The 72089-nt window shown below is 38.4% G+C and overlaps 1 long non-coding RNA gene and 2 other non-coding genes across 4 annotated transcripts; 2 read left to right on the top strand and 1 right to left on the bottom strand.

Moving 5' to 3' along the window:
* The first annotated feature begins 4865 nt into the window (after positions 1 to 4865).
* LOC127077322 (small nucleolar RNA R71) lies at positions 4866 to 4972 on the top strand. The gene has a single exon (XR_007787157.1). It is a non-coding gene; the product is annotated as a small nucleolar RNA R71 (small nucleolar RNA).
* A 9763-nt stretch (positions 4973 to 14735) lies between these two features.
* LOC127074553 (uncharacterized) lies at positions 14736 to 17798 on the bottom strand. 2 transcript variants are annotated; one of them, XR_007786043.1, is made up of 3 exons: positions 17156 to 17603; positions 15504 to 16634; positions 14736 to 15138 (listed from the first exon to the last, which is right to left on the bottom strand). It is a non-coding gene; the product is annotated as an uncharacterized LOC127074553 (long non-coding RNA). The 2 variants fall into 2 exon arrangements; XR_007786042.1 differs by lacking the exon at positions 14736 to 15138 and having other exon boundaries at positions 16120 to 16634; positions 17156 to 17798.
* Positions 17799 to 39371: 21573 nt separating this feature from the next.
* LOC127077136 (small nucleolar RNA R71) lies at positions 39372 to 39478 on the top strand. The gene has a single exon (XR_007787111.1). It is a non-coding gene; the product is annotated as a small nucleolar RNA R71 (small nucleolar RNA).
* Positions 39479 to 72089: the final 32611 nt, after the last annotated feature.

Genomic DNA, 72089 nt, shown 5'->3' with positions numbered 1-72089 from the left:
GAACAACAAACCAAAACAATCATGGGAATTTCTGGGCAGAGTTCTAGGGTTTCAACAGCAACATCATGTGTTCATCTCTTACAAACAATCATAAAAACCAACATGCCCAGAAATTAATGGCAAGCATACCATTCAAACAAATGAATCAAGCACAACTATAATCCAACATCCATTTAACAGAATCAGCTTCAAACAGTGTGAATCGAGTAGAAATATGTTTGATCATAAAAATGAAAAATCAGATTTCTCATGCATAACTCTACTATTTTACATGATACAAGTTGCAATGAACTCAGTGATGCGTACTCTACCAGAAACATAACATGGATTGGAGAAAAAGGAGGGTCGAAAAACTTACTTGATTTGAAGAACTCGATGGAACAGTGTTGTTTTGGTGGTTTTGGTCCGAAACAGTTGTTCTTTCCAGCTTGCAATGTTGAATGACTAAGTTGCTCTAGCTCAACAACCTTTAGAAAGTCTTCAAACCAGACCTGCCATGGCTGAGCTTCAATGAAAACAGAGTGGAGGCGGCTTCACAGTTATGAAATTAGGCTTGCAATGAACTCCAAAGTGATGGTGTATAATGCAGCAAACAAAACCAGCTCGATTTCTTTGAGGAAATTAAGCAACAGTTCCAAATCAAGAAGTGAAAAATTTGGAGAGCAGATGAGTTTTCTGTGTGAATGGAGGCTGTCTCTAGGGTTCTGAATGAGCAGAAAATTTCATTTATATGTGCTGTTTTAAGGTCCCTTAATCACATGCTAAGCTGGTTTTGTTTTAATGAAGTGATTTGCATTTTGCTAAGTTTTGCACAAGTGGATATGGAGGTGTGATTTGTACACGAATTGGGCTCTGAACAGGCTGTACATGACCAATATATTTGTTGTTTTGTGTTTGCTTATGAAGTGTTAAGCTTGCTTTGCTTAAATGAACCAAAATGCATTATTTGCTCATTATGAACCAAAGGTGAATATGGAGGTGGTATGATGGAATGCTGCTCAATTTTGGGCTTGGAACATCTTGCAAATGACATTTAGAACAAATCCCAAATGGCCAATTGTGTCAAAAATGTTTAAATCAAAAAGTCAAACTTGAGTCAAACTTGAAATGAATAAAGTCAAGGCCAAAAATGCCATTTTGATTGGCAAGGTTTTGGAGGATGAAATTTATATTTTTGGAAAGAGGAGGAAAAATGTGGTTTGTAGGAAAAAACCCCACCAAATTTGGCCTTATGGTTCATGAGATATGGCTCTTTGAAGTTCACAAATTTTTGAAATTGAATTGATCATATCTTGACAACCACACATGGGATTTGGGAGTTCTTGGACTTTTTGAAAATGGGAGAACAAGATCTTCAACTTTCATGTTGGGAAGAAATTCAGTTGAAGCTTGTATCATGATGTAAGTTGAGGATCAAGAAGTTTCCATTTTTGGCAGTTGAAATTACAGGTCCACTTTCTATTTTGGGAAATTTCTGATTTTACTTCAAATTCTTCCATGATGAGGTTTGACATGATAGATGAGGCTTATATGGACATGAATGAGCTCCTTCAAATCAATTCTATCCATCAAATCATTGATTAAATCCATAGTTGACCAAGTTTGACTTTTCTAGGGTTTTGGATGATTGAACCACTTCTGATGAATTCCAAACCCTAATTCCTTGAGACCTTGACTTCAAATGATGTCCCAAGTTGTATGAACTCTTGATTATTGATCATGATTCCCAAATTCTGCAAGAATGGCCACCATCCACTGCTTTGACTGACTGTGGACTGTCTTTGACCTAATTGCTGATGATTGCTTCAACTGCAAGCAACAAGGTTAGACTGACAATATTTTTGTACTTTTTGGTTAGTAAACATATGAACGCAAAGATATACAAATGCAAAGTATGCTTGGTGATCAAGAAACAACCCACAAGGCAACCTACCCACTAGGAGGGAAGCTAGGGCATGCAATGATCCTTGAGGCCATGATATGATATGATATGGGCCATGAGGGATCTTAGGGCCCAAAATTGGGGTCTTACAGAAAGGAACAAGATTGATTATGCGATTAGTAAGGCACCCCTGTAAAAATAGCAATTCTCGGGCATTTACTTATTTAGAATTTTCCCGGCTAAATATAGTACATGAGGAAAGATATCTAAAAATACGTATGGTCGGGTTATGAATGTTAGAAGCCAAAATTCCCTCAAAGGAAGTGACATTCACATTAGATAATCGGTTCCAAAAAGTAAATGCCTCGATTTCCCATTCAGCATCTAAGGGCGTCTCACAAATAGCACCATCACCATAAGGCATTCTGAGCAATCCCGCTAAAGCATCGGTAGTGTACTCGTATTCTACATTAAACATCCTAAAATAAATGGTACCTACCGTGCTAGCAGTGCCGGGATGGACAGTGTAAATCAGGGAACATAAAAATTCCCTAGTGAGCCTATCGTAGGAGGGTGCTTTGCTAGCAAAAATATCATGTAATCCTAAATTGTCTAGCATGTGGAATACACTATGATATGTGTCTAATGTGTACAAACAGTCTTCGTCGACATACCTGGTAGAGAGGATCTCCCGAGTTTACAATCTTTGCAAAATCTTGTTTTGTCGCTCACCGGGCTTTCCTCCACAAAGAGTGATGTCGCTAAACTCCATTCCGGCCATTAATGGAGGTTGTTGAAAAAAATGAGTAATTATAGAAAATAAAGGAAAAAATGGAATTTAATGGATTTTTGGTGGAGGGTTGGAGAAGTGAAGATGGAAAATTGTTGGTTTGTAGTGAAAGTGAGAAGATTGGAAATTCTTACGAATTTGGTAGAATTTGGAGAAGAAGAGAATAGGTTTGGAAAGGTTGAAGAAGGTATAAATAATGGAAAAGGTAAATATGACCGTTACGTCATGGGGCCCGCCATGGAGCTCATGGCGCCCGCCATGTCTTCGGAAATGGTTTAGGTTGGCTGTGTTGTTTGCTTCTTGGGCCTTAATTCTTCCCGTCTTCATTTTTGTAATGGGGAGTGTATATAGGTATCCACGAATGCTGTTTTTTTTGTTTTCGATTTTAAGCTTGATAGAATAAAATGAAACGAAATAAAATAAAGCAAAATAAAATAAAACAAAATTAAATAAAACAAAACAAAATAAAACAAAATAAGATAGTAAGGTAAAACAAAATAAAACAAAATAAAATAATGGACATACAAAACATAATAATTATAATAATGCATATATATGTGTGAGAAGAGTCGATAATAATTCACGAGTCCAAAGATCTTAGGAAGTAAAGCAAGCATAATGTCATAGGAAACGATAAAAAATAGGCATGAATAATAAATACGGAAAGAAAATAGGGAAATTCAAATGGTATTTCTCGGTCCATGATGACATCAACGCTCGAGATATAGTGGAGTTTCCTCAAACTCGTAGCCTCGAAGCTCTGCGATCTGGCGTTGAAGATCGGCGATCTCATCATGCAGCATATTAGTCTCGGTGTCGTGTGAGGCAACTGCTACCTCGACCTGCAGGGAAACGTCAGCGAGCTCCTGGAGAAGCTCGGCTATCTCCATGCGAAGCTTAACTAATTCGGATTGCATGCTCGGAGTCTAGAGATTAGGATTGTTGGTACGGACTTTAATTCTGATCGGTGCAATCTTCGGCGCATCAATTGTCTCTCCCTACCCTTCTATGGCGTAGACCCAATTGGTCTGATCAATGACACAAGTCACCTGAGGGTCAGGTAAAGAGAAGTAGTGATTGGTCTCACCCTTAATTAACAGTCTGTATTGATTCGGATGGAAAGAGGATCTCCTCATCAGACCATGGTCTAGAGAAAAATCAACATCCATCAAGGTGTAACTGCAATAAGGTGTCAGGTGCGACAGTCTCCTATCGAGTCCCAGGGCTGAGGCTATGTGGGTCACCGTGCTTCCGACATGAATGGGGCTCGCAACAGAGCGAGCATTAAGGTGTAAGCTCTCGATCAAGAAAGCTCCACAGTCTACCGGGCGTGACTAAGTAGTACAGTACATGAAGAAGATCTCTTCAGCACTCACATGCACATCAGGCACTCTTCCCCATGAAGGTGTGGGCAATGATCATCTGGAAGTATCGGCAAGCAGGGTTATGAATTTTGTTGGAGATCTGGGTTGAGGGGTCAGGACTACCTTCACATGTGATCAAATTTTAGTACACATTCTATTATAGCTGTCAAGCATTAATTTCAAAAATTTGAGGGGTCAGAACCTATAATTTCCCTCTTTTGACATCTATTATAGCTCCGGCTGTTGATAAGAATGGTCTACCTAAAAGGATAGGGATATCTTCGTCTTCTTTGATATCCATGACCACAAAGTCTGTTGGAATATAAAGTTGACCGATCCTAACCGGGATTTCTTCTCAAATGCCTACAGGATACTTAGAGAAATTTGGATGATTCTTCCATCCAGGGTTGTAAGTGTTTGAAAACGGGTTACCTTGGGTGTAGTTCACTTGGTCGGTATTTAGTTCGTTTAAAAGGTTACACTCTTCCGATTCGTGTCCTTAGATCCACAGAGTTCACACTCTGTGTGGACTACTACTACGGTGTTTGTGTTTGTAGACATATGTTCGATACTAAGGGCTAAAGCGTCCATTTTCGCCTGCATCATGTCTAGAGAGCTTACCTGATGTATTCCACCTTGGGTCTCCTTTTTCTCTATTGATGCTCGTTCAGTTCCCCATTGATAATGGTTTTGGGCCATATCCTCAATTAGGTCACAAGCTTCAGGATAAGGTTTATTCATCAGCGTGCCACCTGCGGCAGCATCGATGATCATCTTGGTGTTATAATGGAGTCCATTGTAAAAGGTGTGAACGATCAGCCATTGCTCTAGGCCATGGTGTGGGCATACTCTTAATAGCTCTTTATATCTCTCCCAAGCTTTGAAAAGCGATTCTCCTTGGTTTTGAGCAAATCTGGTTATTTGGTTTCGAAGAACAACAGTCTTGCTAGGGGGGAAATATCGAGCAAGGAATACTCTCCTAAGGTCTTCCCAGGTAGTTATTGATTTAGCTAGAAGTGAATCTAGCCATGAACGTGCTCTATCCCTGAGGGAGAAAGGAAATAATCTTAAACGGATCGCATCGGGTGAAGCGCCGTTAGATTTAAAGGTGTCGGCTAGTTGGATAAAAAAATTTAAATGTTGATTCGGGTTCTCAATAGCGAGACCCGCATATTGGTTTTGTTGTACTAATTGCAATAAAGACGATTTTAGTTCGAAATTGTTAGCAGGTATAAGGGGGTTTACTATACTCGAACTAGGTTCCTCATCAGAGGGTTGGGAAAATTCCTTAAGAGGTCGCCTATCGCGATTCTCGGCCATAACTTTCTTAATTCGGATGAGTAAGAGGCGTGTACGAGTATAACATTCGGGTTCCGCTAAAGGATCTACTAAATTTCCGGTACTACAGGTTCTTCGCATTTACCGGCTAAAAATGCCTTAGTCTATACGGTGTAACAACAGGATACGAAATTTGACGAAGTTGGTCCCCGACAACGGCGCCAAAAACTTGATCGCTGTGATTCGCAAGTGCACGAATAACGTCAAAGTAATATAAAAGAATATCGATCCCACAGAGACCAATCGTCAATCTATCGAATACTATCGTTACGGTGTTTATCTAAGGCGGTATAAAAGAGATATTTGGTTTGCAAAATAACGGTAAATAATAATTGCAGGTAAAGACAGGTTGAATGTAATTCACGTCAGTTAAGTGATGTTTCGATTGTCTAAATAGAACTACTTATGAGGCAATATTTTCTACTCTTGAAAAGAATCCATTTAACAGGAACTGTCGCTTCGCGTATTCAGAATCGAGTTTACCCTTAAATTAAGACCTTTTATTGTCACCTATAAAAGGTGCGCAAAACGCTAAAGTAGTAAACCTATATTTAAGAAATGAGACTCGTAAACTTAGTTGAGAAGTGATTTAGATTTGGAAAGTTTACCTAAGGATTTTACTAATTTTAAACCTATCAACGCGTCCGAAAACAGTTTCAAAAATAGCTTTTCCTTAAAGTGATAAAGGTTCCTAGTTACTATGCCAGGGTGCTTTCACACTCCCCGAATAATTAAAACTAACCATGTTTGTTTTAAAAAACTCGAGTTAAAAATCAAAACAGCCTTTAAAGATTTTCTACAAATTTCAGTATGTGAAACATTACTTTAACCGCGATCCTTACATTCTAACCTTTAAAAGATTTAGCCACACATGGTAATGCAAACAAACATAACGGTGTTAATCATGATGAAAAGTTTATTTTAGAATTTAAGGCGTAGAGAGCGAGTAAAGTGCGTAAAATAAATAAAGTGAAAGCGAGTGCGGAAAATAAATAAAGTAAAGCTAGTGCGGAAAATAAATAAAGTAAAAGCAATGCGGGAAATAAATAAAGTAAAGCGAGTGCGGGAAATAAATAAAGTAAAAGCAATGCGGGAAATAAATAAATAAAGCGAGTGCGGAAAATAAATAATGTAAAAGCGATGCGGGAAATAAATAAAGTAAAAGCGATGCGGGAAATAAATAAAGTAAAAGCGGTGCGGGAAATAAATAAAGTAAAAGCGATGCGGGAAATAAATAAAGTAAAAGCAATGCGGGAAATAAACAAATAAAGCGATAAATAAGAACCTACTCCAAACGGAACCTTCGATTCTGATATAAAAATAAACCTCTGACTCTTGAAGCTACAGACGACAGCAACTTGAAGTGACCCAACTCAATCTCACAGTGGTGCGATAACCCCCCGATGTGACGGATTATCGCTATTACAAATGATAACTATATGCTTAGTGTTGTAAAACTAAGTTGGATGCTAGAAAATGAAATGAAATGAGCTATTTATAGTGATTCTCAGCAGTTTGTAAAGAGCATGGTACCCTCCAACTTCCCCTTATTGGGCTTTAGTGGGAACGTGATTTCCAAAGGTGGCGCCCGCCATGTGTGCAAATGGGGGTGGATCATGGGAACGTGGCAGTTACCTCCTGGTTGAGGGCTGGTGACTCATGGCTTCCCTTATAGAGGCCACCATGTGCAACGCCATGTGTGTAATTTCGCCGAAAAACCCTAATTTTAGGTCTTTTTGCTTCGTTTCTTCCAAAAGAGTCCGAAAGTGCTAAATATATGAAAACAAGAGAAAATAGAGCATAATACAAATAAAATGATGATAAAGTCCTAATAAACATGTGAAATCCGAGTCAAAAATACGGTGTAATTCGGTGCGATCAGATGCTCCCGAAGACAAGGAAAAGACCACGTTCATCACCCCTTGGGGAACTTTTTGCTACAAGGTAATGTCATTCGGTCTAAAAAATGTTGGGGCAACTTACCAAAGAGCAATGGTCACTCTTTTCCATGATATGATGCACAAGGAGATTGAGGTTTACGTTGATGATATGATCGCAAAATCCCAAAGTGAAGAGGATCATATAGATCACTTGCAAAAGCTATTTGAGCGTCGCCAAAAATCCCGACTACGGCTGAATCCTGCTAAATGCACCTTCGGTGTCCAATCTGGAAAGTTTCCTGGTTTTATTATTAGTCAACGAGGAATTGAGGTAGATCCAGAAAAGGTTAGAGTAATACAAGAAATGCCTGCTCACGGTACAGAGAAAGAAGTCAGAGGATTCTTGGGACGTTTGAACTATATCTCTAGGTTTATGTCTCATATGACTGCTACGTGTGAACCTATATTCAAGTTGCTTAGAAAAGATCAAGCAGTTGAATGGAACTCTGACTGCCAAAGGGCTTTTGAGAAGATCAGACAATACCTGCAAGAGCCCCCTATTCTAATTCCACCTGTTTAGGGGAAGCCACTCTTTATATATTTGATTGTGCTTGAAAAGTCAATGGGATACGTGCTAGGACAACATTATGAAACCGATCGAAAAGAACATGCCATATACTATTAGAGCAAGAAGTTTACCAATTGTGAAACCCGGTATTCACTCTTGAAGAAAACCAATTGTGCTTTAGCATGAGTCGCTCGTCGTCTAAGACGGTACATGATTTGTCACACTACTTTGTTGATCTCAAAAATGGATCCAATAAAGTATATCTTTGAAAATCCTGCTTTAACTGGAAGACTCGCCTGTTGGCCGATGTTATTGTCTGAGTATGACATCTAGTTTGTATTCCAGAAAGCCATTAAAGGAAGCATGTTGTCTGATTACCTGGCACACCATCCTGTTGAAGACTACCAGTCTTTGAAATTCAAATTTCCTGATGAAGACATTATGGTAGTAACAGATTTTGAAATTCCAGGACTTGATGAAGGACCTGAACCCGGATCTCGGTGAAGCTCATGTTCGATGGTTCCTCGAATTACATGGGGCATGGAATATGAGTTGTTCTATTGAATTCGAATGGTGGCTACACTCCTTTGACAACAAGGTTGTGTTTTGATTGCACAAACAATATAGCAGAATATGAGGCGTGCATCCTAGGCATTGAAGCAACAATTGACCTCCGAATCAAAATCCTCGGAGTATGTGGAGACTCAGCCTTGGTGATATACCAAGTCAAAGGCGAATGGGAAACCCGTGATACGAAGTTGATCCCATATCGTGCCTATGTCATTGAACTAATAAAGTACTTTGACGAAATCACTTTCCGTCATATCCCGGGAACTGAGAATCAAATAGCTGATGCTTTGGCTATGTTGGCTTCAATGTCACAAGTTAGATTCCATAATGAAGTGCCTCTCATTCAGATAGAGCGGAAAGTTGAGCCTGCCTACTTCCAAGAATATCCAACAGATGCAACAACCCTTGACAAGAAAATGTTAAGGAAATTGGCATCTAAATTCTTCTTAAGCAATAATGTGTTATACAAGAGAAACCACGACATGATTTTGCTCAGATGCGTGGAAGGACATGAAACAGACCTGTTGATCAAGTAGATTCATGAAGGATCCTTTGGAACTCATGCCAATGGGCATGCCATGGCTAAGAAGATTTTGAGAACTGGTTACTACTGGTTGACCATGAAATCTGATTGCTTCAATTATGCTAGAAAATGTCATAAGTGCCAAATCTATGCTGACAAGGTACACATGCCTCTGACCCTATTAAATGTTTTGAAATCACCTTGTCCATTCTCAATGTGAGGCATCAACATGATCGGCGTCATCGAGCCTAAAGCTTCTAATGGTCACCGCTTCATCCTGGTTGCCATTGATTACTTTACCAAATGGGTAGAAGCCTCCTCTTATGATCATGTAACAAAACAAGTGGTTGCATGGTTCCTCAAGAAAGAGATTATTTGTCGATATGGAGTTCCAAGCCGGATCATTACAGACAATGGGACGAATCTGAACAATAAGACAATGAAAGAAGTATGCGAAAGCTTCAAGATTAAGCACCATAACTCTTCATCATATCGTCCAAAGATGAATGGCGTTATCTAAGCCGCTAATAAAAACATCAAGAAGATCCTGCAGAAAATGGTGAAGACATATAAGGATTGACACAAAATGTTACCCTTTGCACTACATGGATACCGGACTTCCGTCCGCACTTCAACAGGGGCAACCCCATTCTCTTTGGTATATGGGATGGAAGCGGCTCTCCCAATTGAAGTGCAGATACCTTCAATGAGAATCTTTATGGAGACCGAGCTAGAAGAGGTTGAATGGATGCAAAACAGATTTGATCAGTTAAACCTCATAGATGAGAAGTGAATGACCTCTTTGTGCCATGGACAGTTATACCAGAAACGAATAAAGAGGGATTTTGACAAGAAAGTATGTGTTATAGAATTCAAAGGAGACCTCATGCTCAAGAAGATCTTGCCAGTACACAAGGACTCACGTGGAAAATGGACTCCCAATTATGAAGGCCCATATGTTGTAAAGAAAGCCTTCTCCGGAGGTGCCTTGATTCTTACAACTATGGATGATGAAGAGCTCTCACACCCCGTGAACTCTGTAAGACCCCAATTTTGACCCTAAGATCCCTCATGCAATTCCATCATAAGCATTAGCGTTGGGATCACACCTTGGCATCCTTCTTACCCCTTTTCATTGAGTTTGTTTTGGGAGAGATCACCAAGCACTTTGTGATTATATCATACTTGTATTTTATCATTTCACTAACCAAAATACCAAAAATATGTCTTTGCATTTGCTTAACTCTTTTGTAGGTAGGGCATGATCTCCATTGATTCATCAAGTTCACATCTAGGGTTTGAGACCCTCATGAACAAAGAGCACAACTAAGAATAGATCCAATAATGCTTATGAGCATCATATATGAGTCCCAATGTTCTCTACTAGGTATCTTGAATAACTTCTCCAACAAGATATCTCACAAATTGATCAAATTTCTCAAGGGAAACTTCAAAATTCATCATATTATGCATATATGGTCTACCATGAGCCAAGAAAGTCAAGAGAATTGGAAGTTGGCAAGTTGGTTGATGGTGGTTGGCCAAATGAATTCATCTGATCAAAAATGGGTCTCCCTAGACCCTATCTCCTACGATTTTCACCATATAAAAATGATTCCAAGAGCAAACTTACTCTAAATGACATTCCAAACAACTTTCATGTTAAGACCTAGATCTAGTTTTGCTTGTAAAATCATTCTCTATGTTGAAACAGTATAAGTCATTTTGTCTAAACTATAATTTGAAAGTCAACTTCCTAACGCCATAACTTGCTCAATTTTTATGAGATGAAAGATTTCCAAAGCGCAAAATCAAATTCAAGATCTCTACTTCAACTTTTATGTTTTGAGTGGGAGCTAATTCAACTTTTATGAGCATGTGATATGAGGTTACATTATAGGTCACTTTTGACCTATACCATTGATCAAGTGATTTTTGCAAATTTCAAAAATGCATAACTCTATCATTTCAAATCCAAATGACATGAAATTGGTGACCATTTTGAACGCATTTGAGAGAGCTACAACTTTGATGAAGACACTTTTCTCATTTTAAGCTCATATAAAAAGTTAAGCAAGGTGGAATATTGAGACATATGGCTTGACACTTAGAAAAAATTTGATATGTCAAAAATTTCCAAACTTCTACCTCAAACTTCTCCAAGTTCCAAGCTCCAAATGAAAAAGTGTTGAACATGAAAGTTGTTCCTATTAATCTCACCTTTCCAAAGAGCTAAAATTCATTCATTTTGGACAGGAAATGCATAGGCTGCGCGTGGCATAAATAGGGTGACATCACTTGGCAAGGATCAAACTTCAAACATCAATGTGCACTTGCCTTACAATCCATGCTCAATTCAGACATTTGCCAAAATTGGAATGTGAATTTGAAGGTGCAATTATCACTTGCTTCAGCTATAAATATAGCTTCAATTGCTTAGAAATGAAGACACATGGGCGTCAGCTTTGATCCCCCATTTCAAATCCTCACTTTGCAAAGGATAAGCCTGAAAAATTCTCTTGAATTTGAGATTGAATTTCCACTGTTTTGAAATTTAATTCTCCAGGAATCCACAGCTTCTTAACCATTCAATCCTTCTCCTGCAAGCTAGTGGAGTGAGATCAAGCACAAGCAAGATCAAGATCAATTGAATCCAGAACTACATTGAAGGTATTTTCCAGAAATTTTGAACTCTTCGATTCTCTCAAATTCTTGCTCAATTCTATTGATTCTTTGGTTGTCTGAAGTCGCACCAATGCAGGCAAGAAGATTGAGTTGCTTTGAGGCCAAATCGAAGAAACTCAATTCATGTACCTCAAATTTCAACTCCATGTATCTCTTAATATACTTGGAGTTAGAGTGAATTGAGGTCGGATTCGAGCTCAGTGCCATTTTTTCTTTAAGATCATATCCTTGTTTTTCATTTTGGTGATGGTTGATGATGGACCAGTCCGGTGAGGTCCACCGGAGAAGATGATCGGAGCTCTGGATCCGGCGATGAGTTGGCAAAACTCTGAACCACATGATCCATCCCTTTTGTTTTAATCTTGAGCATTGGTTTTGATTACTAAAGTTGCCACGCACTGACTAAGGTCTATGGTTGATATCGCGCTCCTGGCCACTTAATCTGCCACCTCAATTAATGAGGGAGATCAATTGGTCCACGTATTTTTGATTTTCTGAATTTTTATTTTAATTGCATTATTTTCAATAATTCATATTAAATTCAATATTGATTCAAAAAATATGGGACTTTCACCAAAAAAATTCAAATATTTTTCTCTTTCATATTCTGAATTAAAATTATTTTTTGGATCATTATTAATATTTTTCATGAATTAATTGATTTTGCATTTGTTTTTAATTGTTTAAAAATATTTTTAAATGTCCAAAAATTATGAAATTTTTCTCCAAGGTCCTTTGACCTTGTTTGACCTATGATAAATCTCATGGCCATTTCTTTGGTGTTTTGATGAGATTTTAGGAATTGGACAAATCATATTTGATTTAAATGCACTATTTTATTATTTTTAATTGAATAAATGTCAATTATTTTTGTTGACCACTTGTATTGACTTGTTTGAATTTGCTTGTTGTTTTCGGGCCTTGGTCAAGGTTGATTTGATTTTGTCAAATTGATATCATTGGATTTAGGGGATTGATGGAATGTACGTTCCATCTCCCAAAATGAATGAATGATATTAATTTGGTAAAAGTCCTCCTTTGACCAATTTGTGATTTCATTCATCCCCTTCCCACTTCATCTTATTCCCCTTCTTCATTCATTCACTCCATTTGACCTATGACATCTCAAAGTCCTAATGCTAGTTGATTGAAAAATTAACATGAGTATGGATGAGATTAGGTCACACCTTTTGCATATTCTTTTTGTGTGTGGTATGTTTCATGAGCATAGTCCATTATACTATGTCTCTAACATGCATTAACACCAAAATTCTATTGCCCGGCCTCAAATAGTTGTGACTTCTACATAAGTCCAATTACGATTGCTTAACATAGCGCTAAATTTGTGACATAAAAGGCATAAGCATTCTAGTTAATGAGATTGTAAGTCTCCCCACATTGATGGTATTGTGTGGAAACTTGACCTTCTTTCCTTCCTTTGGAAGATGTTTTGGTTCAAGGATTCATGCTTGTGATAAGTGGGTTGAGTGTTCTCCAAAGAATGTCTTGAAAAGCAAAAGCAAAAACAAAACAAGACTAACTTCTAACTTACTAACTATTAACTTTTAATTTCAAGCTTTTACTTTAATGCAATTCACTTCTAGTACTTTATTTCATTTGCCATTGTTCATATCATTCTAATTGTTTATGTTAATGTAATTTTCTCTTTGTCCACTTGGACCATATTGTGTGATATATTTTGTTTGTGTATACTTTGCTTGTTTGTGTGGTCTTTGACCATTAATGTACATAATAATAACAAAAACCTTAAAACATTTTGAGTGGACTGTTGGCTTGATCTTGGACAAATAGACCTAGAATATAGGCAACCTTTCTAAGCTAATGGACTTGGCCAATGCCAACTTATTGAAGAACCAAGTGCTTGAAATTGGAAATTCATCTGATATTTCTTTGGAGACCTCTCTAAGATTCATCTGCAACATGATCATGGTGTAGTTGTTGTTTTGAACCTGTGAGTTATGGAATTCATCTGTTACATGGGCTATTTTGAAGAAGATCATGAAATGGATAAGCTTGGATGAGGCCATCTTTATTTGATGCCTTGCTCTTCAAGATGATATAATTGTGCATTTGTGTGTTGTTTGATTCTAATAGTCCAAGGGAATTCTGGGTTTCTATTGACATACTTGTCTATTGGATTGCTACCCATTTTGTCAGATCTTTTCAACTCTAAACTTTTAATTTTTGTACATAGGATAGTCTCTTCATCTTCTCCCCATTTCTTTAATTTCAAAATCTCTCCCTCCACTTTTAAAAATCTTCTTTGTGTGAACTATTTTTGTTCTAAACTTTGACCACTTTTTGCAAAAAGATAGAAACTTTGGCCTTATGCCATTGCATTTTCAAAATTATTTTCTTAAAATAAACTTGTAAATAAACTTAACTATACTTGACTTAAACTTTCAAAAAGCAAAAAAAGAACTAACTCATTCAAATAATTTTAGGCCTTTGTGCCTTTCAAACTTAAATTTTGTTAAAAATCAATGCACCCATTTTGAAATTTGTATCACGAACTACGAGGTTTTAATCCCTCATTTTTATGTTGGTACTAGGCACAAGTCCGAAGGTCTTGTCAAACACAAAAAATGTAATTAATGAATTCTTTTCTCATCTCCCCATTCTATTCGTTTGTAAACATCACTTTGTACAAAATACATATGCACACAAAAAGGGCTCCCTAGGAGTACCTAGGACACTTTGGGTGCTAACACCTTCCCTCTGCATCAGTTGTTACTGATCAACACAGAAGAATCAGAGGTGGAAGATCAGTCAAGTTACTCCCTTTAGAAGCAAGGTTTTGGGGAGTCATGGTAATTAGGGATAATATTGGTCACTGAATTCAACGTAAACATTTCCTTATTGCCATTTTCAAAATTGTAACATTCCATGGAGCTACGCCATTTGTGTGTTACCATTCTTGAATAAAATACAAGTTTTGCCTAGCAATCATTGTTAATTGTGTTCTTCTATGTTTTTCTTTGTTATGCAAAGTGTCACTTATTCGTTTATAATGAAATTTTGAAACTTGAAAAGAAATAAAAACGTATTGAAAAACAACAAAATTGCTTTGATATATGTGAAAACCAAGAGAAAATCATTTGTTTTCCCGAAAGTCTCAAGGTTGCAGGAGCACTCCTAAATCACCAACAAGAATCTCTATGGAGCACAACCTATTAATCATATGGAAGGATTACCCTTTGGCTAGTTATAACTGTCAATCTTAGTAGATTCACCTCTGGATACACTTATTACTTGTACTGATTGGAGTTATTGGTGTTGAGGAATCAAAATATCTATAAACAGTCCCTACAAACTCCCAATCTGCCTATCGCCAGCATTACATATCATGAACATTCATATATCATGCATAAAACAAAAAAATCAAATCATGCATGGTTTAAAAGGTACTTTGTACTCATTTGCGTTGCCCATTTGGTCTTGTCGTTGATCGTTATCCCTTGACCCAAAGTCCAGTTGTCACTGGAACTTCATCCAAAGTCCAATCGTAATGGGAATCCTGAAGAATTCAGTTGTCACTGGTGTTATCTCCAATCCGATTGTTATGGGTATGTATAGTTCAATTGTCATTAATATCTTGTCGAAAATCCAATTGTTATTTGGTACCCTTAAAATCTAGTTGTTACTAGTATCATTTCAAGAGCTCAATTATCATTGGAGTCTCTGGAATTCAGTTGTTACTGGCGTTATCTTCAAAAAAATCTAGTTATTACTAGTATCATTTCAAAATATAATTGTCATCGGTATCTACTTAAAGTCCAGTAGTAACTGACACTTTATTTTTAAAATCAAATTGTTGTTGGTTTTCTCTAAAAGTCCAGTTATAACTGACACTTAGTTGGAAAATACAATTGTAATTGGTACCTGAAGTTTGATTGTTGCCAACATTATGTAAAGTGTAGTTGAAGCTATCACAAATCCGTTAGAAGCTGGTTGTGATCCATTGCTTACGGTCCGAGTCCAATTGTTGGCTTATACAGAGAGTTTGATTACCCTGTTTTTCCTGACGGTTCCTAGAAAGTCAGAAGTGAATCTTCATTTTAAGGAATTCCTAGAAGCTTGGATGTTATTCTTGTTGAAAAACTTCAATGATGTTTTATTTGATTGATTTCTTCATAAAGAATCATCATAGTTTGTTTTGTATGGATGACTTTCTAATGAGTAAGCTCCAAAGTTTTGTGTGGATGCCTTTCTAATGAGAAAACTCCAATGTTTTGTGTGGATTATCTTCTAGTGAGAAAACTCCAATTTATTATTGTCTTGGATAATTTCTCTATTAAGAATTTCCAAAAATCTCTGATTGGATGAATTTCTTATGAGAAATCTCCAGAACTGACAAATATACTCTAAAGTGTCATTAGGTCATATATGAACCTGTTAATAAATCATACTTTGAATATTCCCCAACGTCTTTTCCCATTCAATTTATTATCCCTAGTGTGTCTTCACCCTTTGGTCTTTGTCTGATTCTTGTGGATCGTTGTTGCAATATTTTCATCATTCTCCACAAGTTTGCTTATCATCTATCATAAAAAAAATCACGCTAGGGCTTATCATATCCCCAACAAATCAAAGAGAAGTCATTCAGCTCATAACATAACATGTCATTGCATATAGGGGCAAATGTGGGTCTTATGTATTTAAATACCTTTCACCCTAATTTCATGAGGATTTCCACCACTCATGCTATCTGGTAAAGATATTTAAATAGGGGCAACTGTCATACCCTAAATTTTGTCCCACCTAAAGTCATTCATGTGCATTTACCCATTGACATTCATTCATCTGCAACTAAGTCATTCACTCGCATACCATGTTTATGTAGTCATTTCATTCATCTGCATCTCATCATTCGAACTGATTCTTTATGACTGTTTCATCTGGTTGTAAAGATTTCATTTCGCATACATAAGACTAAGAGCTAGTTTGTCTTTTTTTTCCTCTACACAACCAGAACTCTGCTCTCTTTGGCTTGGACAGATTCTTGTCTTGTTGCTGCAGTAGTTGCAGAAAAGTGCAGTTAACATATTTTTCTAAGCAAAACGTATTTCAAAAAGTCAAGGGCAAAAAGGTTATAGCAGAGAAACATAGGATGAAAAAATAAGCAAAACTTCATCAGAAATTAAATTGAACCAAAACAAAAGATATTTTTATATTCAAATAATCCTAATTTATTTTCTTCAATATAAATAACAAGTGGCAGAAAGTATGAGGGGAGGGGATATTTTTCATTTTCGATTTTCAAAACAGCGAGAATTTGAAGAAAAAAAAAATTCCAAACGAGGAACCCAAAAAATTTCCAAGTAAATCTGAGATAATATTTTCTCAATCAGTTAGAAACTCAAATTTATCTCCCAGATTTAATCTCAAACACAAAAATTTATTAAGCAAATATAGCAACATGCAAACTTTAAACATTGCAACAACATTTTTTAATAACACGAACATAAACCAGCAAATACAGAGAGAGGAAGATCCAAACAAAAAATAAGATTTAGAGGGCGGAAATTTCTTACCTGAATCTAGGTATTTCTTTACTCCTTTGTTAATCTTTGTTGTTTTGTCTTCAATCCCTTTTACGTGTCGAAATCCATAAGCTTGTCTTTTGAATGTTGTTGTTAGTTGCTTTTTTTTTTAATTGTGTTGTGATTTCTGAGGGGGACGACCTCCTTTTAGGTTGAGATTTTGATAAAATGGGGTTCAAATTCATAACAAGCATGAAAAAATAAGGAGGTTTATTTTGGGAAAGTAAAGTTTTGAGGTAGGGAACCGCTACAGGGGACGGCGGCGGAGCCGACCGCCTTTCTCCAACAAGGGCATTAAAGAGGTTGTATTGGTTTGATTGATATCTCATCATCATTGCAAAGTAACTGATAAGTTGGCAATGTTATCTCATCATCTTGAGATTGTATTTTGATTTAAATGACTAAATAAATAATTTAATACAGTTTTGCAGCATTGATAGTATAAATAATATTAAATAAAATTGATATGTGTTTATAGTATTGTGAGATAATAATAATAGGAAATAGTATTCAATCAGAATTATGATATCATAATGTAGTAATTGTTAACGTTTGTGCTACAATATCAAAGAGAATAGTAGAATCTATAATTAATGTGTTCTGGTATGTGTATAATTTGTATGTCATTATGTGATAATAATTGGGGTATAGAGCAAGATGTACATGAAAAGCATGATTATTTGTAATGTTGTAATTAATAATGAAATGAATAAATTTATTTTATTTCTTACAACTTTTCTTTTTTTTTTATCAGTAATATTAGTAATATAAAAAAAATTATTTATTCTATAGTTTTTTTTATTTTCACTTATTTATTTCAAACAAAAATTTAAAAAAGTTAACTTAATTATTTTCATTATTATTTTTAGATTGTGTTAAAAAAATAAAAATAAAAAGGATTAATTTAGTTATTTTCGTTATTATTTTTAAATTATGTTAGAAAAATAAATAAAAAGTAGATTTAATTTCTTTTCTTTTGTTATTTTTAATTATGTTTTGAAAAGAAAAAAAAGAATATTCAATTGTTTCATCATCAAATTTTTTTTAGTAAAATAATTTGTATACGCTTAATGTTAAGTTGGTCTTATTTTCTCACATCATTTTACTAGACGTGAAAAAATATATTATTTTATTTTTCTCCAACTTAATTTCTTGTTATTTTCTCTAAATGTTTGAATAACTATAGAATTATTATTTTCAAATAATGTCGACTTCTTTGTAGTTTTATTTGTTATTGTTAGAATATTATGAATAAATAACTAAATAAATATCTAGTAATAATGTTGATTAATTAATAGAATAAAAATCATGACTAATTTCTTAAACTTCGATCTTACCCTAAGTTATACCTTTTAATATGATTAAATCATTTGTATCCCGATCATTTAAGTTTATATTAAAACTCTTTTTTTTTTTAAAACACGAAAGAAGAGGACCATTGGAATCTGGAATTCCGGTTGGAACCTTTGAATGATCGGTCTCGAGCCTCGCGTCTTGGGTTAACCGTTCATTCTTTTCTTTCGTCCCTAAAATACTTTAATTAACTTGGACAAAATAAGGGCCGTTGGGATCAAGCATTCTAGCGCAACTCTTTGAACAATTGATTCTTATCAAGTCTTTGTTGTCCATCAAACAATTTTCTCAATTAATTCGAATGAAAAAGGACCATTGGAATCTAGCATTCCGGTGGAACCCTGAGTGATTGATCCCGAGGCTTATGTCTCGTTCTCATCAAATGTCGTCATTCACCTATAAAATACATCCAACACATCAAACTCTTTTCTCGTCGTCGCGCGATTAATCTTCAAAACCTTTTCAAAAACAAAAGACATCTTGTCTTAAGATGATGGAAGGCAATGCTTCATCCACAATTGTTGACTTGAGATAAATGACGTTTTTCCGGATGTTGATTTATAAATCCATTCGATGTGTGGTATACATCCACTTCTCACATGTTTTGGGAAAAACAATGCTTTTCGTCGATTAATATAATATAGCTTTCGCTAAAATTGACCAACAAACAAACATTTTCTATCCAGAACTACGTAAACCTTGAATTCCCAATTACACTTGGAGATACGTAGGAGTAGGATTGCGAAATCTTGTCAGTCCATTAATAAAAAAATTAGGTTTAGTTCCTTTCTACCCCCCTAATAATGGAAATATTTTTAGGTCCTCTCTCATTAATAAAATTCAAAAACATTTCTCTTCTCTCTCTTTTTCTATCCCAAATAAGTAGAAGATTATAAACTAACATAAGCTAACATTCGAATCGAAACTAACTAAACGGTTCCCGTTGAGTACAACGGACGTGAGGGGTGCTAATACCTTCCCCTTGGGTAATCGACTCCCGAACCACTAATTTGGTTGCGACGACCATAATCATTGTCGTTCTTTCTTGGGTTTTATCGATATTTCTCCTTTCCTTTTTAGGAATAAATAAAGTTCGGTGGCGACTCTGTTCAGTCCATCCCGTGAGCATGCGATTGCGTCTCGTGAGCGTCATGTTCTCATTTTTTGAGGTGCGACACCGCCCTTTCGGGTTTTCAACTTAGTGAGTTGTTATTTTCTTTTTAGGCGAAGTATTTCTTGACTTCATCGACATTCACAGGACGAGTGAACTCTTTACCATCCATAGTTGTAAGAATCAAAGCACCGCCTGAAAAGGCTCTTTTAACAACATATGGGCCTTCATAATTAGGAGTCCATTTTCCCTTAGCATCTGGTTTAAAAGATAGAATCTCCTTGAGCACAAGGTCACCTTCTCTGAGTACACGAGGTCTGACCTTCTTATCAAAAGCTTTCTTCATTCTTTGCTGATATAACTAACCACGACATATGGCAGTTAATCTTTTCTCTTCAATCAAATTCAGCTGGTCATACCTGGTCTGACACCATTCAGCCTCAGTCAATTTGGCTTCCATCAAGATACGCAATGATGGGATCTTCAACTCCACTGGGAGCATAGATTCCATGCATACACAAGTGAGAAATGGGTTTCCCCTATTGAAGTGCGGATGGATGTACGGTACCCATGCAAAGCAAATGGGAGCATCTCATGCCAATCTTTATATGTCACAACCATCTTCCGAATGATCTTCTTAATGTTCTTATTCACAACTTCAACATCCCCATTCATCTTAGGTTTGTAGGGAGAAGAATTATGATGTTCAATCTTGAAGTCTTTCCAAAGAGCTTCCACAATATTATTGTTCAAGTTAGATACATTATCAATAATGATCTTACTTGACACACCATAACGACATATAATCTGGTTCTTGATAAACCTTACAATAACTTGCTTGGTTACTGTAAGACCCAAATTTTGACCCTAAGATCCCTCATGCAACTTCATCATAAGCATTGGAATTGGGATCATACTTTGTCATCCTCCTTACCCCTCTTTCATTGGGTTTATTTTGGGAGAGATCACCAAGCACTTTATGATTATATCATACTTGTATTTTATCATTTTACTAACCAAAATACCAAAAATATGTCTTTGTATCTATGTAACTCTTTTGTAGGTAGGGGCATGATCTCCTTGATTCATTGATCACATATAGGGTTTGAGACCCTCATGAACAAAGAGCACAACTAAGAACTGATTCAAGAATGGTTATGTACATCATATATGAGTCCCAATGTTCTCTACATGTTATATTGATCAAGTTTGCTTCAAGAGTTTTAGGGTAATTTGCCTTGGAAACCCTAGTTTGACTGGGTATCTTAAGTAACTTCTCCAACAAGCTATCTCACCAATTGATTAATTTCTCAAGGGACACATAAAAATTAATTATATTATGCATATATGATCTACCATGATCCAAGAAAGTCAAGAGAATAGGAAATTAGCAAGTTGGTTGATGGTGGTTGGCCAGATGAATTCATCTGATTAAAACTGGGTCTCCCTAGACCTTATCTCCTACAATTTTCATCATATTAAAATGACTCCAAGATAAAACTTACTCTAAATGACATTATAAACAAGTTTCATGTTGAGACCTAGATCTAGTTTTGCCTGGAAAATCATTTTCTATGTTAAAATATTATAGGTCATTTTGTCTAAACCCTAATTTGAAAGTCAAGTTCCCAAAGCCATAACTTGCTCAATTTTAATGATATGAAATATTTTCAAGTTGAACAATTAAATTCAATGTGTATACTTCAACTTTTATGTTTTGAGTGGGAGCAAATTCAACTTCTTTGAACATGTGATATGAGGCTACATAGGTCACTTTTGACCTATACCATTGATCAAGTGATTTTTCCAAACTTCAAAAATGCATAACTCTATCATTTAAAACCCAAATGACATGAAATTGGTGAACATTTTAAAGGTATTTGAGAGAGATACAACTTTGATGAGGATACTTTTCTCATTTGTAGCTCCCATAAAAAGTTAAGCAAGGTGGAGTATTGAGACATATGGCTTGACACTTAGAAAAAATTTGATATGTCAAATATTTCCAAATTTCCACCTCAAATATCTCCATGTTACAAGCTCCAAATGAAAAAGTGTTCAACATAAAACTTGTTCTTCTTGATGTCACCTTTCCAAAGAGCTAAAATTCATGCCTTTTGGATGAGAAATGCATAGGCTGCGCATGGCTTAAACAAGCTAATATCATTTGGCATGGTTCAATCTTCAAGTGACAATGCACATGTACCTTGCAATCCAATCCATCTCCAAAGTATCTGATCATTCATTTGGAGTTTCAAACTATCATTCCATGGGCCTATGCGCGCCCATGCACCATGCTTTCATCATTTTGCCAAAATTGGAAAGTGAAAAGAGTGTGTAAATATCACATGGATTTGGCCATATATACAACTGCATTTGCTCAGAAATCACAGACACATTGCGCCAGCTTTGAATCCCCATTGAAAACCCTTCATTCTAAGAGGATAACCCTGATAAATTCATTTGAATTTGAGCTTGAATCTCCACTGTTTTGGAATTCAATTCTCCAGGAGTCCATTGATTCTAAGCCTTTCCATTCCTCTTCTGTAAGCAATTAAAGTGAAGCCAAGCACGATTCAGATCAAGATCTAGCAAGCTCAGACCTCCATTGAAGGTAATTTGCAGAAATTTTAAACTCTTCGATTCTCCTTGATTCTTGCTCAATTCCATTGATTCTTGAGTTGTCTGAAGTCCTACCAATGTAGGCAAGAAGATTGAGTTGCTTTGAGGCCAAATCGAAGCAACTCAGATCATGAACCTCATTTTTCAATTCCACATATCTCTCAATATAGTTGGAATTGGATGAGTTGGAGGTGATATTCGTGCTCAGTGATGTTTTCTCTTTAAAATCATGTCTTTGTTTGGAATTTTGGTGATGGTTCATGTTGACCAGTCCGGTGAAGCTCACCGGAGAAGACAACCGGAGCTCTGGCTCCTGTGATGATGTGTCTTGAGTCTGAGCCATGAGATCCAACCTCCACGTTTTAATCTTAGTCGTCCCTTGTGAATACCACGTTTGCAGCGCGTTTGACTGAGGTGTACATGGAACGCGCGTTTTGGATCATCAGATCTGCCACCTAAATTAGTGAGGGAGATCTGATGGTCCACATATTTTTGGATTTTCTGAATTTCTTTTTAATTCCATTTTCTTCAATAATTCATATTAAATTCAATATTGATCCAAAAAATATGAGACTTTCACCTAAAATTTTCAAATATTTTTGTCTTTCATATTCTAAATTAAAATTATTTTTTGGATCATTATTAATATTTTTCATAAATTAATTGATTTTGCATTTGTTTTTAATTGTTTAAAAATATTTTTAAGTGTCCAAAAATTATGAAAGTTTTTATCCAAGGTCCTTTGACATTGTTTGACCTATGATAAATCTCATGGCTATTTATTTGGTGTTTTGATGAGATTTTAGGATTTTGACAAAACATATTTGAATTTAATGCATTATTTTACTATTTTTAATTGAATAAATGTCATTTTAATTGTGTTGACCATTTGTATTGACTTAATTGAGTTTCTCATTTGTTGTTGGGCCTTGGTCAAGGTTGATTTGACTTTGTCAAGTTAATATTATTGGATTTAGGGGATTGATGGAGTGTACATTCCATCTCCCAAAATGAATGAATAATATTAATTTGGTAAAAGTCCTTCTTTGACCAATTTGTGATCTCATTCATCCCTTTCCCTCTTCATCTAATTCCCCTTCTTCATTCATCCATGTTCAATTGGCCAATGACATCTCAAAGTCCTAATGCTAGTTGATTGAAAGATTAACATGAGTATGGATGAGATTAGGCCACACCTTTGCATATTTTGTGTGTGTGGTATGTTTAATGAGCATAGTTCATAATACTATGTCTCCAACATGCATTAACACCAAAAGTCTACTTCCCGACCTCAAATAGTTGTGACTTCTACAGAAGTCCAATTACGATTGCTTAACATAGCGCTAAATTTGTGACATAAAAGGCATAAGCATTCTAGTTTGTGAGATTGTAAGTCTCCCCACTTCCATCGTATTGTGTGGACACTTGGCCTTCTTTCCTTCCTTTGGAAGATGCTTTGGTTCAAGGATCCATGCTTGTGGCAAGTGGGTTGAGTATTCTCCAAAGAATGTCTTGAAATCAAAAACAAAACAAAACTTACTACTAACTTACTAACTATTAACTTTTACTTTCAAGCTCGTACTTTTAATGCAATTTACTTTTAGTATCCTATTATCATTTGCCATTATACATATCATTCTAATTGTTTATGTTAATGTAATTTTTACTTTGTCCATTTGGACCATATTGTGAGATATTATTTTGTTTGTGTACATTGTTTATTTGTGTGGTCTTTGACCATTAATGCACATAATAATAACAAAAACCCTAAAAGACTTTTGAGTGGACTGTTATTTTGATCTCCCCCAATTGGACTTAGAATTTAGGCAATATTCCTTTGCTAATGGACTTGGCCAATGCCAATTTGTTGAAGAGAACCAAGTACTTGCAATTTGAATTCATCTGATACATCATTCAAGATCTCTCCAGTTCATTTGAAACATTGATTATTATTAAGCTGTTATGTTGAACCTATGACTTGTGGAATTCATTTGCTACATAGGCCATTTTGAAGAAGATCATGAAGTGGATAAGCTTGGATGAGGCCATCTTTATTTGATGCCTTTGCTCTTCAAGATTGATATAATTGTGCATTTGTGTGTTGTTTGATTCTAATAGTCCAAGGGAATTCTGGGTTTCTATTGACATACTTGTCTATTGGATTTCTCCCATTTGGTCAGATCTTTTCAACTTTAAACTTTTAAATTTTTGTGCATAGGATAGTCTCTTCATCTTCTCCCCATTTCTTTAATTTAAAAATCTCTCCCTTCATTTTCAAAACCTTCTTTGTTTTGAACTACTTTTGTTCTAAACTTAGACCACTTTTGCAAAAGATAGAAACTTTGGCCTTATGCCATTGCATTTTCAAACTTATTGTCTTAAATCAAACTTGTAAATAAAGTTAACTATACCTGACTTAAACTTTCAAAAAGCCAAAAAGAACTAACTCATTCAAACCATTTTCAGGCCTTTGTGCCTTTCAAACTTAAATTTTGTTAAAACCAACACACTCATTTTGAAATTTATAGCACGAACTACGAGGTTTTGATCCCTAATTTATATGTTGGTACGTAGGCACAAGACCGAAGGTCTTGTCAAACACAAAAATATAATTAATGAATTCTTTTCTCATCTCCCCATTCTATTTGTTTGTAAACATCACTTTGTACAAAATACATATGCACACAAAAATGGATCCCTAGGAGTACCCAGGATACTCTGGGTGCTAACACCTTCCCTCTGTGTAACCAACCCCCTTACTTGTGATCTCTGATTTTTATTAGTTTTTATTTGAAAACTTATTACTATTTGGATTTTGTTCGTACTTTTTCCCTTTTCCCTTGGAAACAATAAAAGCAAGGTGGCGACTCTAGTTATTTGATCTCTAGTTTGTCAATAGCTTGATGATCATGAATTTCTCGCTACAAAAATTAAGTGGCGACTCTGTTGGGGAGTAGTCTCCAGTGGGTTTAGCCTACTTTTTGTGTGAATATATTTGTATATATGTGATGTTTATATATTTGCATGTGTGATATAATCTGCTTGTTGTGCTTGGTGATCTCTGAGTGGTGAGATAAGTTCTAACCTGAAGTTGAGTGCAATTAAGATAGGAGGATGGTATAGTCATGTTTGACTTGTGTGGAGTAGTCCTTAACAACTTGGCTTGAGATCCATCTGCTCAGTGGAGACTCCTTTGGATTTGGAAATGTCACACAAGTATTTGTGGTTAGGCATTACTACTTCTAATTGGGTTTGAGAAGCTGAGGACCTTAGAACACCAAACCCATCTTGGCCTATTTAGGACGTAGTGCGGAAACTGTTTAGGTGTAGACTTGATAACAGTTGTTACGCGGTACTACACTCAGACGAGTTTCTCTTGAGAATATTATGGTTCGATGAGTCAGTCATCTTAACTTGTAATATCCGATAGATGGAATTAAGACTCTGGGAACTTTTTAGAACATGATCTACAGGTTTTATCCTTAGTTCACTCCTTTGGGATGGTTCTTACCCAGACTCCATGCTCGTGACTTGCAACAAACCCTTGATTCTTGGTTTATCCAATCAAGTCTTGTCAATGTCAATGGAACTTGGGTGTTAATAAAGGTGTAAACCATAATCCACCAAAATGGATGATTGATCTTGACAATGAATGGATTCATCCCTTGACCTTTGTTTGCCTTGTATGTGATCACTTATTTGTGATTGTTGCATTCATGCATTTCATGCGCATCATAACATTCATCACACAAAATTTCAAGGAACTAAGGTATCATTTGCAAATATTTTCAGACCATGGATTATGGACGAAGGAACACCAAGAAGTAAAGTTTCAGATGTCCCGACTTGAAAGAGTTGAGGAAGCTAGCATCTTCTGTATTAGATCCCTTGGACTTCAAACAACGTCATGGGAAACTTCTATCCATTTTGTCTGCTGATGTAGTTGAAGGACTCTTGAGTCTATTGGTGCAGTTCTATGATCCTCTCTACCATTATTTCACTTCCCAGATTTTCAGCTTGTGCCTACCTTGGAGGAGTATTCTCATCTTTTGGGGATACCTATTTCTAGTAGAGTGCCTTTTAGTGGATTGGAGGAGATTCCCCGATCTAGTATTTTTGCTTAAGCTCTTCACTTGAAGAAGTCTGAGATAGAGGCTCATTGGGTGAAGAAAGGAGGGTTATTTGGGTTGTCATCTGTTTTCCTCATTAAGGAAGCTACCACTTTTGCTCAAGCTGGTAGTGTGGATGCTTTTGAAGCTATCTTTGTGTTGCTCATCTATGGATTAGCTTTGTTCCCTAACATTGACGGTTTTGTTGATGCTAACGCCATTAGAAGTTTCTTGATTGGGAATCCAGTGCCTACTTTGTTGGGTGATATGTATTTCTCTTTGCATCTAAGAAATTCTAAAGGTGGTGGAACTATTGTCAGTTGCATTCCTCTTCTGTACAAGTGGTCTATTTTGCACTTGCCTCAGACGCCTGCTTTTGTGGAGAACAAACAATGTCTAAGCTGGTCTCAGAGAATTATGTCTCTCACTAATGATGATATAGTTTGGTATGATCCGTCCTTAAGCAGTTTGGAGAGTATTGATAGTTGTGGTGAATTATCTAATGTGCCTCTCATTGACACACAAGGAGGAATTAACTACAACCTTGCTTTGGCTCGTCGTCAACTTGGGTTCCCCTTGAAAGACAAGAGTAATAATATGTTGTTAGAAGGTCTTTTCTATCAAGAAGGTAAAGATACCCAACATTTGAAGCAGAAGATTGTGCATGCTTGGCATAATATGCATAGGAAAGGAAGATCCGAGCTTGGCCCGTGCAATTGTGTAGCTTTGGAAGCTTACACTCTTTGGGTAAAGAAGAGAGCTATGGAGTTGAAGATGCCTTATCCTTGTGAAAAACCTATGTCTATGGTTGTGGTTGAGCCATTAACTCTCCCTAACCAAGATGTAGAGGAGTTGGAAGACGCGCTCATCAAGATGAAGCAAGAGAAGGATATGTAGGAAGAGCGTTTCCATGCTTTGAGCAAGAAGCATGAAGAGTTGCAGTTGGAGTCTAAGGACAAAGATGCACTGATTGAGCTACTTGAAGACCGAGTGACGAAGATACAAAGAGAGGCAGAGGTTTCATCTTCTAGCATGCCTCAGCCTTCCGTTGCTTGAAGATTGTTGACCAGCTTGTCCTCGAGAAGACTCAGATCAAGGATTCTTTTGAGGCCGAGATTCGTCGCATTCGAAGGAAGTACGCGCCTTCAGCCAAATCTTTTGACACTGTTGTTAGGGATCCTTAGGATGACTAGTCTCCTTTTCTCTTGTATCTTTTATTTTGGTTTCTGAAATTGGACTCAGTGTTATCCTTCCAATTTATATAAATAAAAAGAGATTTTTGGTCATATCAAATTATTGCAATTGCCATTTCAATTTTTATATATTTGCAAATGATATAGTAAGTTCCTTGGAAAATAAAAATAATCAAACATTGCATTTCATGCATCATTTGCATAAGCAGGTTTTTGCCAGGTGTCTAATTGGTGTTCTTATGTGCTTTAGCCAAGCTGACTCACCGGTACAACACCAGAGCTAATCGTCCAAAGATCATGGAACACCTTGAGCAAGAGAACCGAGATTTGAAAGAAGAGATTGCCCGGCTGACTGCCATGATGGAGTCAGTTCTTGCTGCTCAGAGCCAAGCTTCTCCAACGCCTACAACTCCTCCTGCGAGGACTGTCATCTCTGAAGTGGTTACCTCTATAGTGCCTGCTGCCACCGCCCACTTCCCTCCAAATCTGCCTGCTGGATTCCCTTGGGGAATGCCTCCTAATTTTGTGCCAGAAGGTTTCACTCCCACTTTTGCTTCCATGTCGGCATCTAGCCCGGTCATGTCTGTGCCACCTCCCGTTGTGCACACTTTGCTGCATATAGAAGACACCATCTATCATTCCGAGCCATCTGAGGGCCCGAACGTCTATGAGAAGATGGATAAGATGAAAGACCAATTTATTGAGCTGCGAAAGGAATTGAAAATGCTGAGAGGCAAAGATTTGTTTGGCAAGAGCGCTGTTGAACTGTGTTTAGTGCCCAATGTGAAAATCCCAGTGAAATTCAAAGTGCCTGACTTTGAGAAGTATAAGGGAAATTCTTGTCCACTCAGTCATCTTGTGATGTATGCCCGCAAGATGTCAACCCAGACAGATAATGACCAGCTACTAATTCACTATTTCCAGGATAGCCTGACAGGTGTTGCACTCCCTTGGTATATAGGGTTAGACAGTGTAAGCATCCTCACTTTCAATGACCTAGGTGAGGCTTTTGTGAAACAGTACAAGTACAACATGGATATGGCGCCAGATAGGGACCAACTGAGGTCCATGTCTCAGAAAGATAAGGAGACGTTCAAAGAGTACGCCCAGCGTTGGAGGGAGTTGGCTGCCCAGGTCACTCCTCCTTTGGAGGAGAAGGAGATGACAAAAATCTTTCTGAAAACCCTGAGTTCATTTTACTATGAACGTATGATTGCTAGTGCCCCCAGTGATTTTACCGAAATGGTAAACATGGGGATGAGACTTGAAGAGGGGGTCCGTGAAGGACGATTGTGGAAAGATGAGGCATCAACAATCAAGAAGTATAGGAGTAGTTTCAGCAAGAGGAAGGATAATGAGACCAATGCAATTTCCAATGGGAGGCATATGAGGCCTCAAGTAAGAAGAAATCCACCACCCCGTCAACATCATCATCATCAAGTATCTTCCGTCATTCCAGTATTTTCAAATCAGCAAACAACACCAATTCAACAACAACAACAACATCAGTATCAGAATCAACGTCAACAACAACAACCGCAACAAAGAACAAACACCTACAACAACAACAATTCCAACAACAATCATCACCAACAACAGAATTTCGAGAGGAAGAATGTCTCTTTTGACCCTATTCCTATGTCATACTAGAACTGTACTCATCTTTAGTCCTCAAGAACTTGATTCAACCGAGGAATCCACCGCAGATACCATAACCACTTCCTTGGTGGTATAAACCTGAACTTCGCTGTGCTTTTCACCAGGGTGCACACCGGGCACGATATTGAGAACTGTTATCCGCTAAAATATGAGGTGCAAAAGCTTATGAATATTGGCATGGTGTCTTTTGAAGACCGCGCACCTAATGTGAAAGCTAATCATTTTCCCGCTCATGGGAGTTCTTCAGTGAACATAGTGGACGACTATCCAGGTGAATTCAAAGTTTTCGATGTCCGGTTTATCCGAAGATCTTTGGTGCAAATGCATAAAGATATCTGTTTGGTGAGTGACTGTGAACATGATCACGATGGTTGTGATATCTGTAGTGTGAACCCAAGGGGATGTGTTGTAGTGAAAAAGGACATCCAGCGTCTGATGGACGAAGGCATGATCCAGATTATTCAATCCCGTCATGTAGATGACGATGTTAATGTCATTGTTCCCGTTTTCAAACAACCAGAGTGGTTGGTGATTCAGTATGATAGCAGCAGTAACAAGAGTGTCAATAATAGATTAGTTTTGCCATTGGTAATACGGTTAGCGGGCCCAGTCCCGTATGCATCTGATAAGGTTGTATCGTATCAATACAATGCTACAATGATGGAGAATGGTCAAGAGGTCCCGCTGCCTACGACCAGTTCAGTGGTAAGCATTGCAGATATTACGAAGGTGACCCGCAGTGGTCGAGTTTTTGGACCGGTGTTCCCGGAGAATAAAGAAGAGTTGATTGTTGGTAAAAAGGAGGAGGTGCCTACTGTAGATCCTGTTGGTTGTTCAAGAGATAAGTCTGGTGAATCCAGAAATTTGAAAGCAAATAGTGATGATAATGAGGTACTCCGACTTATCAAGAGTAGTGAATTTAATATGGTTGAACAGTTGCTTCAAAATCCCTCAAAGATTTCTGTGATGTCTCTGCATTTAAATTCTGAAGCGCATAGAGAAGCACTCCAGAGAGTTCTTGAACAGGTGTACGTGGAGCAAGATGTTACTGTGGCTCAGTTTGATCAGATTGTGGCTAACATCACTTCATGCAATAATCTGAGCTTCTGTGATGAAGAACTCCATGAGGAGGGAAGAAATCACAATCTAGCTTTGCATATTTCAATGAACTGCAAGGAAGATGCTTTGTCAAATGTTCTTGTTGACACCGGTTCGTCACTCAATGTGCTTCCGAAGTCAACTTTGTCGAAGCTATCTTACCAAGGAGCTCCCATGAGATATAGTGGGGTGATTGTCAAAGCCTTTGATGGCTCTCGCAAAACGGTAATTGGTGAAGCGGACCTTCCAGTTAAGATAGGTCCGAGTGATTTTCAGATTACTTTTCAAGTTATGGATATCCACCCGGCCTACAGCTATTTATTGGGAAGGCCATGGATTCATAAGGCAGGGGCTGTTACCTCCACTCTACACTAGAAGCTCAAATTTGTCAAGAATGGCAAGCTAGTGATTGTGGGAGGAGAGGAAGCGTTGTTGGTTAGCCATCTGTCATCTTTCTCGTATGTAGAAGCTGAGGATGAGGTTGGAACTCTGTTCCAAGCCTTATCTATTGCTGCTGAGAAGAGAGTTGGGGCACCTATGTCCTCTCTAAAAGATGCGCAGAAGATTGTTGAAGAAGGCCCTGTTGATCAGTGGGGGCGTGTGGTAGAGGTCGCCGACAACAAAGGAAGAACTAGTTTGGGGTTCCAGAAAGGCTCATCAGCCGTTAGATCTGAAGAGATGCAACTTAGCTTCCGTAGCGGAGGGTTCATTCATGGGAATGAACAAAACTTAGCTGATGTGGTAGAGGATAGCGAAGAGGAAGACTGCACCAACTTTGTGACGGATGGACTAACATGCAACTTGGGTTCCGAAGATGATGTGAAGGAAGTCAAGATTGGGTCTCAACTGTGTCCATATGCTAAGAAGGGGTTGATTGATCTTCTTCGAGAGTATTCAGATGTGTTTGCTTGGTCCTATCAAGACATGCCTGGATTGGATTCTGATATTGTGGAGCATAGATTGCCGTTGAAGCCAAAATGCCCGCCAGTCAAGCAGAAATTGAGAAGAATGCATCCTGATATGGCCGTGAAGATCAAAGAGGAAGTTCAAAAGCAAATTGATGTCGGTTTCCTTGTAATTGCTGAGTATCCGCAATGGGTGGCCAATATTGTGCCTGTGCCAAAGAAAGATGGAAAAGTCCGCATGTGTGTTAACTATAGAGATTTAAATAAAGCCAGTCTGAAAGATGATTTACCTCTGCCACACATTGAAATGTTGGTAGACAATACTGCTAAATTCAAAGTCTTTTCATTTATGGATGGATTTTCCGGATATAATCAGATTAAGATGGAACCCGAGGATATGGAGAAGACCATATTCATTACACCCTGGGGAACATTCTGTTATAGAGTGATGCCTTTCGGTCTAAAGAATGCTTGTGCAACTTACCAGAGAGAAATGACTAATCTTTTTCATGATATGATGCATAAAGAGATTGAAGGTTATGTCGATGTCATGATTGCTAAATCGATTGAGGAAGAGGAACATGTTGAGCATTTGTTGAAGCTATTCCAGCATTTGAGGAAGTACAAACTCCGTTTGAATCCCAATAAGTGTACTTTTGGTAATTGATGCGGTGTTTCGCAAGTATACGAACGCGTTAGAGTAATATAAAAGATTATCGAATCCATAGAGACCAAGTGTCAATCTATCGTTATCTGTCGTTATGGTGTTTATCAAAGGCAATCAAAATAAGTGTTTTTGGAGTGTGCAATGAAAAGTAAAGTCTTGAATAAAGATTAATTAATAAAGACAGGGTCGAATGTAATTCACGTAATCAATTAATAATCCAAGTACTTTCTAATAGAATTACTTATGGGCAATGTTTCCTACTTTGAAAAGAACTAATTTAACAGGAACTGTCTCTTTCGTGTACTCCGAACCGAGTTGTACTCCCTAATCAAACCCTCTTATTGTCACTTATAAAAAGGCGCGCATTGCGTTAGAGTAGTAAACCTATTTTTAAGAAATATAGTATCTTGACTAAGTTAAAAAGTATTATAACCTGGGTTTCTTAACCAAAAGAGGTTCTCACGAACCAGACTCTAAACTTATAAACGCGTCCGAAAATAGTTTTAAAATCTCTTTTCTTCTTAAATTAAAAACTCCTACTGAACTAAACAAAGCGCTTTCGCTGTTTTTGAAATAGTTAAAAACAATTAAGTTTAGATAGACGTTGGACGGCTTTCGATCTTACCCAACGGAGTTGAAGTGCGGGAAAACTTAATTTGAAAGTTAAAATAGCCCTTAAGTGTTTCTACGAACAATTGTACAGATTATCGGTTCAATTACGATTCTTACATTCTAACCTTATAGATTTAGTTAGACATGGTAAAGTAAAAGTGCATTAATTTAAATAAAAGTAGTGTGAGTGCGGAAAGTAAATAAAAGTAGTGCGAGTGCGAGGAAATAAATAATTTAAAGCGAGTGCGAGAAATAAATAATTTAAAGCGAGTGCGAGAAATAAATAATTTAAAGCGAGTGCGAGGAAATAAATAATTTAAAGCGAGTGCGAGGAAATAAATAATTTAAAGCGAGTGCGGGATATAAATAAAGTAAAGCAAGTGCGGGAAAATAAATAAGATAAAGACAAGTAATAAAAACCTACTCCAATCGGAGGGTTGAGTAAATCGCAAAGCGGAAATGAAAATGGCGGCAGGATTAACTTCCTTCCAAAGTGCTCCAAACTCGATTACCGACTCGATCACAGACTTGATTACACAATTGTGGTAACACTCCAATGCGAAGCGATTACCACTTTAAAATACTGAATATATGCCTAAGTGAAATAAAGTTGCTCTGAGTTTGCCTCTGCTCTAAGTTTGGATGATTGTAAAAGTGATTTCGAGTTTCTATGTATAAGCAAGTAAACAGATGGAAATGACAAGGATGCCCTTCAACTTGAAAATGGGAGGGAAAACTTTTCCTCTTGTGGCGCCCGCCACAAGGCCATGGCGCCCGCCACAAGACTTATCTGAGGCGCCTTAGTGGAAGTAGTGGGGAACGTGGAAGTTGAGGGAAGTTGAGCTTGGACACGTCATGGCAGGGTCTATGGCGCCAGCCATGGGGTAGGCCACAAGTACAAAATGCTGAATTTTAGGGTTTTTAGCTCTTTTTCACTCCTTTTCTCGATCGGGGCTCCGATTAAAGTAAAAACCTGAAAACAAAGGAAAACATAGCAATAACACAACAAAATAACAATAAAACAACTAGAATGCATGTGAAATCGGAGTCGAAAATACGGTAAATTTCAGTGTTATCAAACTCTCCCACACTTAAACCTTTGCTTGTCCTCAAGGAAAACATTAAAAATCTCATAAAAGAATATTTGTGTAAACGAGTGCTTCAGGTAAAAATTCTAAGTTCAAGTCGGGATGCAGTGATAGGTACTAACTGAGTGAACTAAGGGTATCATGATGACACTAATCCGCAAATACGGACATAAACTTCATTCCTATATTAACCAACCCATATTATCCCACAATACCTAGGCCTGCCTCTTCATCTCTTTTTGTGTCCTTTTCATTCAGGCGCAATCACATTAAGCCCGTTATCCGTACATGCTTCATAGTAGAGTGGCCTGTTAGTGATTATGATCTGAGCATGGGGTTTCTGGCATATAAATATGTGTAAACCCTTTTATTGGACTCAACTGTAGTTGTGGGGGATCGGATCATGATCCGCCCCACCGAGTTCAGTGCCAGATACCTCTGAACCAACTAACAGTGGGTAGGTTTTTCTTTTTCTTTTTCTTTTTCTTTTTGTAGCAAATTTTTACAATTCTTTGGTTTAAATGACTTTGTGAGGGTCACCTATACCGGAGTTGCCTTTTTGCTTTCTTTTATTTTTTTGTTTTTCTGGATCATTCACTTATTTGTATCGGTCCCCTACCTAGAGGATGCGTAGGCCGGAGCTGACTGCTGAGATAAACTACTGAGGACTTATACGGAAATGATGATTAAGGCCATGGTATATGGGGTTTCGGGAGTGGTTCCTATATTTATGAAGTCTATGGTGCTAAAATAATACTGATGTTTCGCAGAGTTCTCCCAAGTCACCGCGTCCTTACTCAAAACATGTCTTTAAAACCTGAAAACTTTCGGAATAACACTATTTTCTTTTGCGAAAAAAAATTCGGTGGGGCTAAAGGTATTGGGAGGTAGGATTGTACTAAAGATATACTACATTTGGTGACTCGTCAGACTCATGCATTATACTAAAAAGCAAAATAAACAACTAAAAGGAAATAAACTATCTAAAAACAGCAAAGAAAAAGCGATAAAGGAAAAAAACGAGAAAGGTAATAAAGAAAAGACGATAGAGTCTCCTCCCACACTTAAATCGAACATTGTCCCCAATGTTTCGAAATAAGATAAGGGAAAAGTTACCTGACAACCTATTGCTGACCACTAGTGCCCTCGCCATCCTGAGGTGGACGACGAGATCGGGTACGACGACGGTCTCTCTGATCCATCCTCGCCTGCAGGGCATCCTGAGCGGTCCTCACCTCTCGAAGGTTACCTAAAATGGTACCCTGAGTGTTTTCTATGAGAGCAATATGCTGACGGTGGTGGTGTTGCTGACGGCCTTGTGTATCTGTGATCGTTTGCAGAGATTGTAGAACAGTGTCGTAGGACCTGTCTGTCCTCCGCTGCGCCTCTTGCATGAAGCTCATGTTATTCGCCACCGAACTCTTTCTCGGTGAAAATAAAAATAAAATAAAATAAAATTAAATAAATGCGAAAAAGTAAAATAAAAAACCATGGGTTGCCTCCCACGCAACGCTTGTTTAACGTCATTAGCTTGCCGATTAGAATTTATACACCTGTAGTAGTAGGAATTGGTGGATCAATCAGGGTGTGGCCTGAGTAGTATGTTGGAATGTCTCCTCCTTCATAGAGCTTCAGTCTTTGTCCATTTACAATGAATGGACTACAGGTTTCGTTCTTGATTTCCACGGCTCCGGATCTCAGAATCTTGGATACTTCGAAAGGATCAGTCCATCTTGAACGTAGCTTTCCAGGGAAGAGTCGTAACCTAGAGTTGTAAAGGAGAACAGGATCGCCTATATTGAAGTTTTTCTTTACTATTCTTTTGTCGTGATAGGCTTTTGTCCTCTCTTTATATATTTTTGCATTCTCGTAGGCAGATTGCCTAAGTTCTTCTAATTTATGAATGTCTAGGGTACGCTTTTCTCCAGCGGCTAGGTAGTCTATATTCAAAGTTTTAATGGCCCAATAGGCCTTATGCTCTAATTCGAACGGTAAGTGACAGGATTTTCCATAAACTAGTTGGTAAGGAGTAGTTCCTATAGGGGTTTTGAAAGCGGTTCTATAGGCCCATAATGCTTCTTGAAGCTTCTGAGACCAGTCTTTCCTAGAAATAGAAACAGTTTTCTCTAGGATTTGTTTTATCTCCCTATTAGATACTTCTACTTGGCCACTAGTCTGTGGGTGGTACGGTGTTGCTACTCTATGCCTAACTCCATATTTTCTTAAAAGTTTGTCAAATATTCTAGATATAAAGTGTGATCCTCCATCGCTTATAACTAAACGTGGTGTTCCAAATCTAGGGAATATATAGTTTTTAAATAGTTTGATTACTACCCTAGTGTCGTTTGTGGGTGCAACTATAGCTTCTATCCACTTAGACACATAGTCTACAACTACTTAGATATACCTGTTTCCTAAGGATGGTGGGAAAGGTCCCATGAAATCTATACCCCATACGTCAAAGAGTTCTACTTCCTGAATGTTTCTTAGAGGCATTTCATCAAGTCTTGAAATGTTTCCAGTGCGTTGGCATCTATCACATTTGACAATGCAAGCATAGACATCACGCCACATGGTAGGCCAGAATAGGCCAGCTTGAAGAATCTTGGCGTATGTCTTAGAGGTGCTCGCATGTCCACCATAGGGTGCAGAAAGACAATGCTCGATAATACTATTTACCTCTTCTTCTGGAACGCAATGGCGAAAAATGCCATCTTTACCCCTTTTGAAAAGGAGCGGTTCGTCCTAATAGAAGTTTCTCACATCGTGGAAGAATTTCTTTTTGCGGTGGTAGTCAAGATCAAGGGGTACTATATCAGCAGCTAGGTAATTAACGAAGTCTGCATACCAGGGTACGTTACTTATTACTAAGGAATTTTGGGAGTGCTCATAAGGATCTAGGTTATTATCTTCAATGGTTTCTACTCTAGCTATCAGTCTATCATAGGCGAAATCATCATTTATGGGTACTAGTTCAGGTTTTAGATGTTCTAGCCTAGAAAGGTGATCAGCTACTACGTTTTCAGTGCCTTTTTTATCTCTTATGTCTAAATCAAACTCTTGTAGTAATAGAATCCATCGGTGTAACCTTGTCTTGGCATCTTTTTTACTTAATAGGTAACGAATGGCAGCATGATCAGTGTAAACTATAATTTTTGCTCCTACTAGATAAGATCTAAATTTGTCTATAGCGAAAACTACAGCAAGTAACTCTTTTTCAGTTGTTGCATAGTTAAGTTGGGCAGCATCTAGGGTTCTACTGGCATAATAAATGGCATGTAATTTTTTATCTTTCCTTTGTCCTAGAACGGCTCCAACTGCATAATCACTAGCATCGCACATTATATCAAAAGGTTCCGACCAATCGGGCGGTTTCATAATGGGTGCCGATACTAACGCTTGTTTTAAAAGATTAAATGCGTCATTACATTTTTCATCGAAAATGAATTCAGCATCTTTCATTAAAAGTCCAGTTAAAGGTTTAGTTATTTTGGAGAAGTCCTTAATAAAATGCCGGTAGAATCCAGCGTGTCCAAGAAAGCTTCGGACTTCTCTGATGGTTTTTGGTGGTTTTAGGTTTTTTATAACTTCTATTTTAGCTTTATCTACCTCTATACCTCTTTCGGAAACTATATGTCCTAAAACTATTCCTGCGGTCACCATGAAATGACACTTTTCCCAGTTTAGCACGAGGTTCACCTCCACGCATCTCTCCAGGATTTTCTCAAGGTTAGCAAGACAATTGTGGAAATCAAATCCGCAAACCGAGAAATCATCCATAAACACTTCCATGATACCATCTAGGTAATCTGCAAAGATTGACATCATGCAGCGTTGGAAAGTAGCTGGGGCATTACAGAGGCCGAATGGTATTCGTCTGTAGGCAAAAGTTCCATAAGGGCATGTAAAGGTAGTTTTTTCTTGATCTTCGGGGTGGATAGGTATTTGGAAGAATCTAGAGTATCCATTTAGATAACAGAAGTAAGAGTGTCTGGCTAGACGCTCCAACATTTGGTCTATAAATGGTAAAGGGAAATGGTCCTTCCTAGTTGCTTTATTTAACTTTCTATAATCTATACACATCCGCCATCCTCCTTCTAAACGTTTTGCTACATGTTCGCCTTAATTGTTTTGCACGACTGTGATGCCTCAAGTAACTTAAGAACTTCCTTTTTAACAACATCACTCATTATAGGGTTTATTCTTCTCTGATGTTCTCTGGAGGGTTTTGAATCTTCTTCGAGCGAAATCCGATGCATGCATACGGATGGGCTTATACCTTTCAGGTCAGAGATATTGTATCCTAATGCTGAGGGTTATCTTCGTAAAACGTCTAAAAGTTGGTTCGTTTCCTCTTGGCTCAAGGTAGCACTGACTATAACTGGACGGTTCATCTTTTCATCAAGGAACTCATATCTCAGGTTCTTAGGCAGTTCCTTAAGTTCTAAGGTTGGTTTCTTAGGGCATGGCATATGATCTGGAGTAAGGGATAAACATTCGTAAAGGTTATCATCGATGTAGGGTTTTTTAAAGTCATCATCTTCCCTTATGAGAGTTGATGGTAACTTAATTGTTTTTATAATTTCTTTTTGTTCTAATTCTCTAACACATTCATCAATGATATGTAAGGCATAACACGAGTCTCCCATCACAGGTGCCATAAGAAATTTCAAAAGTATAAATTCTATTTTCTCATCACCTACCTCAAATGTCAACTTTCCTTTCTTGACACCTATTATGGCTCCTACAGTCGATAAGAATGGTCTACCTAGAAGGATTGGTATATCATTGTCTTCTTTGATGTCCATGACATCAAAATCAGTAGGGATAAATAACTGACCTATCCTAACAGGGACATCTTCTAAAATGCCTATCGGATATTTAACAGATCTATCGTCCGTGGGTTTTGTACATTCCTTAGAAGTTTCGGGTTCACTCAATCTAGGGTTTGGTGGCTCATCATAAGCGTTCCCACTTCGTAGGGTAATGGCATTGGCTTGTACTCTCGGATTTTGTTGAGGTTGTCCAGGGAATTGTCCTCCAGGTGTAGTCTGAGGGGCTTGGTTTAAAGCTACCTGAGAGATCTGGGTTTCAAGCATCTTGGTATGAGTAACTATTTGGTCAACCTTGGTTCCTAACTGAGTAATCAATTCGTTAACATGAACGTTTTGGTTCATGAACTCCTTGTTTTGTTGGGTTTGAGCGGTGATAAAATTTTCCATAATTTTCTCAAGGCTCGGCTTTGGTGGCACGGGTTGCATAGGTTGATTTGATCTAGGGGCTTGATAACTAGGTCTCGAAGGTGCATTATTTTGAATAGGGTTATTGTTTTTATAGGAGAAGTTCAGGTGATTCCTCCATCCAGGGTTATAGGTATTCGAGTATGGGTTCCCTTGGGTGTAGTTCACTTGCTCATAGTGGGTTTCGTTTAATAGACTGCATTCTGCGGATTGGTGTCCTTTGGTTCCACATATCTCACAATCCGATGAAACTGCGGCTACAGTATTCGGGTTTATGCACATATGCTCGACCTTAAGGGCTAATGCGTCCATTTTAGCTTGCATCATGTCTATAGAGCTTAGTTCATGGACTCCTCCTTGGGCTTCCTTCTTCTCAACTGTCGCTCGTTCGACTCCCCGTGATTGATGGTTTTGAGCCATATCTTCGATGAGGGCACTAACTTCAGGATAAGGTTTGTTCATCAGAGCACCGCCTGCGGCAGCGTCGATGGTCATCTTTGTGTTGTAATGAAGTCCATTATAGAAGGTTTGAATGATTAACCAATTTTCTAAACCATGATATGGGCATGCTCGTAACAACTCTTTATATCTCTCCCAAGCTTCAAACAGCGATTCTCCTTGGTTTTGGGTAAATCTAGTTATATGGTTTTGAAGAACGGCGGTCTTACTCAGGGGAAAATATCTAGCAAGAAATACTCTTCTAAGGTTAACCCAAGTCATAATGAAATTGGGTGGAAGGGAATCTAACCATGACAGGGCTTTATCTCTGAGGGAGAAAGGGAATAATCTTAAACGTATTGCCTTAGGAAAAGCTCCATTGGTTTTAAAAGTGTCTGCTAATTGAAGAAATATTTTTAAATGTTGGTTTGGGTTCTCAGTAGCGAGACCTGCAAATTGTCTCTGTTGCACTAGTTGCAACAGGGATGGTTTAAGTTCAAAATTATTAGCTGGGATGGTTGGGTTTACTATACTAGAACTAGGTTCTTCATTTGATGGTTGAGCGAAGTCCTTAAGAGGTCTTTGGTTTTGATCTTCGGCCATAGCTCTCTTAATTCTATGAAAGAATAAACGTGCGCGAGCGTAACGTTCAGGTTCCGCCAGAGGGTATACTAAGCTTAAACTTCCGATGCTGCGAGTTCTTCGCATTGACCGGAGGGAAATAGCCTAAGTCTAAACGATATAACAACAGGGAAATGAAATTTGACGAAATTGGTCCCCGACAATGGCGCCAAAAACTTGATGCGGTGTTTCGCAAGTATACGACCGCGTCAGAGTAATATAAAAGATTATCGAATCCACAAAGACCAAGTGTCAATCTATCGTTATCTGTCGTTATGGTGTTTATCAAAGGCAATCAAAATAAGTGTTTTTGGAGTGTGCAATGAAAAGTAAAGTGTTGAATAAAGATTAATTAATAAAGACAGGGTCGAATGTAATTCACGTAATCAATTAATAATCCAAGTACTTGCTAATAGAATTAATTATGGGCAATATTTCCTACTTTGAAAAGAACTAATTTAACAGGAACTGTCACTTTCGCGTATTCAGAACCGAGTTGTACTCCCTAATCAAACCCTCTTATTGTCACTTATAAAAAGGCGCGCATTGCATTAGAGTAGTAAACTATTTTTAAGAAATATAGTATCTTGACTAAGTTGAAAAGTATTATAACCTGGATTTCTTAACCAAAAGAGGTTCTCACGAACCAGACTCTAAACTTATAAACGCGTCCGAAAATAGTTTTAAAATCTCTTTTCTTCTTAAATTAAAAACTCCTAATGAACTAAACAAAGCGCTTTCGCTGTTTTTGAAATAGTTAAAAACAATTAAGTTTAGATAGACGTTGGACGGCTTTCGATCTTACCCAACGGAGTTGAAGTGCGGGAAAACTTAATTTGAAAGTTAAAATAGCCCTTAAGTGTTTCTACGAACAATTGTACAGATTATCGGTTCAATTACGATTCTTACATTCTAACCTTATAGATTTAGTTAGACATGGTAAAGTAAAAGTGCATTAATTTAAATAAAAGTAGTGTGAGTGCGGAAAGTAAATAAAAGTAGTGCGAGTGCGAGGAAATAAATAATTTAAAGCGAGTGCGAGAAATAAATAAATTAAAGCGAGTGCGGGAAATAAATAATTTAAAGCGAGTGCGAGGAAATAAATAATTTAAAGCGAGTGCGAGGAAATAAATAATTTAAAGCGAGTGCGGGAAATAAATAAAGTAAAGCAAGTGCGGGAAAATAAATAAGATAAAGACAAGTAATAAAAACCTGCTCCAATCGGAGGGTTGAGTAGATTGCAAAGCGGAAATGAAAATGGCGGCAGGATTAACTTTCTTCCAAAGTGCTCCAAACTCGATTACAGACTCGATCACAGACTTGATTACACAATTGTGGTAACACTCCAATGCGAAGCGATTACCACTTTAAAATACTGAATATATGCCTAAGTGAAACAAAGTTGCTCTGAGTTTGCCTCTGCTCTAAGTTTGGATGATTGTAAAAGTGATTTCGAGTTTCTATTTATAAGCAAGTAAAAAGATGGAAATGACAAGGATGCCCTTCAACTTGAAAATGGGAGGGAAAACTTTTCCTCTTGTGGCGCCCGCCACAAGGCCAATCTGAGGCGCCTTAGTGGAAGTAGTGGGGAATGTGGAAGTTGAGGGAAGTTGAGCTTGGACACGTCATGGCAGGGTCTATGGCGCCAGCCATGGGGTAGGCCACAAGTACAAAATGCCGAATTTTAGGGCTTTTAGCACTTTTTCACTCCTTTTCTCGATCGGGGCTCTGATTAAAGTAAAAACCTGAAAACAAAGGAAAACATACCAATAACACAACAAAATAACAATAAAATAACTAGAATGCATGTGAAATCGGAGTCGAAAATACGGTAAATTTCAGTGTTATCAGTGTTCATTCTGGTAAGTTGTTGGGCTTTATTGTCAGTGAGAGGGGTATTAAAGTTGATCCTTCCAGGGTCAAAGCAATATAAGAGATGCCTGGGCCCAAAACTGAGAAGCAAGTCAAAGGTTTTCTTGGTCGCTTGAATTATATTTCCAGATTCATTTCCCACATGACTGCCACATGTGCGGCTATACTCAAGCTTCTTCGGAAAGATCAGTCTTGTGATTGGACCGAAGACTGCCAGAAAGCTTTTGACAGTATCAAGGAATATCTGCTTGAGCCTCCGATTTTGTCTCCGCCTGTTGAAGGAAGACCGTTGATCATGTATTTGATTGTGCTAGAAGATAGTATCAGTTATGTTCTTGGTCAACAAGATGAGACTGGGAAGAAAGAATTTGCAATTTACTACCTCAGTAAGAAATTCACCGACTGTGAGATTCGGTATTCAATGCTTAAGAAAACTTGTTGTGCCTTGGCTTGGGCTGCTAAGCGTCTGCGTCAATATATGTTGAATCATACCACTTGGTTGATATCCAAAATGGATCTAATCAAGTATATATTTGAGAAGCCTGCTTTAACTGGGAGGATTTCCCGTTGGAAGATGTTGTTATCAGAGTATGATATCGAATACCGATCTCAGAAAGCAATCAAAGGTAGTATCTTGGCTGATCATTTGGCTCACCAACCGATTGAAGCTTATCAGTTAGTGCAGTATGATTTTCCTGATGAAGAGATTTTGTACTTGAAAATGAAAGATTGTAATGAACCATTGCTAGAAGAAGCGCCGGAACTTGGTTCTCGTTGGGGCATGGTATTTGATGGAGCTGTTAATCAATATGGAAATGGCATTGGGGCAGTGATCATTACTCCTCAAGGCACGCATCTACCATTTACAGCTAGATTGACTTTCAAGTGTACAAACAGCATGGTAGAATATGAAGCTTGCATTATGGGGCTTGAGGAGGCCATGAATCTCAGAATCAAGTATTTGGATGTCTTCGGTGATTCAGCTTTGGTTATGAATCAAATCAAAGGAGAATGTGAGACAAATTAACCCAGTTTAATACCATATAGAGATTATGCTAGGAGAATTTCAAATTTCTTTATAAAGGTTGAGTTTCATCATATCCCTCGAGATGAGAACCGGATGGAAGATGCTCTTGCAGTGATGGCATCAATGATTGTAGTGAAGTATTGGAATGAAGTTCCCAACTTGTCTGTGATGCGTCTTGATAGGCCAGCTCATGTGTTTGTTGTTGAAGAGATCAAAGATGAGAAGCCGTGGTATTACGATATCAAATGTTTCCTCCAAAGTCAGATTTACTCGCCTGGGGAATCTTTGAAAGATAAGAAGACTTTGAGAAGATTAGCCGGTAATTTCTATTTGAATGGTGATATATTTTACAAGAGAAACTTCGACATGGTTTTGCTCAGACGCGTGGATAGACACGAAGCAGACTTATTGATGACCGAAGTGCGTGAAGGTTCTTTTGGTACTCATTCCAATGGACATGCGATGGCAAAGAAGATGTTGCAAGTTTGTGAAGGTGAAGGCCCATATGTTGTTAAGAGGGCCTTTTCAGGCGGTGCATTGATTCTTACAACTATGGATGGTGAAGAGTTCATTCGTCCTGTGAATGCAGATGCAGTCAAGAAATACTTCGCCTAAAAATGAAAAGAACAACTCGCTAAGTTGAAAACTCGAAAGGGCGGCTTAGGCAAAAATGAGCGTCTCGGTGGATTGAAAACCCGAAAGGGCGATCCAGGAAAAAATTAGAGACATAAAACAGAAAAGAATTTCCTGATAAGTTGAGTACCCCATCTTGGGGCAACTTATGCAAAAATTAGGGATTATGGCAAGTAACTGGATTATGCTGATCTTCAGTGATTTTGAAGACTTGTTTGAGCACAAGGGTTGACGTTGGTTCATCTTCAGTAGCGGTCAAAAGCACAGTGGATGTCAAGATTTGGTAGAAGGATTAAGGATCATTTGTATTCAATGTAACCCTTTTCCATATAAATTACCATTTTCAATTTGTAAAATCTATGGAGTCTTGTCATTTACAGACTACCATTCCAATAAATAAAGTTGAGCCTTTACCCAATTATTTCTACTCTTATTTACTTCAGCCAATAGTTTTAAATTTTATTATCATCATTTTGAAATTAATTTTTTAAATCAAAATCAAATTTTATTAAATATATAAAAGAAAAAAAACTTTTCCAAAGCAAACAACAATAGTATCCATAGCATTTCAGTAAGAAGCAAGTTCTTAAGTGCGAAGCATTTGAGGTTTCCCCAAGCAGTAACCCTTCGGGTATCTCTAGTCATCAGTGTTGACTCATTTCCTCAGTAGAGTGTTGTTGTCCCCAACTAGAGGATGCAGTTCCCCGGTGGAGTGTTTGATTCCCCAGTGGAGTTTCTTTCTGTTTCCCCAGCTGAGTTTGGTTGATTCATATACTCTGTGGTGTATTGTTTTCCAGTGAAGTCGACAAGATGTTTGTACATCCCAGTGGAGTTTCTTTCTCCATATCTAACAGAGTTTCAGCCTTCCCAGTGGAGTTCGTATTTCCTCAATAGGTGGATCGTCTTCACGAGATGTTGATCTTTCCCCAGTAGATCGCTTTGGTGTCCCCATCGGTCGTTGTATCTTTGCTCCCAGTCAGAGTTTCCTCCTGGTTTCTGAGCAGCTTTGTGATTCTTCCCCAGTAGGGTTGTCTCCCATTTTATGGTATTGACCTAAAATTCCCTACGGTTTGGATGGTTTTTTTCCTCAGCAGATCTCCTTCCCCAGCCAGGGTTGAGCCTTTGGGATGTAGATCTCTCTGTTCTCCAGCAGTTTGTCTCCATGATTTTGTGGATTGACCGAGGATTGTACTGGTGGTTCAATTTCTTTGCGACACCTATGTATCCTTTGCGATCGTTTTGTCAGCATAAACATCATATATACATATACATATACGTTCATATAAATTCATGATCTACATATCCTGCATCTTCATATTTGATTTGTTTGAGTTTTTTATTCTCTGTTATGGCGGTACTTTATCCCCATACTAGATTAGGCGTCTGTCCTCCTTCAATTGTAGAGTGTCAGCCCCTAAGCAGAAAAGAATTTAACCTTTCTCTGTTTTTCCACTGAGTTTGTTTCCTCGCGGACGATTGTTATTTCAGTTTCCTCCCCGGCAAATTTTCTGGATGGAATTACTCCCCTTGAGTTATGTCCTCATTGGGTTGAGTCTTGATTGATTGTTCTTTCTAGCTCTTACCTAGATAGATATCTTGGTTCCCTGAGAGTCTATTACCCAGTAACTGGTAATATTCTTCTTAGTCTGTGGTTTGTTACTTCTTGCCCAATACCCGGTGAAAGTACCCTTTTTTTCTCCTCAACAGTATCCCTAGTGGATCTTTTCTTCGAAAAGTATATCCTTGATATGTTCATCCTAACCGGTGACAGATATCTTTTCTTCCCCCGTGGAGTCTATCCTTGATATGTTCACTTTAATCAGTGACATATATTCTCCTCTATGGTATTCTACCCAGTAAAAGGTAGTTGTAATCCCTATTTTGTTCCTCGGAGAGTTAATCCTTGATATGTTCATCTTAATCAATGACGAATTTTCTTCTCCTTGTGGTCTTCTACCCAGTAACTGCTAGTTATAAATCCTACTTTTCTCCTGTGCAGAGTCAATCCTTGATATGATCACTTTAACCGGTGACAAAGTTTCTCTTCTTTGGTATTCTATCCAGTAACTGATAGATGTAATCCCTACTTTTATTCCCCTTTTCAGAGTCTATCCTTGATATGTTCACTTTAACCGGTGACTGATTTTCTCTTTGATTGGTCTTCTACCCAGTAACCGGTAGTTGTAAATCCTACTTTTTCCCCTCGCAGAGTCTATCCTTGATATGTTCATCCTAACCGGTGACGTATTTTCTTTCCGAAGGTTTTCTATCCAGTTTTCGATAGATGTAATTCCCCTTTTGTTGTTCAGTTGGTATATCCTTGATATGTTCATCCCAACCGATGACGGGTATCCTCGTTAACATCCCCAGGAAAGTCTATCCTTGATATGTCCATCTTAATTGATGACGGATTTTCTTCCTTGTCGAGTTTGTCCTTGATATGTTCATCCTAACCGATGACAGATACTCTCACCCTTGGTCTTCTGCCCAGTAACTGGTAGTTGTAAATCCTATTTCCTGCAGTTTTCCCCATCAAGGCTATTCTTACCCAGTAACCGGTAATGAATATTCCTCTTGGCTTTTCCTCAGCAAGTCATCCTTGATATGTTCATCTTAACCGGTGACAGATGTTCTCTCTGTCAGATCTTTATTATCTCCTTACCCAATAACAGGTAGTAGATAATAGATTTCTGCTCCTCCTGTGTTGAAATTTTATTTCTTCCCCAGTTGAGTTGAGTGCGCATTTCCTTATTGAAATCGCTTTTCCCTGCATGAGTCGAGTATTTCAGTTTTATTCTGACTTATTCGTATCCTCTGCAGATGTTGTTGTTTTCCCTGGCGGAGTCTTTCCATTTTGTATGGAATTCCTCGAGTCCCCCAGTAGTTTTAAGTCGTAGCCTGGCCTGCGCACAATTCCTTTTTATCCCTCAGAGTCTCTGTCTCCCCAATGAGTTTTCCTAATGGAATGCATTATACTCCTGCAGACTTTCAGTCTCTCTGATTTCTTTTCCTTTGTGGCAATATCTCCCCACAGAGCATTTACTTTTGCATTCATATCATTTGGATCATAAGGTATCTTAGGGACCAAAATTTGTTTCTCTATGTTGTTATTTAAGCCCATTCTACTAAGTCGAGCCGAAGATTTTAACCTTCACCTCCTCAGTTATAATGTCCTTAAATAGGGGCAGCTTTAAGACCCCAATTTTGACCCTAAGATCCCTCATGCAACTTCATCATAAGTGTAGCACCTCAAATTTGCACCCCACATTCATTCATTCATTTCATTTTTAGGTCATTAACATTGCATAATACCTTGCGTTTCATTAGTCAAAACTGGTCAGAAGAAGTCATCTGTGCAAGAGAGCAAGAATTTTCATGAGAAAAAGGCCCTATGGTTGTTCTAGAGAGCTTATGTGAACCCAAGGTTCATTTTTAAGCAATTTGACCAAGTGCTAGAGGCTCAAAGTCCACTGTGCAGTTTCAGGTCATCTGGGGCCCATAAAAGTCAACTGCAAGTCAACTGAGGGCTAGGAGGTGGAGAAATGGTTTGAGACACTTCATTCATGTCCCAAAGAGGGTTATTCAACATGTCAAACTCATGCCTTGAAGATTTTGAAGCCAGATCAAAAGTTTCCAAAAATGGAAAATGACCTGTAATTTCAAGTTTCCAAAAATGGCAAGTTTTTGGACCAACTTCAACTTGACTTTCCAACATCAAAGAAGCTTCAAATGAAATTTTGTCCAACATGAAAGTTGAATATCTTTCTCTCCCATTTCCAAAACATCCAAGATCATGAGCATCTGATGAATGGTTGAGGAGATATGATCCAATCATTGCCAAGTGTGCATGGAACTTCCAAAGGCCATAACTTTTGACTCATAACTCCAAATTGAGTGCTCCTTTTTGCAAAGTTCTTCTCATGACATAAACTTTCCAAATCATTCATCACATTGCATGAAAATTCATCATATGATCATATGCATATTCATGTCCATTTTGGAGGGAAAATCATGAATTCAAAATTGGTGCATCATATGGACTTTTTAACCATTCCAACATGTTCATAACATGGTTTTAAGTGAAAATGCATGGCCATTTGCTACTGTTCACGTAGGATTGCATGCATGGGGTGAAAAAACCAATTTTTGCATACCACCTTATTTCTCACTAATCTCCAATTAACCAAAGCTTAATTAATTTTTCAGCATGATTAGGCAAGCATATAAATAGTTAATTATAACATAATTTTCACAATTCTAGATCTAGATTGAAAATTTCCCTCCAAATTTTCTCTTCTTCCAAATTCAAAAGTTCTTCAAAGAACACTTGATTTTTATTGCATATTCTGGATTCTTGATAATCATTTGGTACAAATCAAGCCTTGATTTGCAGAATTTGGTGAAGAATCAAGCCATTCCAATCATGAACATGAACATGGAGTTTTGAAGATCTAGCTAGATCCAAGCCATTCCAAGGGTTGATTTATGCTTCAGAGGTGTTAACAAGGTTGATAGAAGAGGTTTGGATGTTGCTGGACACTTGAATCTACCACTGCCATTGTTGAAGCTTCAAGAAGGTGCAATTTTCGAATCTCTTAATTATCTCTTTTATGCACATAATCTTGTAGAGCGTTTCATGGTGAGAATTCCGACATAAAATTCATTAAAACGGATGTGTATTCATGGAGATATGGTGATTTGAAGTCTTGATGTATGAACATGTTCTTCATCGATTTGCATTTTTTATTAGGAATTAGGCCAAAATACTGTTAGATTTGAACTCTACACGTCAAGACGAATCCAACCATATACACTTTTGCTTATTCTGGAAAAAAAATGTGAAGCTACTGTTCACCACCGTCTTCATGAGGAAGACGGTGGTTTCCGCCGATAGGTCCATTGTGCGCCACCTTGTGTGCAGCGCTAGGGTTCTTGAATGAAGAACACATTTTGATCCATGTTTCTCACTTCGATCCTAGCCTAGCGCGTTTCTGTTTTTATTTTTTTCATTTTTCTGGCCAAGTGAAACGACTTAGTTTTGTGAGGCGCATGCATCCTCACTTCGAATCTGGCCTGTAGCATTTTCCAATTTCATAATTCATTTTCATCATTTCATGATATCTCAATTTTTATTTCATTTTTTCCATTATCTTCGGAAAATCATAACTAATAGTAGAATGATCCGAATAATTCCAGGTTTTTTCCTACATGATCATGTGAATGTCTAGAATTTTATGGTGTGGATTTTAGGATTTTATCATTTCTGGATAATAAAATGTGCTTGATCCTTTGAACCTGTGTACATTTGGACATTGCTTCATTCAAACTATTGTGAAATGCTCAATAATGATCCAATTGCCATGAAATTTTGCATGATGATTCCTAACACATAGCATGACTTTTGAGGCTAGGTTGTGCATTTTTATCATTTGTCATTTCTGTTTTATGCACATGCTAATATGGTGTGACAATGTGTGTCACACAATTTGATGTTGACTTTCTCCATTTTCATTGCCTAGCCAATTGAGCTCCTCTGTTTATGATTTTTGGCATGACGATTGTGTTGGACATGTTGTATGCTCATGAAAATTTCCATAATTGTTTGAGTCATTTCTATTTTGATGTGGAATTTTGATTCTCAATGGTCAATTGTGAGCTTTGAATTTGCCTTTGCCTTCTCTTGCACATGAAATGACTTTGCTTGATGATTTTGATTTGGTCCTTTTTAGGACATGTTCATGATAGAGTAAATGTGATTCATGTTGAGTTTTAGCTTCTATTTTGACTTTTTGCCCCACCTTTGACCCTAGCCTTTGAGCTAGTGGTTTGTACTCATCTTTTCAGTTGTGCATTTCAGGTTCAAGCTTCTAGCCTTGATGGTTGATGTTGATATCATAAATTGAGATGCAAAATGCTTTTGTCCACTAACCCTTGCTGTTTGTAGGCCATTTGAGATGATGAAACAATTTGAATGCTTGCACATAAGGCTTGCTTGTTGTGTATATTGGGAACCACTGTTGGACTTTCTGATTGTTTTGTCTGAATACTATACTGATTGTTTGGTTGTTTACACAGGTACATTAGCTGCTTTAAGTTCATCATTTGAACTTTGCTTTGCTTGTGGTTGGCATACCACCCAGGTAATGACCTCTGACTTCATGTAATCTGGAAGACCTGTCATGTTATTTTGGCAGGAACCTGTCTGAAGCCCTCCTTAAGAGGCAATGTTTGTGCTTGTTTATTTTTGTGCCTTGTACATTCAAAGACCTCTTAAGTGAAGAGGCATTGGCAGATAGAAGGGATGTGCAATCCATCCCCTGCTATTCAGTTGAGTCATTCATCTTGCTCGCACTACGTGCTGATGCATTTTGAATAAACACCCAAGATCCTTGTACATAGAGTCAGTCATATGGAGTAGAGTTCCTGATTCTGGACTCCCACACTTTCATTGTTTCAAGCTCTCCCAGGCCAGGGATAAGAGCTATGAGGTCTTACCCTCATTCCTATTTCATCTGCTTCACCCTAACTATCAATGTTAGGGTTAAGAGCTAACAACACCCTTTTCCAGTTGGCTTGTTTGTCGAGGTTGATTTGACCCCTTGACTAAAGCCTAGCCTTGTATGAGCCGCTTGTTTGCATATAGTGTGTGTGCTTGCTCTCTTGTGCTTGTGTTTGCATGATTGATGTTTAGGCTAGCTTGCTTCCTGTGCGAGTTAGGATTAGAGACCTCAACATAGGGATCGTTTGCATGACAACTTCTAGGCTCGAGTCGTAGTCTCCCCAGTAGTCTGTTATCTCCCTAGTCTCTGGTTAGGTTAGAAGTTTCTTCCCTGTTAAGGGGAACTACGTCGCCCTGATCCTCATACCAGATGAGGTACGTAGGCAGGAGATGAGCAGATCTCTCCGGGCGCCCCTTTTTCTTTTTTAACCTTCTTGTTTGCTTGTTGGAGTCTGACGTAAGTCCAGCGATTGGCAGTCGATTTCCTGTGTGTGTCTGTTTGTTGGAGTCTGACGTAAGCCCAGCGATTGGCAGTCAGTTTCCTGTGGGTGTTTGTTTGTTCGGAGTCTGACGTAAGTCCAGCGATTGGCAGTCGGTTTCCTGTTTGTGTTTTGTTTGGCGTGCGTTAGCCGAGCTACGAGTGCTCTGGTTCTTCCTCTGGTTAGAGAAGATACGTATGCATAGGATGTGACATCCTAGCGAGCACGTTTCCCCTTTCCCAAACTACGTCGTCTCTGATGTTTGTGTCTAACAAACTACGTAGGCCCAGGATGCGATATCCTGCCGAGTCTGTTTCGTCCTCTTTCATCTGTGTTTCCTTCCAGTTTGTGCAGTTTTGAGCAGTTATTTAGCATCCTTTCTTCTATTCTTTCTGAGCGTGGATCCCGTCGAGTACGACGGATGCGTAGGGGTGCTAATACCTTCCCTTCGCATAACCGAATCCCGATCCTATCTATCTCTGGTCGTGAGACCATTCCTTTCCAGGTTTACTTCGAGCGTTTCCTTTCCCTCCTTTAGGATAAATAACGCACGGTGGCGGCTCTGTGTCTTTTCCCGCCGGTTTTTCGCGTAATGCGACAGCTGGCGACTCTGCTGGGGAAAAATAGAGAAGTTGACCTCTTGCTGGTCCATCTTCCCTAAGCGAGTCAATCCTAGCGCTCTTTAGGATATTGTTGGTTGCTTTTACTGCTTTATTTATTGCGTTTTTGATTATGATATGATTGTATATATGTGCATTATGTGTTTGCATGCATCATATTATCATTGTGTTGGCTGTCTGTTTCTCTGTTGGGGTGGGAGTTACAAGAGGTAAAAGGCCCAATACCCAGGCTATGAGTGAACTCTAGGACACCTAGGAATAGAGTGATTCATGGGAAGCGGGTGGTATGGCGCCACTTAGCGGAACATGGCATCACGAGCAGTTCAGATCCTGATGGGGTATTATCGTTGCATACATCTGGTGTGTATATGATGATATTCTTGAAAGGGTTGTTTATCCTGCGTTTCTCTTGACCTTACCCTGGCCTAGATGATACCCGTGAGTGGGGAGGGTTTGAATCATTTTATAGGTATTGTTGGTGACTTGATCTGTTGGTGACCGTATCTTGTTGGTGACTCTTGGTTCTTGTTGGTGACTTGGCTCTGAAGTATGAGTTCCAGATGACCTTGGGTTCCATATGACCTTGGGTTCCATATGACCTTGAGTTCCAGATGACATTGGGTTCCAGATGACTTTGATCTGTGGTTTCAGATGCCGAATTCATGCCGAAGCTCTGATCCTGTGCCTTATGATGCACAGCCAGCCAGTCATAGTTGCATCATTTGCATCATAGCATGTTTATTTTCAAAAGAAAGTAACGCAAAAAAAAAGAAAGTGAAAAAATGAATGATGAAAAATGCAAAAAAGGAAAAAAATTAACCCGCATACGCATATCCTTTTCCAGGATCATTCATGATAAAACAACATCCGCATCATACGCATCATACCCATATCATTCTTGCATTACAGGTGTTCTTGAGGAGACTTCTCACTCTGGTTCCTGTTTTAGGCAGGATTGTTGATCGTCGTCCGCACCGCTACGCTACGAGACTGAATCAACAAAGAAGTATGGATGAAGTTCAGGCTGAATTGGCTGAGATGAGGGCTAACATGGCCCAATTTATGAGCATGATGCAAGGGGTCGTTCAAGGGCAAGAGGAGTTGCGTGCCTTAGCCCAAAGACAGGAAGCTGTGATTCCACCGGTCAACCGTGCTTCACCAGAGGGGGTCCCTGTTAATGACAACGTTGCTGCTGCTACTATTCCCGTCAACAACTATGCCGTGGGTGATGAGTTGAGGGGTATCAGAATCAACGGACAACCTATTGCTGCTGAGACTGATAATGTTCGAGCAACCCGTGCTCCAGTTCGTCATCCTGCTCCGTTGGTTGATAGACAAGAGGATATGTTCACGCTCCTCAGTGAGGATGATGATGTGGGTAGGACTGAAGAGAGGGATAGAAAAGTTGACGCCCTTGCTGAGAAGATCTGTGCCATGGAGTGTCAGAACTCTTTGGGTTTTGATGTTACCGATATGGGCTTGGTTGATGGGCTGAGAATCCCTTATAAATTCAAGGCGCCATCCTTTGACAAATATAATGGCACTTCTTGTCCTCGCACTCATGTGCAGGCTTACTACAGAAAAATCTCCGCATATACTGATGACGAGAAGATGTGGATATACTTCTTCCAGGACAGCTTGTTTGGAGCGTCTTTGGACTGGTACATGGACATGAAGAGGGAGTCCATTAGAAGCTGAAGGGATTTGGGTGAAGCCTTCTTAAGGCAGTATAAGCACAACATGGATATGGCTCCGAGCCGAACTCAATTACAGAGCTTGTTCCAAAATACTGGTGAGAGTTTCAAAGAGTATGCCCAGAGGTGGCGTGAGTTAGCTGCAAGAGTGCAACCTCCTTTGTTGGAGAGAGAGCTGACTGACATGTTCATTGGAACCCTGCAGGGTGTGTTCATGGACCGTATGGGAAGTTGCCCGTTTGGTAGCTTTTCAGATGTCGTAATCTGTGGAGAAAGAACGGAGAGTCTCATTAAAGCAGGAAAGATACAAGATCCTGGCTCTTCAAGTTCTTCGAGTTCTAAAAAGCCATCCTCTGGGGCACCCAGAAGGGGAGAGGGTGAAACAAATGTTGTGCACCATCGAAGGAATGTGAACAGAGGAGAGTATCGTTAGGCTGCTGCTGTGACTATTCCAACAACTCAACAACAGCAAAGAAGACCAACTCAGCAATATCAACATCAACAACATCGTCCTCAACAGCAGGCTTACCAGCCTCACAATGGTAATCAAGCTAGTACGAGTAATGAGAGGAAGAAGATCACTTTTGATCCGATCCCTATGTCATACGCAGAACTGTATCCCTCTTTGATAGAGCGAAACTTGATTACTCCCAGAGACCCGCCGGCTATACCCGTCAACCCTCGGTGGTGGTATAAGCCTGATCAGCATTGTGTGTATCATTCGGGTGCTCCTGGTCATGATATGGATAGTTGCTTTCAGTTGAAGAATAAGGTTCAAGACCTTATGAGATCAGGTATTCTGAGCTTTGAGGACTTAGGTCCCAATGGTAATCGAGCTTGAAGATAACAAGTCCCTGGCTGGCGTTGGCTTGTCTTCTAAGGTCTTCAACGAAAAAAGGGTTGTTCAAGAGCGGAGGTTTTATCCACGTCAATCAGAGTGGGGAAGCTGCTGATGCAGAGAGTACTGACATTTGTCATCCCGGGCGAGATTAACTTCCACAATTGGGTCGCTGTGGGTGTTCCTACAGTCATTCATAAGTCAGAGTAATAATCACTTTGTTTAAAAACCCTTCTCCCATGCCAAAAGGAGAGGTGATGACATTGTTGGCAACATTTGTGCAATGATATTTTCATTCAATAAAGCATGTTAAAACATTTGTTTTTCCATTTGTTTTCCCTTTTCGCTTTTTGCATGAAATTGGTGATCACAAAAAACCCTAAAAACAAGAATAAAAGCAATCTTTTCGTCTACATAATGATTGCCTTGTTTGATTTCCAAAAAGCTTTTATATTCAAAATCATTATGCAGGTTAATTCTTAAACCCATTGAACATAATGATCCAACGCCATCTCCCAATTTTCAATTCCCTGTATTCGAAGCAGAGGAAGATGATGTTGAAGGGATTCCTGACGAGATTTCCCGACTTCTTGAGCAAGAAAAGAAGATCACTCGGCTGCATCTCGAGAATCAGCAAAACAGTCCAACTGGGGCATTACAAATGTAATAAAAAAAAATATAAAAAAATGAGGAGGGTGAAAAATCAAAATCAAAAGCAAAATCAAAATCAAAAGAAAGAAAAAAGAAAGAAAGAAACAAAATAAAAATAGCACCCTCAAATCTCAAGTTGACTGATGCTGAATGGATTCAAAGTCGTTACAACCAAGTGAATCTGATCGAAAAGAAGAGATTAACTGCCATGTGTCATGGTCAGTTATATTAGCGGAGGATGAAGAAAACGTTCGATAAGAAGGTCAAGCCTCGTGTGTTCCGAGAAGGTGACCTCGTGCTTAAGAAAGTCGTGTCTTTCGCGCCCGATTCCAGGGGCAAGTGGACTCCAAACTATGAAGGTCCATATGTTGTCAAGAGAGCCTTTTCAGGCGGTGCTTTGACACTTACAACAATGGACGGGGAGATTTCACTCGTCCTGTGAATTCAGATGCAGTCAAGAAATACTTCGCCTAAAAAGCAGAATAGCTCGCTAAGTTGAACACCCGAAAGGGCGGCTTAGGCAAAAAGGAGCGTCTCGGTGGATTGAAAACCCGAAAGGGCGATCCAGGCAAAAGTTAAAGACATTGAAAAAAAGAATTTGCATCCCGCTAGATTGAGTACCTCACACTGGGGCAATCTAGGCAAAAATTAGGGATTTGGCAAGTAACTGCATTCTGACAAGACTGTGTTCTACATCTGTCATCCGCCAGGAAATTCTTGATTCGTCGTCGACTGAAGCTTCGAATACATCGAAATTTGGAATTGGTGGAGAAAAGGTCATTATGTTCAATGTAGCCCTCTTCCAATATATATCACCAATTTCAAATTTGTACAGATCTATGGAGTCTTGCCATTTGCAGACCACCATTCCATCAAATCAATTTGAGCTTTTATCCAATTATTTGCACTCTTATTTGTTTCAACTCAACAAATGTTTTGCATGTTTTAATTGATAAAATATCATTGTTTTCAAAATAAATAAATCTTTCACAAATTGTTCTTAAACAAAGTGAACATTCACGATGATGGAAGGATACTTAGGAGATCCGCAGTGCTCTCCCAAGGGTGGGATGATTCCTAACAGGGTAAGACTTTTGTTCATATCTCTGATATAACTGTATCTTTTTCCTGTAGAACCTTTCATGGTTTCTCCTCAGCGAAGGTGCTCAGTGCAGTGTTGTTTGAAGTTGTTCATCTTCATTTCCCCAGCAGTGCAGCATTCTTCCTCCAAGCCCTATTAGCCCCTATTGTGGGTCATCCCCAGCAGGTTGCTGTTGGAACACTTTTGTGGGCCAGTTCCCAAGCAGAGTGTTTGTTGAAGACTTCAGCTTTCTTCTCTCCAGTAGAGCAGTTGTCTCCTCTCCCCAGCATGGGTGCTTTTCTGTGAAGATTCGGTATTTGGTGGATTGACATCCCATTACTCCATCATTTCCTCGGATAGATCCCCAGCGGAGTTGTTGACGTGACGAACTTTACCAATGCCTATCTATCCCGACCAGAGATCTAGGTTGCTTCTTGGTATCTTTGACCCCCAACATGAGTTGCTGTTGTGGCAGTATCTGCCTGTGCTATGAATTCTTTTCTCCGGTTGTGACTGACGATCCCTCCAGAAGCCTCTTGTGGCCTACCTCCCCTGCAGGATGGTGTTGTAGCCTGATATCCCAGTCTCCGGAAGATCTATTTTGCTCTCGGGTGATCTTTTGGCTTTCCCTCTGGAAGGGTAGTACTGGGTGGTTGATTCCGGGCCCTATGTGTGTTAGACATGTCTGTTTGTCAGCATGCATCATGCATAATGCATATATGCATAATCATAGCATTCAGGTATTCATGTTGCATCTTTTGCCATATATCTGTTGATTGTGGTCTCCTGCTTATTGGTGATGCAGATCTCCCTAGTAGATCTCCCCAAGCAGATGTTGGTGTGTCTGACCTCTCCATATAGAGTCATCCCCTTAAGCAGAAAGTATCTACCATTTCCTTCTGCACTCCCCACTGAGCTATACCCTCGTGGATGACGGTTGTTTCCGTTCCCTCCCTACACACATAATGGGACGGGTTTTCCCTATTGAGTTCTTTCCTCATTAGGATGAGTCTTGATTCAGTTTGCCTTTTTGGATCGATACTAAATGGGCTTCCTATTGGCTGTCTCTTGTGCCTCCCTGTGGTAAATGAATAGTTGCTCACTAACCGGCACTCATTCATCTTATCCTCAGCGGAATTTGTTGGATTCTACCTACTAATCGATAGTTGTAAGTCCTATCTTTGCGGTTTTCTACCTACTAACCGGTGGTTATAAATCCTACTTTCATCCCTAGCAGAGGTAACCTTTAGGGTTTATTCTGGTTGTTGGCGGGTTTTTTTGGTCTTCTACCTACTACCCGGTAGTTGTAAATCCTATTTTCTCCCATTTTGTTCCTCAGCAGATTGTTGTGGTCTTCTACCTACTAACTGGTAGATGTGAACCCTCTTTTCTCCCCTTTGTGGAGTCAACCCTTGTGCTCATCCTAGTCGATGACGGTTACTTTTCCGTGGTTTTCTACCTACTAATCGGTAGATGTAATCCCCTCTTTGCGGTTATCATTATCCAATTTTCGGTATTGATAGTCCTTTTCCCTTTTGGATATTTGCTTTGATTAAGCAATCTTATCCCCAGCGGGTCTTCCCCTTCCTTTTCGATAATTGCTCCGAGTAAGCCATTTTATCCTCAGTGGGTCCTCTTTCATTCACCATTTGCCGGTAATGTTTGTGGTTTCCCCTTTTGATTGGTCATCTTTACATACTTAGTCTGGTATCCCGATGCCTTTCTTTTCGGTTGATTTATCCTTTGACAACCTACAACCCGGTTATGGATAATCTTCCATGCGAGAGTATTATCTACGTTTTGACGGCTATAGATAATATATCTCATGCACTCTTCGGTCGAAGCCCTTCGTGTTTCCTCAGTCGAGTAAGATTCGTTGTCCCTTTGCAGAATCGAATTTTCATTTTACCCCAGTTGTTTGGATAATTGCCGTGTTCGCGCAATTTATCCCCAGTGAGTCATCTCTCGTCTACCCTATTATTGTTGGTAACAATTGTTTCTCTTTTCGGTCGATTTATCCTTTGACAACTATGACCCAGTTATGGATGATCTTCCATGCGAGTATATTATCTACGTTTTGACGGCTATAGATAATATATCTCATGCGCTCTTCAGTCGAGGTTTTGTCCTTCCCAGTTGAGTAAGATTCGTATTCCTTGTGGAATCGAATATCCATCCTTTAACAAGATTGCTTTCCTAGCTCTCTTCAGGATGATGAGTGTTTTGGAACACACACCAATTCACGATTTCGGTCGATTTATCCTTTGTCAACCTACAACCCGGTTATGGATGATCTTCCATGCGAGTATATTATCTATGTTTTGACGGCTATAGATAATATATCTCATGCACTCTTTGGTTGAACCCTGTGTTTGTTTCCCCAACTGAGTAAGATTCGTATTCCTTGTGGAATCGAATGTCCATCCTTTAACAAGATTGCTTTTCTAGCTCTCTTCAGGATGATGAGTGTTTTGGAACACAAACAAATTCACGCCTTGGTCGGTCACTTGTTATATGCCTACAACCCGGTATCCTTGGTGTTCCTTCCTGTCTGCTCCCTATTGCGACCTTGGTCCCCTGTGGAGTCAGATCTTCCTGAGTCGAAATATGCCTCTTCAGGTTTTCCTCAGATGTTTTTGGTTGATTGATATCTCTCCCGTACACCGGTCTTTGATATTCCTTCTTCCCGAGTTTGTTACCTACTAACCGGTAACACCTCTCCCTTTCTTGCTTCCCCAAGAGAGTCTTTTCTAGACAATTGTTGTTGTGTTGGCATCTTCCCCATTACATGCATGTTCCCGGCAGGGGCATCTTGTTCAGATTTCTCCCATTCATCCGTTGATGTCTGGTTGAGTCCTTCCTATTCGTCTGTGGGCGTCTAGTCGTGGTTTCTTTCTCCCATTCATCCGTTGATGTCTGGTTGAGTCCTTCCTATTCGTCCGTTGGCGTCTAGTCGTGGTTTCTTTCTCCCATTCATCCGTTGATGTCTGGTTGAGTCCTTCTTATTCGTCCTTTGGCGTCTAGTCGTGGTTTCTGTCTCCGAAAAAAAAATCAAAATCCCCAGTAGAGTCGTTGGTAAACGTCTTGTCGGGTCCAGTAATAAATATCAAATCCCCATTAGAAGATGCCATTGGTGAACATTCTTTTCTTTGCTTCATCCCCCGCATAGTGCAAATTCCAGGTTCTTTTGGTACTCAATCCCTGATTACCGTGAAAGTCTGACAGTCGTTGCTCTCAGCCGTTCAGCTTCTCAGCTGATTGAATAGGGGCAGCTGTAGCACCTCAAATTTGCACCCCACATTCATTCATTCATTTCATTTTTAGGTCATTAACATTGCATAGTACCTTGCGTTTCATCAGTCAAGACTGGTCAGGAGAAGTCATCTGTGCAAGAGAGCAAGCATTTTCATGAGAAAAAGGCCCTATGGTTGTTCTAGAGAGCTTATGTGAACCCAAGGTTCATTTTGAAGCAATTTGACCAAGTGCTAGAGGCTCAAAGTCCACTGTGCAGTTTCAGGTCATCTGGGGCCCATAAAAGTCAACTGCAAGTCAACTGAGGGCTAGGAGGTGGAGAAATGGTTTGAGACACTTCATTCATGTCCCCAAGAGGGTTATTCAACATGTCAAACTCATGCCTCGAAGATTTTGAAGCCAGATCAAAAGTTTCTAAAAATGGAAAATGACCTGTAATTTCAAGTTTCCAAAAATGGAAAGTTTTTGGACCAACTTCAACTTGACTTTCCAACATCAAAGAAGCTTCAAATGAAATATTGTCCAACATGAAAGTTGAAGATCTTTATCTCCCATTTCCAAAAAGTCCAAGATCATGAGCATTTGATGAATGGTTGAGGAGATATGATCCAATCATTGCCAAGTGTGCATGGAACTTCCAAAGGCCATAACTTTTGACTCATAACTCCAAATTGAGTGCTCCTTTTTGCAAAGTTCTTATCATGACATGAACTTTCCAAATCATTCATCACATTGCATGAAAATTCATCATATGATCATATGCATATTCATGTCCATTTTGGAGGGAAAATCATGAATTCAAAATTGGTGCATCATATGGACTTTTTAACCATTCCAACATGTTCATAACATGGTTTTAAGTGAAAATGTATGGCCATTTGCTACTGTTCACGTAGGATTGCATGCATGGGGTGGAAAAACCAATTTTTGCATAACACCTTATTTCTCACTAATCTCCAATTAACCAAAGCTTAATTAATTTTTCAGCATGATTAGGCAAGCATATAAATAGTTAACTATAACAGAATTTTCACAATTTCACAATTCTAGATCTAGATTGAAAATTTCCCTCCAAATTTTCTCTTCTTCCAAGTTCAAAAAAATTTCAAAGAACACTTGATTTTTATTGCATATTCTGGATTCTTGATCATCATTTGGTACAGATCAAGCCTTGATTTGCAGAAATTGGTGAAGAATCTAGCCATTCCAATCATGAACATGAACATGGAGTTTTGAAGATCTAGCTAGATCCAAGCCATTTCAAGGGTTGATTTGTGCTTCAGAGGTGTTAACAAGGTTGATAGAAGAGGTTTGGATACTGCTGGACACTTGAATCTACCACTGCCATTGTTGAAGCTTCAAGAAGGTGCAATTTTCGAATCTCTTAATTATCTCTTTTATGCACATAATCTTGTAGAGCGTTTCATGGTGAGAATTCTGACATAAAATTCATTAAAAACGGACGTGTATTCATGGAGATATGGTGATTTAAAGTCTTGATGCATGAACATGTTCTTCATCGATTTGCATTTTTTATTAGGAATTAGGCCAAAATACTGTTAGATTTGAACTCTACACGTCAAGACGAATCCAACCATATATAATTTCGCTAATTCTGGAAAAAAAATGTGAAGCTACTGTTCACCACCGTCTTCATGAGGAAGACGGTGGTTTCCGCCGCTAGGTCCACTGTGCGCCACCTTGTGTGCAGCGCTAGGGTTCTTGAATGAAGAACACCTTTTGATCCATGTTTCTCACTTTGATCCTAGCCTAGCGCGTTTCTGTCTTTATTTTTTTTCATTTTTCTAGCCATGTGAAACGACGTAGTTTTGTGAGGCGCATGCGTCCTCACTTCGTATCTGGCCTGTAGCATTTTCCAATTTCATAATTCATTTTCATCATTTCATGATATCTCAATTTTTATTTCATTTTTTCCATGATCTTCGAAAAATCATAACTAATAGTAGAATGATCCAAATAATTCCAGGTTTTTTCCTACATGATCCTGTGAAAGTCTAGAATTTTATGGTGTGGATTTTAGGATTTTACCATTTCTGGAAAATAAAATGTGCTTGATCCTTTGAACCTGTGTACATTTGGACATTGCTTCATTCAAACTATTATGAAATGCTCAATAATGATCCAATTGCCATTAAATTTTGCATGATGATTCTTAACACATAGCATGACTTTTGAGGCTTGGTTGTGCATTTTTATCATTTGTCATTTCTGTTTTATGCACATGCTAATATGGTGTGACAATGTGTGTCACACAATTTGATGTTGACTTTCTCCATTTTCATTGCCTAGCCAATTGAGCTCCTCTGTTTATGATTTTTTACATGACGATTGTGTTGGACATGCTATATGCTCATGAAAATTTCCATAATTGTTTATGTCATTTCTGTTTTGATGTGGAATTTTGATTCTCAATGGTCAATTGTGAGCTTTGAAGTTGCCTTTGCCTTCTCTTGCACATGAAATGACTTTGCTTGATGATTTTGATTTGGTCCTTTTTAGGACATGTTCATGATAGAGTAAATGTGATTCATGTTGAGTTTTAGCTTCTGTTTTGACTTTTTGCCCCACCTTTGACCCTAGCCTTTGAGCTAGTGGTTTGTACTCATCTTTTGAGTTGTGCATTTCAGGTTCAAGCTTCTAGCCTTGATGGTTGATGTTGATATCATAAATTGAGATGCAAAATGCTTTTGTCCACTAACCCTTGCTATTTGTAGGCCATTTGAGATGATGAAACAATTTGAATGCTTGCACATAAGGCTTGCTTGTTGTGTATATTGGGAACCACTGTTGGACTTTCTGATTGTTTTGTCTGAATACTATACTGATTGTTTGGTTGTTTACACAGGTACATTAGCTGCTTTAAGTTCATTATTTAAACTTTGCTTTACTTGTGGTTGGCATACCACCCAGGTAATGACCTCTGACTTCATGTAGTCTGGAAGACCTGTCATGTTATTTTGGCAGGCACCTGTCTGAAGCCCTCCTTAAGAGGCAATGTTTGTGCTTGTTTATTTTTGTGCCTTGTACATTCAAACACCTCCTAAGTGAAGAGACATTGGCAGATAGAAGGGATGTGCAATCCATCCCCTGCTATTCAGTTGAGTCATTCATCTTGCTCGCACTACGTGCTGATGCATTTTGAATAAACACCCAAGATCCTTGTACATAGAGTCAGTCATATGGAGTAGAGTTCCTGATTCTGGACTCCCACATTTTCATTGTTTCAAGCTCTCCTAGGCCAGGGATAAGAGCTATGAGGTCTTACCCTCATTCCCATTTCATCTGCTTCACCCTAACTATCAATGTTAGGGTTAAGAGCTAACAACACCCTTTTCCAGGTGGCTTGTTTGTCGAGGTTGATTTGACCCTTTGACTAAAGCCTAGCCTTGTATGAGCCACTTGTTTGCATATAGTGTGTGTGCTTGCTCTCTTGTGCTTGTGTTTGCTTGATTGATGTTTAGGCTAGCTTGCTTCCTGTGCGAGTTAGGATTAGAGACCTCAACATAGAGATCGTTTGCATGACAACTTCTAGGCTCGAGTCGTAGTCTCCCCAGTAGTCTGTTATCTCCCTAGTCTCTGGTTAAGTTAGAAGTTTCTTCCCTGTTAAGGGGAACTACGTCGCCCTGATCCTTATACCAAATGAGGTACGTAGGCAGGAGATGAGCAGATCTCTCCGGGCGCCCCTTTTTCTTTTTCAACCTTCTTGTTTGCTTGTTGGAGTCTGACGTATGTCCAGCGATTGGCAGTCGGTTTCCTGTGTGTGTGTATTTGTTGGAGTCTGACGTAAGCCCAGCGATTGGCAGTCAGTTTCCTGTGGGTGTTTGTTTGTTCGGAGTCTGACGTAAGTCCAGCGATTGGCAGTCGGTTTCCTGTTTGTGTTTTGTTTGGCGTGCGTTAGCCGAGCTACGAGTGCTCTGGTTCTTCCTCTGGTTAGAGAAGATATGTATGCATAGGATGCGACATCCTAGCGAGCATGTTTCCCCTTTCCCGAACTACGTCGACTCTGATGTTTGTGTCTAACAAACTACGTAGGCCCAGGATGCGATATCCTGTCGAGTCCGTTTCGTCCTCTTTCATCTGTGTTTCCTTCCAGTTTGTGCAGTTTTGAGCAGTTATTTAGCACCCTTTCTTCTATTCTTTCTGAGCGTGGATCCCGTCGAGTACGACGGATGCGTAGGGGTGCTAATACCTTCCCTTCACATAACCGACTTCCGATCCTATCTATCTCTGGTCGTGAGACCATTCCTTTCCAGGTTTACATCGAGCGTTTCCTTTCCCTCCTTTGGGATAAATAACACACGGTGGCGGCTCTGTGTCTTTTCCCGCCGGTTTTTCGCGTAATGCGACAATAAGCATTAGCATTGGGATCATACCTTGGCATCCTCGTTACCCATCTTTCACTGGGTGTTTTTTGGGAGAGATCACCAAGCATTTTATGATTATATCATACTTGTATTTTATCATTTTACTAACCAAAATACCAAAAATATGTCTTTGTATCTATCTAACTCTTTTGTAGGTACGGGTATGATCTTCTTGATTCATTGATCACATCTAGGGTTTGAGACCGTCATGAATAAAGAGCACAACCAACAACTGATTCAAGAATGGTTATGTACATCATATATGAGTCCCAATTTTCTCTACAAGTTATATTGATAAAGTTTGCTTCAAGAGTTTGAGGGTAATTTGCCTTGGAAACCCTAGTTTGACTGGGTATCTTGTGTAACTTCTCCAACAAGCTATCTCACAAATTGATCAATTTCTCAAGGTACGCATCAAAATTCATCATCTTATGCATATATGATCTACCATGAGCCAAGAAAGTTAATAGAATTGGAAATTAGCAAGTTGGTTGATGGTGGTTGGCCAGATGAATTCATCTAATCAAAACTAGGTCTCCTAGATCTTATCTCCTATAATTTTCATCATATGAAAATGATTCCAAGAGAAACCTTACTCTAAATGACATTATAAACAACTTTTATGTTGAGACCTAGATCTAGTTTTGCTTGTAAAATCATTTTCTATATTGAAACATTATAGGTTATTTTGTCTAAACCCTAATTTGAAAGTCAACTTCCCAAAGCCATAACTTGCTCAATTTTAATGAGATGAAATATTTCCAAGTTGCACAATCAAATTCAATGTGTATAATTCAATGTTCATGTTTTGAGTGGGAGAAAATTCAACTTCTTTGAACATGTGATATGAGGCTACATTATAGGTCACTTTTGACCTATACCATTGATCAAGTGATTTTTCCAAACTTAAAAAATGCATAACTCTATCATTTCAAATCCAAATGACATGAAATTGGTGACCATTTTAAAGGTCTTTGAGAGAGATACAACTTTGATGAAGACACTTTTCTCATTTGAAGCTCCCATAAAAAGTTAAGCAAGGTGGAATATTGAGACATATGGCTTGACACTTAGAAAAATTTTGATATGTCAAATTTTTCCAAACTTCCACCTTAAATATCTCCAAGTTCCAAGCTCCAAATGAAAAAGTGTTCAACATCAAATATGTTCCTCTTGATCTCACCTTTCCAAATAGCTTAAATTCATGCATTTTGGATGAGAAATGCATAGGCTGCGCATGACTTAAACAGGATGATATCATTTGGCATGGATCAATCTTCAAGTGATAATGCACACGTACCTTGCAATCCAATCCATCTCCAAAGCATCTGATCATTCATTGGAATTTCAAACCATCATTCCATGGGCCTATGCACGCCCATGCACCATGATTTCATGATTTTGCCAAAATTGGAAAGTGAAAAGAGTGTGCAAATATCACATGGATTTGGCTATATATACATTTGCATTTGCTCAGAAATCACAGACACATTGCGCCAGCTTTGAATCCCCATTGAAAACCCTTCATTCTAAGAGGATAACCCTGATGAACTTATTTGAATTTGAGCTTGAATCTCCACTATTTTGGAATTCAATTCTCCAGGAGTCCATTGATTATAAGCCTTTCCATTCCTCTCCTGCAAGAAATTGAAGTGAAGCCAAGCACGATTCAGATCAAGATCAAACAAGCTAAGACCTCCATTGAAGGTAATTTGCAGAAATTTTAAACTCTTCGATTCTCCTTGATTCTTGCTCAGTTCCATTGATTCTTGAGTTGTCTGAAGTCCTACCAATGTAGGCAAGAAGATTGAGTTGCTTTGAGGCCAAATCGAAGCAACTCAGATCATGAACCTCATTTTTCAATTCCATATATCTCTCAATATAGTTGGAATTGGATGAATTGGAGGTGATATTCATGCTCAATGATGTTTTCTCTTTAAAATCATGTCCCTGTTTGGAATTTTGGTGATGGTTCATATTGACCAGTCCGGTGAAGCTCACCGGAGAAGACAACCGGAGCTCTGGCTCCGGTGATGATGTGTCTTGAGTCTGAGCCATGGGATCCAACCTCCACATATTAATCTTAACCGTCCCTTGTGAATACCACGTTTGCAGCGCGTTTGACTGAGGTGTACATGGAACGCGCGTTTGGATCATCAGATCTACCACCTCAATTAATGAGGGAGATCTGATGGTCTACGTATTTTTGGATTTTCTGAATTTCTTTTTAATTCCATTTTCTTCAATAATTCATATTAAATTCAATATTGATCAAAAAAATATGAGACTTTCACCAAAAAAATTCAAATATTTTTCTCTTTCATATTCTGAATTAAAATTATTTTTTGGATCATTATTAATATTTTTCATGAATTAATTGATTTTTCTTTTGTTTTTAATTGTTTAAAAATATTTTTAAGTGCCCAAAAATTATGATTTTTTTTAGCCAAGGTCCTTTGACCTTGTTTGACCTATGATAAATATCATGGTCATGTATTTGGTGTTTTAGTGAGATTTTAGGATTTGGACAAAACATATTTGAATTTAATGCATTATTTTACTGTTTTTAACTGAATAAATGCCATTTTAATTGTGTTGACCATTTGTATTGACTTAATTGAGTTTCTCATTTGTTGTTGGGCCTTGGTCAAGGTTGATTTGACTTTGTCAAGTTAATATTATTGGATTTAGGGGATTGATGGAGTGTACATTCCATCTCCCAAAATAAATGAATAATATTAATTTGGTAAAAGTCCTTCTTTGACCAATTTGTGATCTCATTCATCCCTTTCCCTCTTCATCTAATACCCCTTCTTCATTCATCCATGTTCAATTGGCCAATGACATCTCAAAGTCCTAATGATAGTTGATTGAAAGATTAACATGAGTTTGGATGAGATTAGGCCACACCTTTGCATATTTTTTGTGTGTGGTATGTTTAATGAGCATAGTTCATAATATTATGTCTTCGACATGCATTAACACCAAAAGTCTACTGTCCGACCTCAAATAGTTGTGACTTCTAAATAATTTCAATTATGATTGCTTAACATAGCGCTAAATTTGTGACATAAAAGGCATAAGCATTCTAGTTAGTGAGATTGTAAGTCTCCCCTCTTCCGTGGTATTGTGAGGAAACTTGGCCTTCTTTCCTTCCTTTGGAAGATGTTTTGGTTCAAGGATCCATGATTGTGGCAAGTGGGTTGAGTGTTCATCAAAGAATGTCTTGAAATCAAAAGCAAAACAAAACTTACTACTAACTTACTAACTATTAACAAGCTCTTACTTTTAATGCAATTTACTTTTAGTATTCTATTATCATTTGCCATTATACATATCATTCTAATTGTTTATGTTAATGTAATTTTTACTTTCTCCATTTGTACCATATTGTGTGATATTATTTTGTTTGTGTACCTTGTTTGTTTGTATGGTCTTTGACCATTAATGCACATAATAATAACAAAAACCCTAAAAGACTTTTGAGTGGACTGTTGTTTTGATCTCCCCCAATTGGACTTAGAATTTAAGCAATATTCCTTTGCTAATGGACTTGGCCAATGCCAATTTGTTGAAGAGAACCAAGTACTTGCAATTTGAATTCATCCGATACATCATTCAAGATCTCTCCAGTTCATTTGCAACATTGATCATTATTAAGTTGTTATGTTGAACCTGTAACTTATGGAATTCATCTGCTACATAGGTCATTATGAAGAAGATCATGAAGTGGATAAGCTTGGATGAGGCCATCTTTATTTGATGCCTTTTCTCTTCAAGATTGATATAATTGTGCATTTGTATGTTGCTTGATTCTAAAAGTCCAAGGGAATTTTGAGTTTCTATTGACATACTTGTCTATTGGATTTCTCCCATTTGGTCAGATCTTTTCAACTTTAAACTTTTAAATTTTTGTGCATAGGGTAGTCTCTTCATCTTCTCCCCATTTCTTTAATTTCAAAATCTCTCCCTTAATTTTCAAAACCTTCTTTGTGTGAACTACTTTTGTTCTAAACTTAGACCACTTTTGCAAAAGATGGAAACTTTGGCCTTATGCCATTGCATTTTCAAACTTATTTTCTTAAATCAAACTTGTAAATAAACTTAACTATACCTGACTTAAACTTTCAAAAAGTCAAAAAGAACTAACCCATTCAAACCATTTTCAGGCCTTTGTGCCTTTCAAACTTAAATATTGTTAAAACCAACACACTCATTTTGAAATTTATAGCACAAACTACGAGGTTTTGATCCCTCATTTATGTGTTGGTACATAGGCACAAGATCGAAGGTCTTGTCAAACACAAAAATATAATTAATGAATTCTTTTCTCATCCCCCCATTCTATTTATTTGTAAACATCACTTTGTGCAAAATACATATGCACACAAAAGGGCTCCCTAGGAGTACCTAGGACACTTTGGGTGCTAACACCTTCCCGCTGTGTAACCAACCCCCTTACCTGTGATCTCCGAGTTTTATTAGTTTTTATTTGAAAACTTCTTACTATTTAGGTTTTGTTTGTACTTTTTCCCTTTTCCCTTGGAAACAATAAAAGCGCGGTGGCGACTCTAGTTATTTGATCTCTAGTTTGTCAATAGCTTGATGATCATGAATTTCCCGCTACAGTTACATTCGCATACGATGCCACTTCAACCCACTTTGTGAACTAATCAATAGCCACTATAATGAAATGATGTTCGTTCGAAGCTTTGGGCTCAATCATACCAATCATATCAATTCCCCACATGGAGAAGGGCCATGGAGAGGAAATGACGTTCATCAATGTCGGAGGAACATGTATCTTATCTGCGTATATTTGACACTTGTGGCATTTCTTCACAAACTTGCAACATTCAGATTCCACTGCCAGCCAATAGTAACCTACTCTCAACATCTTCTTAGCCATAACATGTCCATTGGAATGGGTACCAAAGGAACCTTCATGGACTTCAATCATCAACAGGTCTGCTTCGTGTCTATCCACGCATTTGAGCAAAACCATATCGAAGTTTCTCTTATAAAGCACATCATCATTCAGGTAGAAGTTGCCAGCTAATCTTCTCAAAGTCTTCATATCTTTCAAAGATGCCCTAGATGGGTAAATCTGACTTTGGAGAAAACACTTGATGTCAAAATACCACGACTTCTCATCTTTGACTTTTTTATATAAAACACATGAGCTGGCCTATCAAGACGCATCACAGTCAAATTAGGAACTTCATTCCAAAACTTCACCATAATCATTGAAGCCAACGTTGCAAGAGCATCTGCCATCCAGTTTTCATCTCGGGGGATATGATGAAATTCAACCTTTGTAAAGAAAGTTGAAATCCTTCTCGCATAATCTCTATATGGTATCAAACCGAGTTGATTCGTCTCCCATTCACCTTTAATCTGATTCACAACCAAACCTGAATCTCCATAGACATCAAGATACTTGATTCTAAGATCAATGGCCTCTTCAAGTCCCATAATGCAAGCTTCATACTCAGCCATATTATTCGTACACTTGAAAGTCAATCTAGTTGTAAACGGAAAATGAGTTCCCTAAGGAGTAATAATCACTGCCCCAATGCCATTACCATACTGATTAACAACTCCATCAAATACCACGCCCCAATGGGAACCAGGTTCTGGCCCTTCTTCAAGAAATGGTTCATCACAATCTTTCATTTTTAAGTACAAGATCTCTTCATGAGGAAAATCATATTGCACTGACTGATAGTCTTCAATTAGTTGGTGAGCCAAGTGGTCAGCCAAGACACTACCTTTAATTGCTTTTTGATATCAGTATTTAATATCATACTCATATAACAACATCTTCCAACGAGCAATCCTTCCAGTTAAAGCAGGCTTTTCAAAAATATACTTGATTGGATCCATTTTGGATATCAACCAAGTAGAATGATTCAACATATACTGATGCAGACGCTTAGCAACCCAAGCCAATGCACAACAAGTTTTTTCAAGCATAGAATACCGAGTCTCACAGTCGATGAATTTCTTACTGAGGTAGTAAATTGCATATTCTTTCTTTCTAGTTTCATCTTGCTGACAAAGAACACAACCCATACTGTCTTCGAGCACAATCAAATACATGATCAATGGTCTTCCTTCAACAGGAGGAGACATAATCAGAGGCTCAAGTAGATACTCTTTGATATTGACAAAAGCTTTTTGGCAATCTTTGGTCCAATCACAAGACTGATCTTTTTGAAGAAGCTTGAAAATAGGCGCACATGTGGGAGTCTTATTCGATATGAATCTTGAGATATAATTCAAGCGGCCAAGAAAACCTCGGACTTGCTTCTCAGTTTTGGACGCAAACATTTCTTGTATTGCTTTGACCTTGGTAGGATCAACTTCAATACCCTTCTCACTGACAATAAAGCCCAACAACTTACTAGAATAAACACCAAAAGTACACTTATAGGGATTCAAGCGGGGTTTGTACTTCCTCAAACGCTGGAATAACTTCAACAAATGCTCAACATGTTCTTCTTCATTACTAGATTTAGCAATCATATCATACACATAGACTTCGATCTCTTTATGAATCATATCATGGAAAAGAGTGGTCATAGCTCTCTGGTATGTTGCACCAGCACTCTTTAAACCAAAAGGCATCACTCTATAACAAAATGTTCCCCAGGGCGTAATGAATATGGTCTTATGCATATCTTTAGGTGCCATCTTGATCTGATTATAACCGTAAAATCCTCCCATAAACAAAAAGACTTTGAATTTAGATATATTGTCTACCAACATGTCAATGTGTGGCAGAGGGAAATCATCTTTTGGACTAGCTTTGTTCAAATCTCTATAGTCGACACACATACGGACTTTTCCATCCTTCTTCGGAACAAGCACAATATTGGCCACCCATTGTGGATACTCAGCGGTAACAAGAAAACCAGCATCAATCTGCTTATGCACTTCTTCATTGATCTTTACTGCCATATCAGGATGAGTCCTTCCCAACTTCTGCTTGACTGGCGGATATTCTGGCTTCAACAATAATTTATGCTCTACAATCTTAGAATCCAACCAGGCATGTCTTGATAGGACCAAGCAAACACATCTGAATACTCTCGGAGAAGATCAATCAACCCCTTCTTAACCTCTGGACACAGTTGGGACCCAATCTTGACTTCCTTCACATCATCTTCGGAACCCAAGTTGACTAGCTCAATCTGCTCTTCGAACGACTGAATGGATTTTTCCTCATGCTCAAGTAGATAGGATAATTCATCAGATACTTCTTCATCAATCTCTTCCTCAGCCTCAAACACAGGGAACTCAAAGTTTGGTGAAGGAGTAGGATTATTGTATTCAATGGGTTTAGGAACCAACCTGCATAATTGAAATTCTGGTATCAGATATGAGATGTCGAAGGAAATGTCACGACAGTAATATCTGAACAACAACTAAAATATAAACAGGATAAAAGACAAAGAAATAATAGAACAAGTGACACAAGCAATTGTTAACCCAGTTCAATGCAAACTCACCTACGTCTGGGGGCTACCAAGCCAGGAAGGAAATCCACTAAACATAATTAGTTCAAAGACTCTCAGTAAATAACTTTAAATTACAGTCTTTTCACCTAATCTCTACCCGTGTGACTTTTCTCTAAGAACTCTTAGATATGAGACCCTACTCACTCCCCCTAAATCACAGTAGTGATATAAAAACAAGTATTACAAAGAAAGAAGACACTCTTCAAGAATAGATACTTGATCTTGCTTAAAAGGTTTAACCAAGTAAACACACACTCATGCTTTAAAGCATAGAAAACAAATTACAACATAAAAGTCAGTCCAATTTAATCATCAATAGGATGAATGAATGACTCACAATACACAAGCTCACACAAGACTAAAACCCTTATTCTCTCTCACTATTTTGTTTGTTTTCTTGTGTGTTAAAACCAGGTTTTACATGGCCTTTAAATAGAAGCTTTTGAATAGGCCTGGACATCATAAACCCTAAATCTATTTTCCTTGCATATCTTCTTATTCACGACAACTGATCATCCCTTATTGGAAAATAAATCAATCTGGTTTTAAATCAAATTACTCCTTGAATGGCGCATTCAATCTCCACATCAATCACACACAAATTTGCATGAAAAGCGCAATCTTAAGATACATAACATTCAGACTGAATGTTCTGTATACACATGTCTTAACATCGGGTCTGACATCTCAGCTAAATCCTGCACAACCATATTTAAACATCCTGCAGGAAACTGATATTACATGTCAAGACAACACTCTTGACAACTTGTGATAACTCTAGGTTTTACCAAAATTGACGCCAACACATAGAACCAACAAACTCCCCCTTGGCAAATTTTGGCTAAACCATATATCAGATCATACGTTTCCCAAGAAAATAATCACAGTATCAGTTCAGCAGCAAAAGTAAACATACACACATTACTAGCAAAAAATAGCAACTAGTAAACACATAGTAAACACACATGCGCTTGTGCTCAGAACACACCACCTCCCCCTTCAGCTAGCACCGGTCTGCTTTACACAGACAGGATCACTTCCCCATCTAACATCATCTCCAACATCACCTGTAACATACATAACACTTCCCCATTTAACATCATCTCCAACATGATCTGTATCATACAGAACATCTCCAACATCATTTGTAACATCATCTCTAGCATATAGTATAGCATCATATAGCTACTTTAGCTACTTCTCCCCCTTTTTAGCCAAAAGAGACCAAAGAGACAAAATAAATGTCTATTCAGTCAAACAAACAAAATGTCAAGGGTTAAGTGTTACAGAGCCAAGTACATACACAACTTTAAACAAGCTGAGATAAAATCCAACAAACCAGAAAATCCAGAAAAATACACATCAAAGCAGCAGACCATAACTGCCAAAAAAACCAGAACATCCAACAGAGCTAATAAAAAAAACATCATCTCATGAATGGGGGCCAACTTCAAAAGGGCTAATCAGAGGAGCTTGAGCTTGCATCTTCATCAGCATCAGAAACAGAATTGCCACTTGTCTCATCTTTAGTTGCAGACCTCTCACTAGAGGTTTAGGCTTCAGCTTCCTTGGCCTGTCCAATATTCTCACCTTCAGCTTGCTCCAAGCTTGCAATCAAAGCTTCCAACGCTTCTTTCCTGGATGTTGCTACCCTT

Source organism: Lathyrus oleraceus, chromosome 4 (genome assembly GCF_024323335.1).
Source record: "Lathyrus oleraceus cultivar Zhongwan6 chromosome 4, CAAS_Psat_ZW6_1.0, whole genome shotgun sequence".
In the NCBI taxonomy this organism is placed as follows: Eukaryota; Viridiplantae; Streptophyta; class Magnoliopsida; order Fabales; family Fabaceae; genus Lathyrus; species Lathyrus oleraceus.
This window is presented reverse-complemented; position numbering and strand designations above follow the sequence as displayed.